This window comes from Antechinus flavipes, chromosome 3, assembly GCF_016432865.1.
Source record: "Antechinus flavipes isolate AdamAnt ecotype Samford, QLD, Australia chromosome 3, AdamAnt_v2, whole genome shotgun sequence".
NCBI classification, from domain to species: domain Eukaryota; kingdom Metazoa; phylum Chordata; class Mammalia; order Dasyuromorphia; family Dasyuridae; genus Antechinus; species Antechinus flavipes.
Genome location: NC_067400.1, coordinates 223,480,406 through 223,541,411, shown reverse-complemented (window position 1 = coordinate 223,541,411; position 61,006 = coordinate 223,480,406). Strand labels below are relative to the sequence as shown.

The window sequence follows — 61,006 nt, the reverse complement described above, 5'->3', positions numbered from 1 at the left end:
GTTACTTAACTTTTCTGAGCTTCAGGACTTGGAATAGATGGTCTCTCAGGTCTCTTTCCATTCCAGACTTACCATCTTATGATTCTTCGAACACATAATTGGTAGATCCACACAAATCCAGATTTCTGGAATCCATGAAGAATGCTAAATATTGAATTGAATTGAATTCTAGTTATGATGTCTTAAAATAAGGTAAATTAAAGACTAATTCATTGATTAAATTCTCAGATTATTTCATCCCAATCTGGTTTTCAGGTAGCCAAAATGGGCATTAATGAATAGCTGGCTAGTTTCTTGTATCATGTGAGAAATCACGAAGCTTTATTGAATATGTGATGACAAATAAACATGTGTTTATTGGTTACCATGATTGGTAGGGTATGCTTATGTTCCTTCATGGAATTCTTTGTAAAAGTTATTGGGTATATATGAGGAGCACATACCCTTTTGTTGAAACTGTGCTTGATGAGGGGGGAAATCACCAAAAAAATCCCAAACTAAATCAAACAACATATATGTTTTCAATTGTTTGAGGGAAATTTTTTAAAAATATAATTAGGATTTTCAAGAAAAATTAAATCAAAATCAAAGTATTGAATTCTAAAGGGAACATAGGGTATCAAAAGGGGAGGATTTGTTTTATCTAATCTTATTCAAATCTGCTTGTTTAAGAAGTGGATTAATTTAAAAAATAATGGCCTCAGATAAAATCAGTGCTTTGCTCAAGTCACAAAGCTAATAGGTGTCTGAGGCCAGAGTTAAACTCAGGTATTCCTGACTTTGTGTCTGAGACTATATATACTATATTACTTAACTGCTCAAATAAAGATTAACTGTTTAACAGTTTCCTGTTATCCTCCTTAATGTCTTTGATGACTTCTTATAAGAAACCAGATATTCTGTTGATTTTACATTTCCTAAAATGTTGGTTGTATTAACTCTCTAAAGTTAATGAATTGCAACCAGTGGATAGAACTCTGGCTTGTAGTCAAAAAGATCTGACTTCAAATCAAGCCTCAGATACTTAGTAGCTATGTGACTCTGGGCAAGTCATTTAAATTTTGTCTGCCCCCGTTTCTTCAACTGTAAAATCTGGATAATAATAGCATCTTCCTCTCAGGATTGTTGTGAGGTTCAAATAGGATAATTTTAGTAAAGTAATTAACATGGTGGCTAACACATTGTATACACTTAATAAATTCTTATTTTTGCCTTTCCCCATCTCCTCTCCCCTGCAATAGAATAAGGTTCACTAAGAAGATTTCCAGAAGAGCGCTACAAAGAGCTGATCTTGATCTTGTTTAATATATTTTTGAATAAATACATTGACTGAAGGTATGATTATATCATTTTTAAATAACACAAAAAAGATATTACAGAGTTAAAATGTAGTATGCAACAATAAAACCAATGTAAAAGGAGAAAATTCAGTTGAAATAAATACAAATTCTATACTTGGTTTAAAAAAAAATCAACTTTCCAAGTATAAGATTAAGATTTCTTAATTTCTTATTTTCTATTTTTTAATTTCTATTTTAAAAAATCTGAAAGTTTTAGTAGACTCTGTTCAATATGAATCAACTATTTTATGGAGCTCCAAATATAATGTTATCCCAGACTCTATTAAAAGAAACATTATGTCTGTAATGAAGCAGGTAAAATTTTTATTGTAATCTGCCTGAATCAAAATAAATTTTAAGTGTTATATTCATTTTGGGGAATTATATTTTATGAAGGGCATAGATGATTTATATAGATTTTTTAAAATGAGCAATTAGTTGAATGATCAGTGGAAGGAGTGGGGATAGTTAGCCTAGCAAAAAAAGAAAAGTTAAAAGAACATCCTAAAAGCTATTATATGAAAATGAAATTAGACAGTTCTGTTTACATCTCAGGAAGGAACCGGATGTATTGGGTGTGAGATTTAGTCTTGATATAAAAAATTTCCAATAATTAGAGCTATCCAAACTGAAATGATCTGCCTGCTTTAGAAACATACTATTTCTACTCCTTGAATATCTTTTAACTAGAGTACCTCTTGATTCTGTACATGGAATTCTTATTTAGGTATGGGTTGGACTATATAGGATATTTATACTCATGTTGTCTAAAATATAGGATTCATGAAAAAAATAGAATAAGATAGGTTTTGAAAATTAGTCTAGAGACAAACTGTTGAATAATAGATAAAGTTTGGGTAATAGAACTAGGCTAGTGGTTTTGTAATAGTAAAGCCAGGGAAACAAACTAGATCCATTGTAAAGTGAAGCTGACATGACTTGGTAATTGATTGGGTTTTAGGGAGCAAAGAGGAAGAAAGAATAAAAAAATAATTCCCTTGTTATGAGTTTATCAAAATTTTGGAATTGGGGGTACAAGTTAAAAAGAGAAGGTTTGAAACTATTCTACATGGAATGTAGTGGTGGGGCAACTAGAAATGACTATGTAAGATATTTTAAAATTTAATCTGTATTACTAACATATTACCTTTTAAAAGTTTAAACAATCAGAAAACAATAGCTCAAGCCCTTATTTGTAGCATTTGCCAATTTTTGAAGTGGTATACTCAAAACATTTAATAATTAACTAGTTACAAAGTGCAAGCTGACTCCAGCACTCTGACAGCAACAGAAGGGCACAGTTAGCTGGATAGACTGAAATTTTAGAGAAGATGAGTGAAGGAGGAGATCAGATGTAGGGGAGAGAAGAAATCAGAAATAGGAGAAAGTGGGCTGTACTTTATTATGAGTGACTACAGAATCTAGGATAAAGAGATGAAAATGAAGCTAGAACAGAGGTGATGGATTAGATAGATAAGAAAAAGAGGTAATAATTGAGGTAATAATCAAGAAATCAGGATAAGAATGGGAAGTAAAGTTCCTAATGAAAAATAGCTCAATGTTACCAAAAGATTAAAAAAAAAAATCTGTTGTTAGCTACAGCACCAATGGCTATTTCATTAGGGAAGAACTTCCATGTTTTTGCTTCTAATTTCAAATATTATCCCCTTTCACTCTACATTCTCCTTTCCAAAGTTAACCACTTCATCTCTAATATTAATCCTATCCATCCCACTTCTTCTCTTTGTTCACAATCTTTCAATTATCCCTTTTAACTCCAGAATTTCAGTTTCCTCTCTCCACTGGCTCGTGCCAGTCAATAAGATTCAAAACCCATAGAGGATCATGTTGTAATTCCCAAATTACCTATAGTATATTACACCTCTACAGCTATGCAATTGATGGAAAAATGTGAAGAATGCAAGATTCTATTATGCTTTTTGTCACCTGAAAATATTTGATTCAGTACAATTTGCTAAGTTAATAATAATTAGCAATTATATAGCATTTGTATGTATTGTCTCTTGATAAAAACAACTCTCACAAGGATTTTCAGTGCATATGACAAAACAAAAGTTTACAAAGATGAGTTAACATTCATTGACAATATATTGACATGATAGATATTAATTGACAATGCTGTGATTAATTACTGTATTAAAAAAGGTGAGCCAATGGTATATGCCACCATTACCGAAGACATTCAATATATATAGGCCATATAAAAGAAAAATTTTCTTTAGATGGCAAGGATTTCCAGATGTTTCAGCTGGCAGGTAATATTTGATTTGATTGAATGAATTTCTAGGATATGTCTTTCAAATGATACCTATAATCATTCAAAGGATTTTGATTTAGATATCTGTATAGTTAAAACATATGAAATCTAAAATAACTGAGGAATCAAAGATTCAAGTTTCTGAGCATATTGCTTTATTAAGCAATGCATGTCAATTATATAACAAATCACAACCAGCCCCCCCAGTTTAAGAGTCCCTAAATATAGAGGAAGAAAATATTTATACCTTAAAAATAATTAATTAAGAGGATATAAACCAGAATACAAGACTAGCTAATTTTATTTCTAATTGAAGGACAGATTAAGGACTTTCTGAGTTAGAAGAGGGATGAGAAAGGTTTGGAAACTGGGAGAAGGGAAAGCAAACAGGTAGACTTTTCTAAAAGTGAAATAGGATAACATTTGATTTTTATGATTAGCAGAAAGGTGGAATTTACAGGAAAATAAAACAAGTTTCAAAATTTATAAAATTTTATAAACTGGAGTTCAGTTGGTTCACATACTTCTCTTTTAATTTCCTCCTCTGATCAATGTGGGATGAGGGCAGTCCATTCTTCCAAGGATTGCTTATCTGAAAGTCAAATGTATGAGGTTGATATTTCATTTTATTCTAAATTTAAATATAAAATAAGACCAAAAAAAAAAAAAAAAACCATTGCCATGTGCACAAGAGAACATAGGAGAGGAGTCAAAATGTAAAGCAATACATTTCCTTTTCAAGAAAGACTATGAAATAAATACTGCCCATTTGTTCACAACTGTTTATCTTTTCTTTGTTTCCTTGTTGGATTTCTGTTTTCCTTTGCTATATACTTTTTGCTTTGTTTTTCTTCCTTCTTCTCTAACCTCTCACAAAAAAATCTACAATTAAATATGTGCATATATATATATGTATATATATATACATATATATGTATATATACACTATGTTCATTGTCCTGAAAGTAAAAACATCTTCTTTAAGAAGTTCAAGTCTTTCTATATTTTCCATCATTTTCTACACCACAAAAATACTATTTTCTCTGATTATTTTAGTCTAAAAATATTGATTACTATGACTAACATATAATTTAGTTTTCCAATTTTTTATTTTGATTAAATCTATTTTAGCTTTATCTCTGAGATCATAATAATCACTCTTGGTTTTTTAAACAATAAAATTCAACTCCTGATATTTACTTTATGTTTGTGTGCATCTCTCAATAGTATAGCATTTCCTAAAAACAACATACTGTTGAATTCAAAATTTTAATCTACACTCTGTTTTCATTTTATGGATCAGTTTATCCAGTTCATATACTAAGCTATAATTACTTGGTGTTTATTTTTCTGCTTCCTATTTCCTTTCCTCCTCTCATACAAAATTTTAACTCTGCCATCAGTTTCCATTTTATGGGTAAATTCATCCCATTCACATTTTAAGCTATAATTACTTGTTTTATGTTCTCCTCCTTACTTTTTATGTTCTCCTCCTTACTTTCCCCCTACACTATCATTTTCATCCTGTTCGTATAATTCTTCATTCCTCTATTTTACTTTTATCTATTATCTTGCCCTCCTATTCCTTAACCTATCTACTCCTCCAGGAATCTCTCCATTGTCCTCTGCCCCCAGCCTATCTCCCTGTTCTCTTTTTTTGAGTTCTGAATTTAGAAGACTTTTATACCATTCCAGATATATATGCTGTTCCCTATTTAACCCACTCCTGAGGAGAGCAAGTTTCAGTACTATCTACCCTCCCCCTATAGAGGGCTGAAACTCTTGAGTAGTTGCACTGAGATTGGTTCAAGCACTTAGGGCTAATTACTGATTGGATAATACTCTATAGGCATATGCTTGGAAAATGGTCCTTCCCACAATCCTATGCTGGCTCAATGATTGGTGTATACAGAGGATTGTAGGAGAGATCAGGGGATAGAGTAAGATGAGCCAGAGTCACTCTTTGCGGTAGAGGAGGAAGAAGGTGGTTGCAGAGATTCTGCTTCCATCTTGTTCAATCCTGCATCTAAAGACCAAGAATAAAGATTAAGGACTTTTGCTTATCCTGACTCTGGCTGATTCTGGGATGTCTGGGGTGCTAGCATGGTTAAAACATCCCCCTACTAACTTCTCTATCAATTTTCCCTTTTTTTGCTTCACTTGTATGAGATAATTGCTACTTTTTATCTCTGTCTACACAGTTAAATTTTATTTTTTTCTAGAATCACCCAATCATACTTGGCTAAATCCAAGCCTTTCTTTCAAACTACTTGAGTAACAATGATAATTATAACAGAACTGATAATATTTCCATATATAAGAAGTAAATTATTTGACTTTATTGAGTCCCTTGTAACTGATCCTCAATATTTATATTTCTCCTGGCTTTTATATGTCAAATTTTCTCTTAAGTCTGCAATCTTTATCATAAAAAACCTGAAAGTCTTTCAGTTTGTTAAATATCAGTTTTTCTCCCATTCAAGATTATACCTAACTTTGCTGGGTAAATTACCTTCGATTGTAACACCAGCTCTTTTTCTCTACAAAATATAGCATTCTAATACCTATGGTTCTTCAACATAGTAGCTGCTAGGTTTTGTGTAATCCTTATGATAGTTCCAAAACATTAAACTTTTTTCTTGTTTCTTTCAATGTTTTCTCTTTAATCTGGGAGCTTTGAAATTTGGGTATAAAATTCCTGTAAGTTTTTCTCCTCAGATCTTTTCCAGGTGGAAAAGATTTTATTTTTCTATTTTTTCTTTGTCTTCTTGTTCTAGAACTTCAGGGCAATTTTCCTTGATAACTTTTTAAATATTGTATCAAGATTCATTTTTTGTATCATAATTTTCAGGCAGTTTGAATACTCTTATATTATTTCTCCTCAATCTGTTCTCCAGATGTGTTGTTTTTCTGATGAGATGTTTCACATTCTCTTCTTTTTTTTTATTCTTTTGATTTTGTTTTATTTTCCTTTGTGTCTCAAAATGTCCTTAGTTTCTTTTGCCCAATTATAGTTTTCAAGGAATTTTTTTTTTTTAGATCTTTGAGTCTATATTTCAAGTTTCTGACTTTCTTTTCATATTTTTTAAACATTTTCTTGGATTACTTCTCTTTTTAAATTATCAATCTCTCTTCTTTGGTTTATAAAGTTTTATTTAAGTTCTTCTAAAATATATTTTTGGGCTTGCACAATTTGACGTTTCTCATAGAGTTGCTTTTTAAAAACTACATTATCTTTCTCTGATTATGAATCTTATTCTTCTATATCTCCATAGTAGCTATCTGTGGTTAAGTTCTTTCTTCCTTGTTTATTCATTTTTATTTTATTTCTTAGCAGCTTTTAGTGTGATCAAGTTCAAGTCAGGAGGTATGGATAATAATGCCCCAAGCCTCAGGTACTTCTTACTGTTCTTTTCTAAGGTCTGTTCCAAACCTGAACTTTAAACTTTCCCCATTTTTTCCTCTCTTCTCTACTTATTGACCTCTGTCCCACCTGTGATCTTACTTCCTACAGTCCCTCTGATGACTGCAAACTACAACTATCCTCTATTCCTTGGAACTGAAACCTCGGACTCTGTTCTTCAGCTGATGTCTACAGTTAGCAGAGGCCCCACTCTTTTGCTATTGCACTCACCAGATGCACTCACCTTCTTCTGGGAGCAGCAGCACAGCCTACCTCTTGTTCAACAGAGCTGTATCTTTTGGTGTCTCTGTATCTCTTATAGTGTCACTTTGCAGTGGAAAATCCTTCAAATTTCTATTGCTGTCATCAGAACCCCGTATTGTCTGAGAGATGAAAGTTTCTAAAGCTGCCCCAGGACTTGTTTGTTGATTTTACAGAGCTTGCCTGGAGGTGTTTGCATTTCACTCAATCTAAACTTCCGGCACTGAAAATTAGATTTTCTTGCCATCTTCTTAAACTGTTTTAGCAGAACAACTGCTTTAGGTTGACTTTTCTTTATTTCTCCTGCTGTACATTCCCTCTGAGGCAATGTTTTATCTTTCTGTGGAAGATATTTGGAGAACCAGATGTTTTCTGACCTACTCTGCAATCTTTCCAGAATCTTATGAATGAGGGTTTTTAATGTTCTCAAGTTCATTATCATCATTACTTACCAAGTTTGAAACATCCTTTCAGATATCTTAGTATAACAGCTAATACAAAGCCAAAGAACAATAATGATGATATCCCTAAGGAGACAAATAAGGAGGGATTGTTCCTGTTAAATAGGTTCTATATATAAACTAGATCAGGCTATAGTTCCACTATTTAAAGAGCACAATGTATTAATTTTTAGAGAGAAGATTTATATGTCATCAAGGTAACACAGAAAACTCTTTTTTTTGTTATATATTTTATTTTATTTTATAATAACTTTATATTGACAGAATCCATGCCAAGGTAATTTTTTTTACAACATTATCCCTTGTACTCGCTTCTGTTCCAATTTTTCCCCTCCCTCCCTCCACCTCCTCCCCTAAATGGCAAGCAGTCCTATATATAAGACAGAAAACTCAGCAAATTATGAAAAACATTATGAAACAAAAGTCTAAAGCAATACAATATCAAGTGTCTTTATACAATGTACTAATTTTTAGAGAGATTTACATGTGTGTGTCTTAGTTTTTAGAGAAAACAGTTTGATTCTGTTGCTTTCTCAATTTTTACTATTTGATTAGAAAATATTTATATCTTATTAACTTTGTCTAAATCCCTCCTTAAGAGTATATTATTTCTATATGAACAAATAATATGACCCCAAATAACTCATATGTTTCTTAATTTAGCTAAGAACTAAAACATATACATATGTATATCATACATATGGACTTCCAAATGTTTCTAATGGGAAATTTAATCTCTGAGTCTATTAAATCCTCAAAATTAATTTAAGGATTTTACAATGTAATGCCAGAGAAACTGAGGCAAAAGAGAAATTAGAGAGTTTTTAATATTTTATTAATGGGAGAGTAAGATTGACTGGACAGGACTCTCATCTCAAATTATCCAGTCAGACAGAGATAAGGATATACTGGGACCAAGGAATCCATGTTGGTTCCAAGGCTGGAGGAGATTGTCATCTCAAAGAATCCAGCGCCAGCCGCCAGCCTCCAGCCATGAATAGAGGAACCCCAACTTCTTAAGTACCTTTTCTCTGAACAAAGAAAAGGGTGAGAAGCGCAGGAAAACTGTCAGGATGGAAGAGGCCATAAACCCAAAAAAACCCCAGAGACAGGATGTCTGAATACACAGAGATAAAGATGTCAGTGAAATATCTTGGAATATTTTAGAGGGATATTGTAAATTCTTGAGGACAGAAAAGAGTCAGGAGGTCTACTCTCTTGTTTATCTTCCTTGGGCTAACAATTTATAACCTTAGAGTAATTGGTCCTCAGTAATGGACCAGAGGGGGGGTGGTTACAATTTAGGGGATTGACACAAAACAGTTAAAGAAACTGAGACAAGGGAAACTAGTGCAGGGAAACTGAGTCAGGACAGTTAAAGAGAACTGTGGCATAACAACAAAGAAAATTGGGCTGATATTTATATAGAAAGTGAAGTTATTTTCCCCTTCTAAAGTATTTGAATGATAATTTTAAAAGACAAAAGTGTTTATTTTACAAGTGAGAGCCTTAGATTATCATATCAGGTGGAAGATTTAGCTAAAAAAGAAATAGCAAGTGGTACATAAAAGCTAAAATTAGCATGCTGGGGAAGATTAATGAAGTTACACAACTAATAAATTTCTTAATGCCATGCAGTAAATGCAGTTTGTATTCAGTTTAATCAGTTGATTTAGTTTCAGAAGAAAATTTTGTCCAAATCAAATCTGTATTTTAATCACTAATGCTAACAATTCAAATCTAAAATAAAAATATTTTCAAGAAGCACTTGTTGGTAGTACCTCAAAATTTCAGAGTCCAATGTTATTAATTAGCTCATTTTCAAAGATTTATAGTAGCACTCCTAACTCCCTGTAACTTTTACTTTACATTCTTTTAAATCACCCCCAAAGTCAAATCAATTCCTTTTGTGTCCATAACCATCCTCTCACCTTTTCTGAGATTTTTAGTTTCAACAATGGCAAAAAGACATGGAAAGGTTGTAGATTTGAGGATACAATATGTAATTCCACATGAATGGAGGTGGGCTTTGGTAGTCCCTCTTTATAGGATTTTCTTTCTTATAAATCTCTCCATGTTTTAATTAAATTTTTAAAAAAGTTGCTCTATGATTTAACAAGTTTTTATTTTTTTGTAGTCAAGAAAGAGTTAATAAGCAGTTTTAAGATATCAGATAAATCAGACATTTTCCCTCTTTTTCTTTAATCAGTGCAACTGTTTTCCTTTATTGAACCAAAACATTAGCTCTTTTACTCTCTTGAGAACGAATGGTGAGAATTCTAAGTCCAGTTTCCCCTATAACTTCAATTGACCCATCTCAAATCTCTTTCCTAACTTCAAATCCTTTTCTCCAGAAAGGGGAAAGAATTGTTTAAAATTAGTCTGCATCTGTCTAAAATCTATTAAGATTATTATTTTTAAAGTTATCAAACTGTGCATACCCTTTGATCCTGCAATGTTACTACTGGGCTTATATCCTAAAGAGATCATAAAGAAGGGAAAGAGACCTGTATGTGCACGAATGTTTGTGGCAATCCTCTTTGTATTGGCCAGAAACTGGAAATTGAGGAGATGCCCATCAATTGGAGAATGGCTGAATAAATTGTGGTATATGAATATTATGGAATATTATTGTTTGGTAAGAAATGACCAACAGGATGATTTCAGAAAGGCCTGAAGAGACTTAGACGAACTGATGCTGAGTGAAATGAGCAGGGCCAGGAGATCATTATATACTTCAACAACAATACTATATGATGACCATCTTCAGCAATGAGATGAACCAAATCAGTTCCAATGGAGCAGTAATGAACTGAACCAGTTACACCCAGCAAAAGAACTCTGGGAGATGACTAAGAACCATTACATTGAATTCCCAATCCCTATATTTTTGCCTGCCTGCATTTTGGATTTCCTTCACAGACTAATTGTACAATATTTCAGAGTCCGATTCTTTTTCTACAGCAAAATAACAGTTTGAGCATATATACTTATTTTGTATTTAATTTATACTTTAATATATTTAACATCTACTGGTCATCCTGCCATCTAGGGGAAGGGGTGGGGGGAAGGAAGGGAAAAATTGGAACAAAAGGTTTGGTAATTGTCAATGCTGTAAAATTACCCATGCATATAACTTCTAAATAAAAAGCTATTTTAAAAAAAGATTTTTTTTTTTTTTTTAAGCAATCCATAATTTGGAAAGTTACAGTAAAGATATTATATTTCAGTTACAAATTAAATCTTTTATTCCTCTTATAATGCCACAAATTTCTATAAACCAGGCAAAAGTTTTCTTTTCTTTCATTATCTGATGTTATTTCTGTAAGCCTAACTTAAGCAAGGCTAAAATATCACAGAAAAAAGTACCTTGCAGGTTTTTTTTTCTTTTTAATCTAATTTCCTGCTGAAAAAGTTTAAAGTGGGAATTAGTCCTAGTTACTTGGACTGGGAGTTTACAATAGTACTAGCATGGATTATAGGGAAATTGCAGAAAGCTGAGAGAACTGCTTAAAGTATGAAACTTCATTAATTTTCCCCAGCATACACAACTCTTTGGCACTGTCTTTTCAGCAGTCTTTTTGGGTGGCTGCATTTTACCCTTAGAACACTTCCTAGGTATCAAAATCTACAAACAACACTAGATATGACAAAGATAAAGATTTTTCTGAGCACTTTACAAAGAAATGAAAACATAAAGTAATAAGACAAAAAACAGACTTGCTAGCTTTCCTTATCTCCTGGAAGTCTAACCTCAGTCTTTGACTTGCCACAATTAATTCCCTTGTCAGGCCAATTTTGGAGCAATTTAGATTTTCATATATTTTAGGATAATTTGAGAGCTCTATCTTTTATTTCCCCCCATTTAATATTAATTTTACCCCAATTACATATAAAGATAATTTGCAACATTCACTTTTATAAGATTTTGATTTCCAAATTTTTTTCTCCCTCCCTCCCTTTACTCTTACCTAAGAGGGTAAGCATTGTGATATAGGTCATACATGTACAATCATTTAAAATATATTTACATATTAGATATTTTGTGAAGGAAAAATCAGAACTAAAGGGGAAAATCACAAGAAAGAAAAGAAAAATTGAAAATAATATCCTTCAATCTGCAGTTAAACCAGTCCTTTAGCTCCAGATCAAAAGGAATTATTTTAGGAGGATTCCCAACAGTAAACTGATACCAAATCTCATTAATCTCACGTTCAGTATGTCAATCCCTCACCAACTATGGTTATTTGTGACCGCCAGACCTACCACTTGCCCATATGGTTATTTGTGACATACAGTACACTCTTCAACTTAAGTGGAATTTTACCTTAAATCAGAAGAATTGAGAATGAAGGGCGATATAACCTCTGGGACAGTCTTCCATAAAGAAGTCCGCAAAATACCTGAGCAAACTGAGTGGGGAGCAGGTTTTCTGAAAGAGCATGCCCTTTGATTTTGGAGTATATGGGGTTTTAGATTTTTTTTCTTGTCCCATCTGTTTTTGCCCCAATCTGTGACATGTAAAATCTGAAATAACAGAATTTAAAAGCTCAGACTTTCGAGCATATCAATTGCCAATTGCAAAACAAATTGGGACAAGACTTCTCAGTTAGAACTGAACCCTAAATAGGGGAGACAGATTTTTATGCATTAAAAACAAACAATCACCAGGATAAAAAGGAAACAAGATTAGGTAATCTGATTTCTAATTGGAGGAACAACTAGAGTTTTTCTGAGTTCAGAGGAGGGTGAGTGAGTTTTGGGGGTTGGGAAGAAAGAGTGAGTAGGTAGATTCTCCTGGATGGGAACAAGGATGTCACTTACACCCCATAATTAATAAGCACATGGAATTTCCAGGAAATTGAAACGTCAAGTTTCAAAATTTAATCATTTGTACAAAATAGAAACAGTCTCAGAAATTGAATAAGGGGAGAGCGTGCTCTCCTTAAAAAATGGAATTCATTTTTAAAAATTGCCTTGTGTATGTTTGTGGCAGCCCTGTTTGTGGTGGCTAGAAGCTGGAAAATGAATGGATGTCCATCAATTGGAGAATGGTTGAATAAATTGTGGTATATGAATGCTATGGAATATTATTATTCTGCAAGGAATGACCAGCAGGATGAATACAGAGAGGACTGGCGAGAATTACATGAACTGATGCTAAGTGAAATGAGCAGAACCAGGAGATCATTATATACCTCAACAATGATACTGTTTGAGGATGTATTCTGATGGAAGTGGATCTCTTCGATAAAGAGAACTAATTCAGTTTCAATTGATCAAAGATGGGCAGAAGCAGCTACACCCAAAGAAAGAACACTGGGAGATGAATATAAACTGCTTGCATTTTTGTTTTTCTTCCCGGATTATTTATATCTTCTGAATTCAATTCTCCCTGTGCAACAAGAAAACTGTTTGGTTCTGCACACATATATTGTATCTAGGATATACTGTAACCTATTCAACATGTAAAGGACTACTTGCTATCTGGGGGAGGGAGTGGAGGGAGGGAGGGGAAAAATCGGAACAGAAGTGAATGCAAGGGATAACACTGTAAAAAATTACCCTGACATGAGTTCTATCAATAAAAAGTTATTTAAAAAAATAAAAAATAATTTTAAAAAATTGCCTTGTGTAAACATAGCATCTTCACTCTTTCTGTTGTTTGCTTCCATTTTGTTTTCTTTCTCAGTTTTTTTTTCCTTCTTGATCCGATTTTCTTGTGCAGCAAGATAACTATATAGATATGTATACATTTGTTGGATTTAACAAATATTTTAACATATTTAACATGTATTGAACTACCTGCCATCTAAAGAAGGGGGGTGGGGGAAAGGAAGGGATAATTTAGAACAGAAGGATTTGCAATGGTCAATATTGAAAAATTACCTATGCTTTTGTTTTGTAAATAAAAAGCTTTAATTAATTTTAAAAAATTGTCTTGTGCATCAAAGACAAGCCAAAAGTGGTCTACAGGGGAAAGAAAGTCACTCTAGTCTTGATCAGGGTACTATAAAGCAAAAAAGAGACTGAGAATAAGTAATCATGGTTGATTGCTTGAAAATTCTTACAAAAGTGACTTTTGCCCAAAGATGATGTTTTTTTAGAGTGAGCTAACATGTTTGGTAACTCAATGGCACTGAATTGCTATTGTTGTTGTCTCCACTAGTAGTTATATATTGGAACTTACTTTCTTATAGCCACTGTGATCAAGATTATGTTTTTGAAAAGTGCCTAACCCAGGAGAATGCTTATACTTGATTTCTTTAGCTAATGATTTTCTAAAGAAACAAAAGAAAGAGAAAAGTAAAAGAACATAAGGGTTGTATAGGGGAAAAGATTTTTTGCTGGAAAGTGTTGTCCTAGTTGAACACATGATTTTGAGATTCATTTCAATATTCTAGCAATATAAGGGAGCCAAAATGTGTTAGCATGGCTTTAAGCTTTAATAGCTTTTTATTTAAATTTGAAACTATTAAACCTTAAACCTGCATTAAGATGTTTGGAACACCCTAGATATGAACTTACATTTAGGACTTCCCAGTGTTTCAGTTCTCTCATTAAATAAATGAGGTTATAATTTTTATCCACTTCAGAGGTATGTGATGAGGCTAAATTATATAATGTTTATAAGATGTTGAGATCAAAAGATACTATAAACTACAAAGTATTTTTAACCATGTACTTTTCTACTGTATTCTTTCTGGATGTAGTGATCAGATGATTTAAAAAATCTGTTGCATTGATTATTGTTAATTATAGTTGTATTTTAAATAGTGATGAGGACAGAATTGGTGTCTAGTCATTCATTTCCTAAATAACTCAGTAACTTTCTTTATAGGTTTTTAAAAAAAGATAATTAAAGTAACTAATAAGGAGTCTAATACCATGTTCGGCAAGATGGCTTGTAATTCTATGGATGTTTAATAAATATTAACTAAAAATAATAACTATCTAAGTAAGATCATCAGAGTTACAAGAACACTGGGAGTTCTTACTGCTTTCACAAATGTAGAAGTAACAGAGACTATCTGCTGCAGGTAAGTGGAAGATGTCATATCTGACTTTATCTGTCATTTTACAAATGTGATATCTTTCTGTTAGATTAAGAAGGGATTAGTGCTCTTCTTGTCTGAGCTGGGAATTGTGTTCAAAGTCTCCAAATTTATTATTTAATACTGAATGGATACTATGGAACTTATAACTTAGCACATAACTTATAACATGGCAACTTGTGTCTAAAAAGTGATTAATGCAATTAATATAATATGTAGGTGATAACTATCACAATGTCACTGGATCATTCTTAGTGTTATTAATTCATGTTCTATGAATCTTATTTTATATGGTAATCTGGAGAAAAAAGAATCTGAGGGCAAACCTAGCTCTTTCAGGAGAAAAATAGTAAAAATTCACTGGAAATATATAAATAATAAAGAAGGGACAAAGAAATTGAATATGACAATTCATCTGATAGGATTAAAAAGCTTATGTGAGTATAGTTTATCAGTTCCAAGAGGTATTATTGATCTGTTTTACTTATATTTTGGTGACTTGGGTAATATAATTAAATTAGTTAAGTAAAATTTGAAATATGTAGAATTAAAAGATAATTTTGTTGACATAAGGATTGTTTTTCCTACTAGTTTTGCTAAATTTCTGAAAAGGTCTCTGACTACAACAATCAAAAAGTTACCTAAAGTAAATTATAAATATAGTATTAATCAAGGTGTATTTCCATGAGGTTTTTGGTTAGAATCTTCACTTTTTAATTGTTCAGCATATATTTAAGAAGATATGTTGATATTAATGTAGTGTCTTTTACCTAGTTTCTTCAAGTATTTTATAAGTTTTTTTCTCATGGGTTGTTATAACATCCTCATGATATTACCTCATGGTAAAAGGCAAGTATTCATTGCTCCATTTCACAGAATAAAGGTTCAAAGAATATATTTTCTTAAAGTAATTTGAGCAAATGCCAGAATCTAAGATATCCAAATTCCTTCCTAATACTTATAATTGATTGTATGACTTTACCTCATATTGTGTATCTGAAAAATGACTAATAGAATCTGATGTTCAAATCATAATTATTACAGAGATAAAAAGAGAAAATGAAGATGATGAGAAAGCTAACTATTCTTATTAGATGAATTGCTTAATTTTTCCCAGGATAGATCATATTTGGTCTTGAATGCAAGAAAAAGATTAAAATCAAAAGGGGATTCATAGTCTTGTAACATATATTCTTGAAATTTAGGCACTCCCTGTTTTGAATACAATATTAAGCTTTCTGGATTTGGAGGCAATAGGAGGGCCCTTTACCATAAGGAAAACTCAATCCTTCCAAAATTACTTATTTTTAATTAATGGAAAGAGCAAACTTCAATGAGTTGGTAATCCAGAAGAAGTTATGTGATTTCTCTTGCTCATTTTTCTTCACATAAAAGCAATAATAATAATATTGTCACCTATTTCCTCATTCAGATGCCTTAAGATTTAATGAGATATTATCCCTATATGACTCTGATGAAATTGTAAGTGAATTGTTATTATTCTTTGCAAGATTAAGACATGTCTTCTCTTCCTGTTATGTTTTGATCAGTATGAGAATAATGATATAAAGTTTTGTAAGATTATTATCATGTGTTTCTTATTTTATGTAACCTTTCCCTTTGGAATTATAAAGAGGCAAAAGAAATGAAGATGGAAGTTGACATAGAATTTTTTTAAAATTATAAGTAAAGTTGATTGGTTCCAAGAGGAAGTGCTGATCAGTTTTACTTATGTTTTCATGACCTAAGCAATAAAATTAAAACAGTTGAGTAACAAATTGCAATTCAAGGAGGGGGAATTATGTTGAAAATATACTAATTTACAGGGAGAACAATGAGGAAAGGGAATAGGAACTGAAATCTCATCATTCATCACTCCTTGCCATCAATGCAGGTTAGCACCTTCTCTATAACTTATATTCTCAAATTGCTTGGAGAACTGAGAAAATAAATGGTAAGCTCAAGGTAATGATAATGGCAAACTCAATCAGCATATATCATAGGCAGTACTTGAACCTCCTTCTAAGTCAATGTACCATGAAAAGGCAACAAGCTTCTGAATGATTACAGTTTTCAAAATCATCAGTTGATAATATTGCAATAGTGCTGTAAATTGGGGGATATTTGATCATACTCTTTTAAGGGAGAAATGCCTTATAAGTTATATTGAACAACATGGCCACCATTTTATCAAAAATATGAGAAGACAATAACAAGAGTTTATATTATAGGGGAAATAGTGGAATTATTAGTGTTTTGATTACAAATATACAAATAGAATATCAAGCCTATGGTGGTCAAAATGAGTGAATAGGGCATTGCAAAATACTTTATACAGGTATTCCAAAAGAATTTGTAAAGTTTTAATAACTTAAAAATCCACTAAGATTTTTGTACTGCTCAATATTAGATTCTCTTGGAAAACTTTATCTTAAAATAGTTAATTAAAAAAGCATTTATTCCATACCCACTCTATGTGCTACAGTTACACACACACACACACACACACACACACACACATTAATTACCTTAAGTAATCAGGGAGAACAGATATACATATATACATATGTATAAGTACACACATAAATGTAAAATGCTTTACAATTCTGTATATACATACGTGTATAGACACTCATATGCACACAAGATACATGAAAAGTACATCAGACCCTTCATTTGAGAGGACCAACTATATTTCAAGAAGTGCTTCAACATTTAGATAGCTTTAATTGTTAGGAAGCTTTCTCATAACAAATCTAAAGTATGATACATTAGAAAGGATATAAGATTTGATGTAAGGTAAATTTGGTTCATATCCAGAGTCTGCTGTGTATCATCTATTTAAGTCTAACAGTCATTTATTTCTCATGACCTCACTATAACCATCTGCAAAATGAGAAGGCTGGCATAAGTGACTTCCAAAGTTCCCTCTTGTTCCAATTCTATACCTATTTGATAATTTGTCATTTTTATTAACTATTTTCCATCAACTTAATTCAAGAGGATCTGATAGGCAAAATTAATGTGATCATTTTTTTCCTTCACAAATACATTTTATTTTTAAAAATTACATAAGAAAAACAAAATGATAATATTTCTTAGCATTTAAAAGTCAACCAAGAAGACTAGGCAGGTATGTACAATAGTTTAATTTACAAAATTGTAGGTAAGAGTCATGTTCCGTTACATAGGCACCAGTCATATTGGTTGAGAACAATCCAGGGATTACTTCTTTTCTGGGTTTTGGGGTGTGTGTGTGTGTGTGTGTGTGCATGTTTGTATTTTGGGGGGCGTTGGGGGATGATGCCACTGAACTAGCATACACACCTGAGGATGGACTAGGGAAATAAAAGAGATGAAGTTTAAAGAAATCCATTTGTATAATTTACAAAATTGTCAGCTTCAAAATCAAAACGAGAAATATTTTTAGGTATGATGCAAATATTATATAGTAATACTTTAATCTTACCTATCTTTACAGTTAAGAATGGTGTTAAGAAAAGTTAAGAATGAGGGTAAATTTTGTGTAGGATGCTTTTTTACCTCTACTTCCTCTTCTTACTTAAATTTAGGAACTCAAAAGCCTATATCCAGGCTACCTGGTCAAGTCATTGTTTATATTGATTTATCTTTGCTTTTTTCTCTTGCATTTTTTTTTTATTCTCCAGATGCTTATACTTGGTTATCTATTAAGGCAAGAAGTAGTTTGGTAAAATTAGCCTATATTAAATTGTTAAATAAAGCTATGATTTATCATGCTAATACTCCAGATCTTTCTTGCTTAAACAGGAACAATATTTTAATACAAATAGGTAAATATCTAAAATAGAATTTCAAAAATCATTGACAGGTCAGTGGAAAGCTATCCCATAGGCAAGAAGATGTTCTTTAATACCTTCATATGTCACCATTTATTTCTCTCATGGTGAAAGCTAATTTTGTTTCTGACTTGCCAAAAGGAATGAATAGCCATTTACTATTGAAAAACATCAATTTATGAATATGATCATAAGATGTGTTTCAGAATAAATGGAGGATTCTAGATATTGATTATAAAAGAAGACACATAATATACTGAATCAAGAACTTGAATTCTATCACCTACTTAAAAATCCTTTTTATACTAGATGTTGAGTCTCTTGAGATATAGTAAAGCAAAATCTTGATAAGGCATCTGGAGTCCTACTATAATCATAACTACTTTTAGGATAGTTAAAAAGGCTACAAAAAAGCATTTTTTAAAATTATTTTTAAAGGTTATCTCTGGCATGGATTGGCAGGAGAAAATGGAAAGAGATTCAAGGGACAAATTAAGATAATGAAAAAACAAAAAATACAATAAATTGTATCTAAAAATAAATCTACATTACTTTGGGGTTAAAAATTACACCTTTAATTTTGCTGACTTTTCAATCATTTGGAGCAGATTGGTCATCTCAAGTGTCAGCTGGATCCTTTTACAAATGGGTTTCATCTCAATTAATGCTAATTGGAGTTGGCAAACACATCCATGATCCATGATGATTTTGACTATAAAAATTACATGTTATTCATGAATATGACTCATAATAAATATGATTATTTGCTTTCCATATGGAAGGAAAGTGATGTCACCAATTCATTATTAGTAGAGCATGACCTTTTTATTGAATACCTAGGAGATTGCCTTCTGCACCCTAGGCGGAGATGGATTTGTGTTTATCAATCTGATATATATATACATACAAACATATATATGTATATATATGTATATATATATATACATATATATATATATATGTATTTTTTTGGGGGGGAAGGGGGAGAATATACTACATAGATTTTATTATTCTAGGCTGTCTATCTATGTTGTCATTTGCTTTATGAACCTGGTAAACTACAGAAATTTATTTGCAATGAGGCTGAGTGGTGAGACAGGAATGTGGGTGATGTCTGTTCTAGAACAAAGCTAACAGATTCATGTAAGGTTTCAGACATCAACCTCATTAACCTCAATCATTAACCTGGATAATTATGGGAACATCCTTTTACTTTGTAGATGAACTTAATTATCTTGTTTTCTTAGGTAAAGTAACAAGAAGCCATGAACTTCTCATCAAATGACTGGTAAGTAAGGAAGTTTGTACTTCCTTGTTTTTTTATGCACTAAACATTAATAAGTGTGAGAGGACTAGGTTGGAGTTAGGACACCTAGCAATCTTTGATCTGCTTCCTATTATTAGTTCTATGATTCTGAATAAGTCACACATGCTTCATCTATAAATAGAGATAATGAACTACATCATTGAGTTTTTTGAGAGTTAAATGAGATAAAATATAGAATGATTAGTAAACTTTGAAAAACTATATAAATGTCTAGTATCATTTTCACCATTATTGAAAATCCCATTTCCCTTCCCTTCCCTTCCCTTCTCATCCTCCTCTCCTCTCCTCTCCTTTCCTTTCCTCTCCTCTCCTCTCCTCTCCTCTCCTCTCCTCTCCTCTCCTCTCCATGTCTCCATGTCTCCATGTCAGTTGTTGAAGCTGTCTGTTTTTATGGATAGTTGTTGGCCTCTCTGTTTTATCTTGATTGTATAGATATCTTAATTGTATAGATATAAGCTGAGCTTATATCTATACAATTAAAATATTTCTAATATTTTCCTATCTTTCAGCTCTGATACTTTTCCTTCCCTTCCCAACCCTCCTTCTAACTGCTCCTCTCTTCCAATCATACACACTGAGAAAGAAAAATAAATTTCAGGTAAAACAAGATACAAACTCCATTAGATATGGAAAGGTGGCCACAGAGTTGTGAAAATCCACTAAATACTTTTGATTGCATTTATGCAAAGTTTTTAATAGTTTTCTGTCATTTGATCCTAAGTGCTATTTGTTTCTCTGTGTCATATCATCACATCTCTCATCTGTTTCTTTCTTTTCATCACTACCCTCCTTACTACCTTTTTGGATTATTGCAATTATCCCTAATAAATATTTCTACTTCCCTCTCTAATTCATTTCCTACACACTGCCAAAATAATTCCACCAAATCATAGTCCTAAACATTTCACTTCTTCTTTATTCAAAAATCTTGACTTCTTCTTGATGAAGAAGCATGAAATAAAAACCCCTCTGTCTAATATTTAAGACCCTCCACAACCTGGTTGTAATCGTCCGTTCCAACCTGATTTTATATTGTTTTAGGTGCCCTATATTCCATCCAAGCAAGTTAATTTTTCACTTGCACTTATGTGGGAGCATATAGATTCAATCTAGCCATCCTTTTATGTTTCTTTTTTTACATTTAATTTTTTGTTGTAATAAGTTTATTTATTTTTAATACACATTGCTTTATGAATCATGTTGGGAGAGAAAAATCAAAGCAAAAGGGAAAAACCATGAGAGAAATAAAAAAAAAAAAACCAGAAAAAAGAAGTGAACATAGCATGTTTTGACTTATACTCAGTCTCCTTACATCCTTTTCTGGATGCATCTGCATTTTCTATCCAAAGTCTATTGGGATTTTTTTAGATCACTGAATTGCTGAGAAGAACTAAGCTTTTCATAGTTCATCATTGCACATTATTGCTGATGTGTATTATGTAGTCCTGGTTCTGCTTGTTTCACTATCCATCAGTTCATGTAAATCTTTCCAGGTCTTTCTAAAATCAGCTTGTTCATCATTTTATAGAACAATAATATTCCATTACCTTCATGTATCACAACTTGTTCAGGGATTCTCTAACAGGGGTCCTCAAACTTTTTAAATAGGGGGCCATTTCACTATCCCTCAGACTGTTGGAGGGCCAGACTATAGTAAAAACAAAAACTTTGTTTTGTGGGCCTTTAAAAAAAGAAACTTCATAGCCCTGGGTGAGGGGGGATAATTGTCTTCAGCTGCCACATCTGGCCCACAAGCTGTAGTTTGAGGACCCCTGTGTCTAATTGATGGGCATCCATTCCTTTTTCAATACTTTGCTACCACAAAAAGAGCTGCTACAAACATTTTTGCACATGTGGGTCCTTTCCCCTCCTTTTTGATTTCTTTGGGATACAGACCCAGTAATGGCACTGCTGGGTCAAAACATCCTTTTATGCTTTGATTGAATTCCCTTCTCATGACCATTTTTCTTTTTTTTTTTTTTAAATTTTTATTTAATAATTACTTTATATTGACACTCGTTTCTGTTCCAATTTTTTTTCCCCTCCCTCCCTCCACCCCCTCCCCTAGATGGCAAGCAGTCCTTTATATGTTGGATATGTTGCAGTATATCCTAGATACAATATATGTTTGCAGAACCGAACAGTTCTCTTGTTGCATAGGGAGAATTGGATTCAGAAGGTATAAATAACCCGGGAAGAAAAACAAAAATGCAGATAGTTCACATTCGTTTCCCAGTGTTCTTTCTTTGGGTGTAGCTGCTTTTGTCCGTCATTTATCAATTGAAACTCAGGTCTCTTTGTCAAAGAAATCCACTTCCATCAAAATATGTCCTCATATAATATTGTTGTCAAAGTGTATAATGATCTCCTGGTTCTGCTCATTTCACTTAGCATCAGTTCATGTAAGTCTCACCAGTCCTCTCTGTATTCATCCTGCTGGTCATTTCTTACAGAACAATAATATTCCATAACATTCATATACCACAATTTACCCAGCCATTCTTCAATTGATGGGCATCCATTCATTTTCCAGTTTCTAGCCACTACAAACAGGGCTGCTACAAACATTTTGGCACATACAGGTCCCTTTCCCTTCTTTAGTATTTCTTTGGGATATAAGCCCAATAGAAACACTGCTGGATCAAAGGGTATGCACAATTTGATAATTTTTTGGGCATAATTCCAGATTGCTCTCCAGAATGGTTGGATTCGTTCACAACTCCACCAACAGTGCATTAGTGTCATGACCATTTTTCATGTTTGTATTCATATTCACATATCTCATTCCCTTCCTCCATATTTTAATAAGTTGTTATGACCCATCAGTTTCACCTTTGCAAAATATTTTGTGTCCCTTTCCTTTGACACTGCTACCCCTTTGATGTAAGCCCTAATCATTTCCCAATAGCCTACTGGTAAATCAGCATGCCTCAAGTTTTTTATCTTTTTAATTCATTCTTCATATGAAATTGGCTCTCTTGCTTTTTCCAAGAAGAAAATATTCCATTTCTTGGATTTTTGGCACTTTCTCTGGTAATCTGGAATGCTTAGAATGCTCTTCTTCCTTATATTTATTTATTCTTCTCCTTTAAGTTTTAACTAAAATCCTTTCTTTAAAAAAACCTTTTTCCAATTTCTATTAATTCTATTGCCTCTACTCTTTTAATTAATTTCCTATTTATTCTTGTTTGTACATAATGTTTGCTTGCTGTATCCCCCATTAAATTCTAAGGTCCTTAAGGGTAGAAGTGTCTTTTGCTTCTTTTTTGTAATCTCAACTTGACCAACGCTCATTGACCAGCTGCCCTTGCATAAGGGACTTTTTTATGTAAATATTTGATGAGTTTCCTTCCTTGCCCTAACCATATTAGATCCATTAAGAGATAATAGATGTAAAAACACCAAAAACATTCAGAAACACTTCTCTTATGTCAAAAGGACCTTTGCTACAAATGCTATCTGGAACACTTCCTTGAGATGATACAAATGATCTAAGAAAATCTTATTTCAAATTCATTGTATAATATTGTAATGAATGCCATACTCTCATATGAATAGACTTAAAAAAAATTCATTGTAGAATCATATGCATAAAATCCTTAATCACTCAAGCACCTTAAAAATTCTAGGAAAATTAATTTCCTCATGAGGTAATTAACTTCTCCCCAGTACAATAAAAGCACATTCAATATTGCTGTGCTGTAAAAAGCAAAGCTATTGATGGCCTCTGCATAGAGCTTAGGCAGAATCACCCAAGTAAAACAGATAATTTTGGAGAATACTTATTGTTAGAGAAAAGTCTTAACTTTTCATTGCATTTTCAGTAGAATATGGCATCAAATAGTAGGCTGGTAACAGGGAAGTCAGCCTGGGAGGTCTGATATTAAGTAGATACACACTCAGGGACTGTTGTTTTGGGGCAGAGTTATAGTCTCAACAAAGGACACAAGATATGAGAGCAGGCATTTAATTACAAGGGAACAGGGGAGTGATCCTGTAAATAATAATTATAACAATAATGAAAGCTAGAATTTATATATTTAAAGTTTACAAAGTGCTTTACACATGTGATTTCAATTGATTCTCAGAACCTTATAAAGAATATTGTTATCCCCATTTTACCGATGAGGAAATAGTCTGGTAAAGGTTAAATGACTTGTCTAAAGTCTGAGGCAGGATTTGAAGGCCAGTGTTATATCATCTATGATAGTAATTGTAAATGAAGTCCAAAGTGGAGGGAGTGGACAACTTGACCAAAATGGAGAAGGTCAGGTTTTCAAATTGTAGTTCTAGATTGCAATAGAAAAAGCAGAAGAGTTCCTTAATGGTGAAATAACTTTTATGGGTCATTATAAGTCTTTGCCTTAGGGGAAATGGCCCAGTGTCTGCAGAGAGCATATTCAAGAGGTACTGGCTCCAGTTGAATAAAGATAGGAATGAAGATAGGCTGTTCTTTATTGACCTACTATTTGACTACAAGTACTTTTAAATGCAAAAAGAGCTGTGCTCTAAATGTGAAGATTGTTTGCTTGTAATTAGCTTTCTTAGATTTATCATACAATTCTTTTACCTCTATATTTATTGATTGATATGAAATAAGGAGACTTTAGGAATATTTCATAAATAAAACTGAAAAAATGACTTGTCAGAAGCAAATAATTTATCCCAAGATAGGCAGCACACAAGATAGGCAGGCAGAAAGGTAAATTTCTTTGTACTTAATTTGATTCTCAGAAAGCAAACATTTTTATTTTGGTCAATAAAGAACCTGAAGCTTGTCTAGCTTGGCAGAAATAACCAGAATTTATGCTTTGATGTAATAAATCTTCAAGAATCCAAAGTTACTTCAAGATGACAAATTTTACTATTAAGGCAATATTCATTACCAACAGGTGGATTATTTGAACTTTTTTTTTTTTAACTGCAAACAATAAAATGAAGGCATGGAATAATATAATTGACTTTTTTTTTTTTAAGTTGCCTGAAATCAACCCTTAATGGAAAAACTCAATTGACAATTTAATAATTTTTTTTTTTTAATTTCAGGAGCTGTTGGACTTTAATATCATTTTATTTCTTATTTTGGAGAGTGAGTGGATCAAACCCATCAATGAATTCTAGGCCCAATATTGTACTCTTCATGGCAGATGACCTTGGCATTGGAGATTTAGGTTGTTATGGTAATAATACAATGAGGTAAACACCAGACGCTGTTTTCTGTTCCTTTATAACACAACAAATAATTCAAGCAGGAAGTATCTTTACTGCAAATTATGAATGACCTCCTCCTCTTCTTCCTCCTCTTCCTCTTTCTCTTCCTTCTTCTGTTTCTTCTGTTTCTTCTGCTTCTGCCTTTTTTTTTTTTTTTTTTTTTTTTGATACTCCCTATAAACCAAGATACATAAATAAAACTCAGAGGTCAGAGAGGTAGTCAGGCTACTCCTAGTCAAATTTAAGAACAATTGAAAGTGTCTCTGGTATCCCCTACTTTTATCATCCCCTATCCTTTCTTCATAATTTCTTCCCATAACCCTTGCTCTCAAAAAGCATTTATTAGCATTTGCATTTTGGTATGAATTTAACTTAGTATTATTAGTATCAAGAATATTTAAATTTTAGAACATTTCTCATTGTGGAAGGGCTTTGTCCTGTATTAATGTAGTGTTAGGCATACTTGAACAGGTGAAGAGATTTTTTTTTTCAGAAATCTCATTATCTCTAAAATCACAATATACAGACAGCCACATACTTTGTCCTCATTAAGCACCTTTCTGCAATATCTAGACTCCTGATAATGCAGTCACTGGAGATTAATGGAGATTAGTGGGTGGAAAGGCATAGTTAGTAATAAGGACACCTGTGTTTTCACCATTTTATGTTGAGCAAGGTGCTAATTAATGCAGATAACAAATCATGAGAAATGGTTGCATATATTCCAAGTCATATTATTTATGTTATAATTATGTAAAATATAGGAATTGATCCCATCCCAATGGGATCCCAAGATGCAGTGCAAATTCTAATAATGTAACCACTTCAAAGGATTTATTATTCATATTAATTGGGACTAGCTATATGGCGGCATAATTGAATAAATGAGATATTGAATGCCTTGGGCATTACATTGTATCTTAGTCATTTTCTAGTTGTTTGGAAGGTTTAAAAAAATGGAGCTAGTTTATTCTTGTAATATTTTTGGTGGGAATTAATTAGTCAATTATAATATAGTTAGAAATATAAAAGCAATATATTGTAGTAAAGAGAATGCTAGCTATGAAATAAGGAAGATTTGAATTCCAGTTCCCCCTAGAGTTAGAGGGAGCCTTAGTAACCATTTATTTAAACCCATACCCCCAAGTAATCCCCATCAAATCTTGACTATTCTACCTTTTACCTGAAGATTTCCAATGAAATAGAACTTGCTACTTTCTAACATGGGCCATTACACATTTAAATGACTACAGTAATTTTCCCTAACGTCAAATCCAAAGTTACTTCTGGTTCTGACTCTTGGAGCCAAATAGAACAAGTGTAATATTTTTTTCCATACTAAGCCCTTCCAAAAGTTTGAAAATTATTTTATGTCTCCCAAGAGTATTTTCATTCCAAGTTTTCCAAATGATCCTTGTGTGACATGGGTTCAAGGGCCTTCATAATCCTGGTTTCATTCCTTTGAGTTTTTTTTTTTTTTTTTTTTTTTTTTTGTTGTTGTTGTTTTGTTTTGTTTTTTGCAAGACAGTTGGGGTTAAATGACTTGTGCAGAGTCACATAACTAATAATTGTTAGGTGTCTGAGGCTGATTTGAATTCAGGTCTTTTGGACTTCTGGGCCCATGCTCTATCTACTACTTCATCTAGCTACCCTTTGAATATTTGTCATATACCAATCACCTTCCTAATACGTGATGCATTCTAAAACTACTGAGGAAATTAGAAAGAAATAAGCAATTTCTGAGAGGTTTTGCTTTAGCCTTCAGTTTATCCTTTATGACAGTTGTGGGAGCTATATAAAAGTGTAGTTCTCTTTCAGTCAAAAATTCCGCGGGCTTCCCTCTTCCTCCCAATTGATAACATGATGGTTAAATCTGAGTCAGCGACATTCCTAGAAAAATTATAGAACCCTTTCTGTCAGTTGAATAATTCTGCTGCCATTTTCTCACTCATCTCTTGCTGTCTTCTTAATTGTCCTGTTCCTACTCCTGTGGAGTTTTTCAATACTCTTAATGGCTCAAAATAGAGCATCTTAGTATTTGGTGAATCACCTTTCCATTATGAAGTAAAACTGATAAAAATGCAAATGACCTCAGAGAGCACAATGGACGGCAAATCCAATAGCTTGATTTTCCTTAAACTGTTCCTCTCATATCTCATATCCTCTATCAGTTCATATCTTACATTTGAATAGGAAAACCATTTCTTTACACTTGTTTCAAGTTTTTCTTGCACAAAATTTTTTTCCCTTGTTACAACCAATATCTTTACATATGGAAATTGAAAATTTACATACTTGATAAGTTAATTTTTCCTCACAGGAATTCCTTTATTTCCCCCTCAAAGTACATTTTTGTTTCTTTTTTCAGTAATCAAACTGCATATATGAGGAAGGTCCAGTACTTTACACATTGATGATAAAATTGCTTATCTTTCTTTTTTCAATGACATTCATGCAAATGCTTGTCAAGTACAAGCTGTATGAACCTGAGTATATTACTTAACATTTTATGTCTTAAACAGTTTTTTTGCTCTGATCTATAATATTCTATAATCACTATCACTGACAACTAGATATTCCTGTAATGGGGGTGGAGGTGGGGGGAGAAGAGGAGGGGAGAAAGGAGGCTACTAATCATAAGAACTAGAAACAGAAATAAACAATGACATTAAAATAAAAAGTATTTCACCTACTATAAATAGCACAATTCAATTACAGATCAGGCTAATTTGTTCTATAGATTTTTTAAAGTTTCTATCTAAATATCTTAGGTATCACTTTCAGCTCTTTGTAATTGATATAGTGCATAGTATTCCTATTAATATTGTTTGCTATTTTGTCAAAAGAAATACATTCTTTCTAACGATGAATGGAATTTAATATTTTTTCCAATTGTTTGATGATAGCTACTATTTACATAAATATTTGTCAATACTTCTTCAAATATCTATAGTGAATACTAAAATGTTCAGTGTAGAACTCAACTCTTACTACAATGTGATTGTAGCCACTTTCTAGCCAACATGAACATCAGTCTTCCCTGCTCCCACTAAGAATCAGACCCAAACTTGAAGACATCCTAGTTTGAAGGAATTTCAAGAGATTGTCGTTCACTGGCAAAATATTTAAGAATATTGACTCACATCCATTCCATAATAGTACAGCAGAGCAGGGTTAGAGAGAGACAACATAGTACAGGGGAAAATTTCTGGATTTGGAATAAAAGGACAGAAACTCAAATGCTAACTTTGCTACTGATTACCTTGGTCAAGTCTTTGCCTCAATTTCCTCATCTGTAAAATGAAAGGATTGGATTAGATGATCTTAAAGTTTCTTCTATTTCTAAAACTACAATTCTGTCATTCTTATTGTAAGTATATGAAAATATATAAAATGAATTGCTGGAACAGAACAAAAATATCATTTTCTGAGTTGATATTCATTAAATGCTGATCCATTTTGTTGGAATGAAAAATCTCAATGTTTTATAATCTTTTTTTGGGTTTTAGCACCCCTAACATTGACCGCCTTGCTAGAGAAGGTGTAAAACTCACTCAGCACCTAGCAGCAGCTTCAATGTGTACTCCTAGCAGAGCTGCTTTCCTGACTGGCAGATACCCCATCAGATCAGGTTTGTAAGCTTTTCAATATAGCAATATTTTCAATTAACAAAACGCTTCCTGTGTGATTATTTTTCAAGTTATAAAATAATTGAATAAAGTTTTCAAAGTATATGAATTCCTCCCACTCCAAGATTCACCTTTTCCTTCCCCATCAATAAAAGGCTCGGGTTTCCCCAAATTTTACAGCTGTAATTTACACTTCAAAATCTGTTTACATGTGATTCTTCTCATTAGTGAAGACTGATTATGAACTATCTCCTGTTTGAGGGATTGAATTGGTAAGAGTTGGAAAGAAAAGAGATCCTGATGTTTTTGCTTCCAGATTTGGAAGATAAGACTCTCTGGTTTGGACATGAGAGAAAGAGTCTAGGAAGAAGCTAACATGTAGTGGAACTAGTAAGTCAGTCTTAGACCAATTCTCAGCTTACTACACTATTGATTTTGAAGACTTCTCCCTATTCTTGTTTGTATATATATATATACATATATATATATATATTCTAATTTCTGTTTGCTTTTGGCTTGGATAAATACATTTTTAAATAGATTATGTATATTCATAAAAGAATTGAAATTTGGTTGGAAGGGAATCAACTTTCCATATAGAGTTTAGTTGTTACCTTCCTGTTACGAGACAGAAATCATATGCCTAGCTTAAACCTGAATGTGAATTTCCTTATATTAACATTATTTTAGGAAAAAATAGATATTATTCCATCTCAGTACCCTTTCTCTATCTGATAATTGAAGAGGGGGTAATTTCTGACCTCAATTTCCTACCTCCCCTTCTGACAGAAAGGTTCACTTACAGAAAGTGTGATGGGGGCAGCTAGGTGGTGCAGTGGATAGAGCATCAACCCTGAAGACAGGAGGACCCGAGTTCAAATCTGAACTCAGACACTTAACACTTCCTAGCTGTGTGACCCTGGGCAAATCATTTAACTCCAATTGCCTCAGCCAAAAAAGAGAAAGTGAGAGAGAAAATTTTAGAGGTACCATTCATTCTGTGAAATGCATCTAGAGAGACCCATGTGTACATACATAATTTACATGGGCAAAACATAGCACTTCTTCTACAGGGAGTAGCCCTCTATATAATTAAATTCTAAAGTAGTCAGTCTTCAGTTTATAGATAGATTGTGTTCCAAAATTTCAAATGCAAATTAGTTGTTTGGAATATAACACATTTTCCCACAGAAATGAACTTAAATAGTATTTATATTCCCAGTCTAATAGATAAATATCTATTTAATTCATGTTGTGGCTCTACCATATGGTACTGAAGAGATCCTAATCATGATTTATAGCATTATCTAAATGGTTCTAAATTGAAATGTAAGGGATATTTCTTCTGCTGTCTCCTTAGACTGTAAGCTTCTTGATATCATGAACTATCTCTTGCCTTTATTTGTGTCTGGCACATATTAGGCACTTAAATGTTTGTTTATTAACTGATTTATCCCACTTCAAAGGTCAATCCCTAATGTGGCAAGGCATTTTATAATTTATTTTTATTATTAAGTGAGAATTTGAAGACATAAATCATTTCTTAGAATTCCCTTTTGAGGAAGGCTATCCTATTATGTTATTTGTCATGGCATCTGATTAAAGGACCATGGGGCATAAAGGAAAGAGCACTGGATTGGGAGTGAGATCTGGACCTAAATCCGAAATTTGATATTCATATTGGAGACTTTGAATAATTCTTTTCTTTGAGTCTTGGGTTTCTAGTTTATAAAATGAAAAGTTGGCATTAGATTATATCTAAATTTCCTTCCAGGTTATATATTAAATCTCCTTCTAAGATATCTATTCTATTTTTCCCCCTAGTTTTTACTGGAAAAATATGTAATGATTGACTCATCGAGTTAAATAATACTATTTTCTTTAATGCTTTAAAGATTTTTATATCATATAGATATTTTGAAGCATTTCATCTGCTTACCAAATATTGTATTACTTATTATAAGAAGCATCAGGATGTATTCTGATGTTAGCAAAACTCTTAATTTTATAGTCCCCTAGGCATCTAAGTTTCTAAGATTTCAAACTGCAGAATGAACATCTACCTACATACATAAGGGGATTTCCTAATGCTAATGAAATCATATATACAGCACCCTATTGCTTATTTTAGAAATATGATGGTGGTGGCCAAAAGAGGGGTTTCATGACTTTCATGTCTGTGTACGCAGGCAGCTGAAGTGTGTTCAATATATTCCTCCAAATCATAAAAAGATAGGATCTGGATTCACAGAAATGGTACAGAAATACCTACCATATACTCAATCCTAAAAGATACAGAATTCAGAGTTGATGAAAACTTTTCTCTCCTTTGATGACCCAATGCAGACACCAAAGAAATAAAAAGATTCTTTGTGTAAGCTATAAATATTTTATAATGACAGATACGGTTTCTTCTGCATCATATAAGGGGAACAGAATGATGCTGCAGTTCAACTTAAGAGTAAAATCCAACCATTTAAGACTTATTTCCATAAAATGGAAAATACTGCAGAAACAATATGTGTAATGGCTACAGTTCTTTCCAATCTCAGATCTGACACATTTTAACTAAGTGACCCTGGGCAAGTCACCTAACCACTCAGTATTTCAATTAACTTTCTGGAATTTATTTCCCAAAATGTAGATAGATTATAATGTATGTTAGTAAAGGGAAATTTCTCTACAATGATGCAATTACAGATTCTCTTATATTCATATCCACAACATATTAAAATATTTCTTGTTCTTACAAGAATTATACAAGAATCTTACAGTCAGATTGGTTAGTTACAGGTAAATGACAAAAATCTTTAACTTTAAAAGAAAGTAAAATATCTGAGATTTTGTAAAAATAAAAATAAAGCACAAATAATTAGGGTGAACCTTGGCCATTGGCCTTTAGTGTATCCTAAGAGCCTATTTTAACTAAAACTTTTCTGATTTTCAGGGGAAATCTGGACCAATCAAGAAATGCAATTTGATATATCCTTCCCTTACCATGTATTTCAGGTATGACTTCTTCCTTCAATATGAATCGTGCCATCCTTTGGCTTGGTGGTTCAGGAGGTCTACCAACAAATGAAACCACATTTGCCAAGCTGCTTCAGCAACGTGGCTATAAGACTGGATTGATAGGTACAGTTTGAGATCACTAGTTTTAGATGAATAAACATAAATTTTCCACTGCAATTCAGAAATCCCTTAGCACATCTCAGAATTGTGGAGTTAAAGAAACAAGTAGAAATAGGGCAATGTAAGGGATTATTAAGATCGCATCTGAATTAATGAAATAAATCATGGTGGTAAGTTTAAAGATATTTTATATGACTTTATATATATAGTAAAAGCTGAACTTGCAACTTATAATTCAATCTGTATCAAAATAATATGATCAGGTAAAGGGGCAGATAGATGGAACATGTATAAATGGATAACAAAAATGTAATCCAGGGGCATATTAGGGGCATGCTAGTAAATGTTTAACAATTTGCTCTCTGAAAAATGTAAATATAACACATTTAAGTTTAATATGCACTATAATGTTTTATCCATCACTTTTGTAAGTCTAGAGCATCAACAAAACAATAATTCAAACCTTGATTTGTAGATTTTTGCAAATTTCAGTGTAACTATGTACACTGAAAGTTTAACCATTTCTCTTCATGGTGTTAGATATAGATAAAATTTCTACTTTAAAAATTGTTTGGGAGAGGGAAATTCTTTAGAGATTCATCACAAGAACTCTATTTCTATAAACCAATTCGGTTCTGTTTGTTTGGACCTTTAAGGGTTCAACAGATGGTTAGGAAGCAAAGGTCCTAATGGCCATGAAGTTGAGACCACCAGTAGTACCCCCAAGGTATTTTTCTTGGAGTAGGTAATACTTCATGTATTATATCTTTGTAGATAAAGAGCTAACCTTGTAGTCAGAGGAACCTGGTTTTACATCTGATACACTGAAGCTATCTAAGTTTCATCTCTTAATGACCCAGGAACCTCAATAAGATGATAAATTATAATGATATCACTAGTCTGCATCAATAGAGGGATTTTAACATTTGGAATTCACTACAATATTGAAATTAAAAATCTCAACTCCATTATATTAACTATGACTCCACCCTCAAGTATTTGATGATGTCAAAAAGAAGAAATAGCAAAAGAGATAGTTTGAGTCTTGACTATGACACTTTCTAGATATGTGACTATGACTAGTTACTTCTAGTATGATAGAAAAACTCTGTTCTTAAAGTCAGGAAATTTGATATTGTTTTTCATTTCTGACATTCTCTTTGTGATTCTACCTACTCTATGAACTTCAGTTGACTCAGTTGCATTTTATAAGTTAAGAATTGCTAATAATGCTTTCACTTAAACACATGATGTGATTTTTATGCGTAAAATGCTTTGTACAGTGTAAATTGTGATTTTATTGTGTATTTCTAGTCCAAACTATAATTACATTTGGCCAAAGAAACATAATACTTTCTTTTTGTAACTGTTTGTTTTTATTTTACTCACAGGAAAATGGCATCAAGGTTTAAGTTGTGCCTCTAGAAATGACCACTGTTATCATCCACTAAACCATGGGTTTGATTATTTTTTTGGGATGCCGTTTACACTCCTAAATGAATGTCAGTCAACAAAAACACCGGAGATACACAGAACTCTCAGAATCAAACTCTGGATTTCAAGTGTGGCTCTTGGCCTTGTTCCTCTCCTACTTCTCATTCCCAGATTCGCTGGATGGTTTAAAGTTCCATGGACTGTTGTTATCATTACTGCTCTTGTGGCCGCCTTGTTTTTTACCACCTGGTATTCTAGTTATGGATTCATTCGTCGCTGGAATTGCATCCTTATGAGAAACCATGAGATTATTCAACAGCCCATGAAGGAAGAAAAAGTAAATTCTATGATTTTGAAGGAGACTCTTTCATTTATTGAAAAGTAATAAACAGTTTTATTTTCTTATTTTTATCATTAAAACATTAATATCCATGTCAGAGCATGCCTATCTCCTTGGTCAGAAAATTTTTTTTTCTTATATTTATATCGCATTTGACATTCTTTTGAATCTTTACAAAGTCAAAAGAAAGTAACACTTTACCAGAAGACAGCATAATAAATACAGTGGAAAGGGCACTGCCTGTTGAGTTAAAGAACTTGGGTCAACTCTCATTTCTGACACTTAAAATCTGGCTTTAGATACATGATTTAGCATCTCTAGCTATGAGGAATGTGGACTTGATGCCATCTAAGGAACCTTCTAGATCTGTGATCTGAGGAAACAAATTTATTGTCCATATCCGAAATGTACATTTTATTCTGTGTCTACTGTCCTTCACCATTTCCACGTCTTTTTCTCTGAAGTAATCATTGGTAACTATATCAAAGTCATCAGGTCTTTCAAAATCATTTTCTTTATATCACAGTGCTCATCACATAAATTGTTATTTTGTTTATATTTATGTTGCTCTAAATCAGAAATTCATGTCATCCCAAGTTTTTCTGATTTTTCATAGTCTTAATTTCTTATAGCACCATGATTTTTTAAAAATAATTGACATTAATGATATTAATACTGTACAGTTTTTTTCTGCCATGTTTCTATCAGAGAAAATCACTTTCATTTTTTTTTTTATTATTACATAAAATGCTAATATGTGTATAGGTGTATAGTGTGACCATTTCCTGGGTCTTTGACCTCTTTGGGATATATGATTGGCAAATGATATCACTGGGTCAAAGAACAATATTTTATTTATATTTTAAATATAATTTACAACTTTTCTTCCAGATGAGTATAGTCTTCAGGCATCCTCACTCAAGTCTTCAGTGCTTTTTGCATTTGTATTTGAAGAGATACTTTAAAAACTAATTAGACTTACTCAACTTTCCTTAGTGTCATAAATAGGATTGATAGGTGAAAGTTACAAGGAAGCATATTTTGGCTCAATCTGAAATGGGATGCTCTAAAAGTAGGGAGTTTTTTTTTTTAATGTATAAGCTCCAATTAGATAATTTTTTCATCACTGAAGGCTTTTTTATTTTTATTTTTTGAAGGTTTTTAAATAACATCTCAATTGTATTTTTAATGAATAATAACATCTCAAAGTTCTTTTCTAACTCAAGAATCCAATGAGTTAGTGTAGAGCCAATCATTCTGAGTTTTCAAAGGAAAAATAAGGTAAAACAATAATAATAGTTGACATTTACATAGTGCTTTTAACAACTAATCTCATTTTAGCCTTTCAGCAAACAATGTTTTGAGTTAGGTATTATAATTATTTTTATCCTCACTTTTCAGATGAAGAAAATAAGGCTTAGTTAAACTATTTGCGCTTAGTCACACAATTATTAAGTGTTAAGAGCAGATTTTGCTAACTCCAAATTGCATAGTTGATTAAAAGACCATATTTCTCAACCAAAAGGTTGTTCAATTTTAGCATCATATTTTAAAGGACATTGACAAACCAGTGAAGAGTAAACAGGAGGATTAGAACTGTTCTATCATCAGACTTTTTTTTTCTCCTTGCTATAATTTTTTAAAAATACACCCACTATTTCAATCAACTTTCACTAAAACTTTCAAAGAGTATTCTAAGATTTTTCATTTCATTGTAGTTTCTTTAAATGTCAATATGTAAAGTGAATTGAATTAATTTTTTTTTCTTTCTTAGGTACAAACGTGGTCCCTTTCTCCTTTTTGTGTCCTTTCTTCATGTGCACATTCCACTTGTAACTAAAGAGAAGTTTGTTGGGCGTAGTAAATATGGATTATATGGAGATAATGTAGAAGAAATGGATTGGATGGTAGGTAAGTATCATTCTGTGAAATAGTGAGTAAGTTTATTCTATATGTTAGGTGACTTGCTATCTCATCAAAGTGGGTACTCTCTCTAGGCAGGAAGATTGTATCTCACCCATGTTTATTCATGCTCTCTATCTTTTCCATAGGTCTTCCCCTAAGTCACACACAAGGCTTCCCTTGCAACATACTTCCTCTAATTCTCTTAACATTGTGGAGATATCAGGGGAACTCCACTAAGCCTTTTAAAAAGTAAGCTTTAGGAAAGAATGATTCAATTGAATGAATGTTGATAACAAATCTACATGAATTGGTACATTTTATATATGCAACAATGTTTTTGGTGCTAGCTTCACCATCATCTCATACAGTATTTATACTCAGGCAAGTTTTCTTTTATACTTTTGAGAATCAACCAATTGTTACATTTTCAGCATTTATAAATAAAAAGGGGGGGCAAACACTAAAATATAGGGCTTTATTTGTTTTGCTGATTTTTCTAGGCTTAAGAAAGGGATGGAGAAAATGTTAAAAATGCATATTAAAAGAAGATGTGTATGGTGCCTAGATCTTTTTTGGACAATTGGTTGTTAAGTATTTACCAGCACATCAATGTATATATACGATGTGTACATATATGTGTGACAAAATTCTCTTCCTATATATATATATATATATATATATATATATGTATATATATATATATTTACATACACAAATACATATATACATAAGTCTCTGCATGTTTATATATGTATAAGCATATATCTCCATTTATGTATTTTGAGAGAGACAAAAACGAGAGAGAGAGAGAGAGAGAGAGAGAGAGAGAGAGAGAGAGAGAAAGAGAGAGAGAGAGAGAGAAAGAGAAAGAGAGAGACAAAGAGACTGGGCAGAAGGAGGAGGAAGAGAGAGCAAGAGCAAGAGATAGAGACAGAAGCAGAGATTAAATGACTCAATTAAGAAGATTAAAATAAGCATAAGAGATAAGACTTTTTCAGTTATCTGTAATTGATAATATCTAGTCATGGATCATGATATTTAAAGTTGCTAGTTATCTTTGAGATCATCTTCATCTTTAATACCCTTACTTTATAGATGAGGATACTAAAGCTCAAAAAGGGAGATGACTTTTTCCTACTACTCTAACATTCTGTATATTCCCCATTACAAGTATCACTTAATATTTGAAAACTTGTAAATTACTTAAATAACTATTTGTTCTTTTTTTTTGTCTCAAATTAGTGAACATTTCAACAAGACGTGGTGTTAGTTTTATGACATCATGGTTCAAATTTTTATGCTTAACTAAAAAAATTATTGATATTTTTTCAAAAATGCAAGATTTTTTGCTTTTTTTCTTTCTAAATGCATCATTTCATGTCCTTTAATTTTACTATAATTAACTAGTCTAAAACTAGAATTTCAAGAGTTAACAAGAAGAATTTCTATAATCAGAATGTTATAAGAATATCACAAAATAACTAACACAACCTCTCTCAAGTCAGACTTTTCAAATGTTTTGTGGCTGTAATAGTATCATAGCTCATTAAGGATTTCTTTTTTTTTTTCTCTATATGTAGCCAGCAGCTTTACAATCCTTAGCAAGGATATGCCCCACCTAGAATAATCAGGGAAAAGTCTTAATTTCTTTTTTCAACTTTCTGCTTTCTTATACATGCCAGAGGAAGAAGAGAAAAGATCAGATTAGCATGTTGGTACTAGCCTGTGTAATACTTTGTGATCTCTATTCTCATTTGGTTTATTATCTACTTTATTAACTTGTGTTTCCCTCTTTCTGATTAATACTCTACCTTGGTGGACAAGTTGATAATGTGGTAGAATGGAAATTTCCTTGGTATGGACCCAGAGAACTAGATTCCAGTCCCCCTGTTTACTATGTGTGTGATATTGGCAAAGTTATTGCATTTTTCTGGGTTATTGGTTTATGGATTTAGAGCTTGAAAAGACCTTTAAAGTCATTTTGTTCAAGTCCTAATTTTACACCAAAGAACCTAGATTAACAAATTATTAATAACCATTAGAGGTCTATCACACACAGAGAGAGTAAGAATAGGCTACAATTCTTACTCTCTCTGTGTGATAGACCTCTAATGGTTATTAATAATTTGTATTCATATGAAACTTTACTCAAGGGATTATTTTGCACAGTAGCTGAATATAATAAGCATTTAATAAAAGGTTATTAACTTAATGACCTTTGAGTGTCCCATTTTAAAAAAATGTAGTGATTTTTTTTCCCTTGGAGTGAATTTAGGAATTATTTCTATTTAAAGTTCTGTTATCTGAGTTTCTGTTAAAGGTTTCTACTTTTACCTTGTTTAGGTGTGCTTAAATTATCTTGTGGCTTCTTTCTATTAATATAGAGACTTGCCTAATCTATATTATGTTTTTAATGAGATTACATTGTTTTATTAGAAAAAAGCAATATCAATTTACATTGTTTTGATTCATCTATTCTTATCACAGGCAAAATTCTTGATGTTATCGACAATGAATATTTGAGAAATAATACACTTGTGTATTTTACTTCTGACCATGGAGGTCGTTTGGAGTCTCAGGAAGGAAAATTCCAACTTGGTGGTTGGAATGGCATGTACAAAGGTGGTAATAATATTGCATTGAAATGCCTTCTCTTCAAAATTGAGATTTTTAATGGCTTCAGTTATCAACTTTAGTACTCAAAAGTGTTGCTTGTTTTATCTGAAAGGTTTAAAATGAGAAAATATAAAAGTAGAATATTTGATATACAAAAAAATCTATTTATAGAAATATAAAAATTTATAATTAAATAATGATTCAGAGTCTCTAATCCTGGAATATTTTAAGTGAGGAGATTTTTGCTGTTATTTTACACATACACACACACACATAAATATATACACAAACATTCATACACATGCATACACACATATATATTCTCTTTCTTTCTCTCTTCTTCCTTTCCCTCTGTCTCCATATGTGCTCATCAATATCCATAAAACAATTCACAATATATGCATATACATGCATGCATGATACATTCATATACACATATACTATGTATATTCACATGTCATAGACATGTTCTATATTCATGCACATGACTAAGGAAGGACACAGTAGTTTCTGTGAATATGCATTTATTTAAAGAGCTACCCTAAGAACTTTCTGATTTTTGAAACTATCTGTAAGGCTGGAGAGTTTTCTATCCTTGACAATTTAGCACTTATTCTGTTTATTAATCATTTTATGTACTTGTGTATAAGTACTCTTTTTCCAATTATATTTTGAGCCATTTTTATTCAAACCATGTCTAATAGTATTTTCATAGAATAAGTGTTCAATAAATCATTATTAAATATTAATCATAAATATTTAATCTATGTAATCTCAATCTTTAATACAAATTAGTTTTATTTAGGGATTTCCTAGTGAGGAATTGCCTTTAACACTTGGCATGAGAATACCCTCTGTATTCTGCAATTCTGATTTTCTTATTTGTAAAATAACGTGTTTTTTTTTTTAAAACGTTGTTTTGATATTAGTTCCCTGCTAAATGGTTCCCTATTGGTTATGAAATCTAAATTCTGCAGCTTACAAAAGAACCTATTTCTATAGATTTAGCACTCTCTTACATGAATCCTTGGATCCAATCAAAATTATCTGCTCCTTATCCCAAAGTATGGTTTGTGAAATCTAGTTGCTATTTTTGGTTATTTCCATCCCTTACTTTTTTTTCAAAAATCTAACTCCTTTTCCCATTCCTCTCTATCTCATAAACTACTATACATTGTTTTCCTTCATGAAAATGTCTCTGAACACTGTAGTTCATGTTGATCTTTGAATCTGTAACTTTCTAAATTACCCATTGCTAATTTAACTGAATGTAACCTTATGGCAATTTCAATGCTCTTTGTGCTATGCATTAAAATTTTAGAGTATGAAATTCCCAGGTATATACACTGAACCCTTATCAACTACATGATAATGTTCTTAAAACAGAATGCATCTTATATTACTTTGTAGTCTCTCTGCTGCCTAGAAAAATATAGTATATTTTCAAGAAATTGCTTAAATTTTTGCTTCATTACATCTATATAAATAAGATTATGTCTTATTTGCACTACTGTTTTTGAACTTTAGGAGGTAAAGGAATGGGAGGCTGGGAAGGTGGCATTCGGGTGCCAGGAATATTTCGCTGGCCAGTGATTCTTCCAGCTGGCAAAGTGATCAATGACCCTACAAGCCTCATGGATATTTACCCAACATTGTCTTATGTTGCTGGAGCAATGTTGCCACAGGACAGGTACACACATTTATGTAATTTAATATTTAAATGCATTTTTCTGCTTATATAATAGTTGAGACCATATCTATAAAATGTATAGTTACATTATATACATATTTGTATATATGCAGTTATAGACACACGGGATAGGAAATGAAATAAATATTGAATATAGTGGTTTTTATTTTATATTTTCACAGGGTCTATGCTGTACAAATATAAGATCTTAGTCTGTTGTTATATCTATAAAGGCATATCTTCCAATTATTTAATTCTAAGTCTATATGTTTATGCTTGAGTAAAGTAAGGCAGATTTGATCATTCCAAATAATGAGCTCATGAAAATAGTCTTTGTAATGGCAAAGGTATTATTTTCAAATTCACACTGCTTTCAAAGTTCAAAAAATATTGACATTCAGATTACCTGGATAACTTTCAAATTGCCCAAATTTTATAGACAAGTCTGTGCCAATAGAAATATTGTATTCAAAAGAGGTATAAATTATACTTAATATATAACTCAAACTATGAAATAAATTTTTGGGGAAGGTAGAGTAAAAACTAGAATTTGAATAAACAATTCTACTACAACTGATAATTTGTATGTTCTTGGGGGTTCGATGACTACTTGCTAGAAATGTTGTAAAAGACATCTATGTTTCTGATATGACTTGAACTAGCTCTCCAAAGGCCCTTAAAATTGTGAGAGAATGTTTCTTGCTTGGAGATAGTAAAAGGACATTAGGTATATAATGATGGTTATGTTAAAATATTTAAGGTAAGAAAATGTCTGATCCTTCTTTACATTGCTTGTATATATTTTTATATTTGTATTTTGTATATTTGTATATTTGTATATTGATAAAATATATAAGATCATTTTTGAGTTGATAATATATATTAGATTTTTGAGAATAGTATATATTAGATCATTGAATTTACTATTCATCACCAAGAACAGTCTTCATTTTCATTCTCTTCTTTTTAAATTTCAGAGTAATTGATGGCAAGAACCTGATGCCTTTATTAGAAGGCAGAGTTTTTCAGTCGGAACATGAATTCCTTTTCCATTACTGTGGAATATATTTACACACAGTACGGTGGCATCAAAAAGATTGTAAGTATTGAGATATACATGAATGTACCTAAGTTTTGTTTTTTCTGGGAAACTTCCTAGATTATCCAATAATCAAATTATAATAACACAAATTAAGGAAATAGTTTCTTATATCAATTTTATCCTACTTGAGACTAGACAGTATGGCACATAAAAGAAAACACATAATTATGAGATTTAGTTCTTTTAGGTAAATATATTTCGATAAGCATTTTGTTTTCAAAACACATATACAATTAGACTAATAGTGATGGTGCTTTGTGTAGGAGAGAGTGCAAAAGAAGTGTGTCAGTATATAAGTCAAATTGGGATAACTGATTAAATTTTTTTTAGTATCTTTGAATTTCTTAGTGTGGTATTCCCTGTTTTCTTTTATTTATTTTTTTTTTTTAGGATTTAATTTCTCCTGTCTATTTTTGTTGACTAAAATTCACTTAAAAATAGAACTCAGTCAAAGGAATAGTTGTCCTTGTCCTAGTAGAGTGAGTGATAAATGAAATCTGAAATAACTGAGGCAACAAATGTTCGAGTTTCTGAGCATAGTGATTTATCAAGCAAAGCATGTCAATTGTCATAACAAAACAGAAGCAATCCTAACTTGGCACTGGACCCCAAATATAGGGGGAACAGATTTTTATGCATTAAAGAAAACACTTAATAGGATATAAACCATTATACAAGGTTAAGTGATTTGATTTCTAATTGGAGAAAAGACAATGGATTTTACAAATGGGAGGGAGGAGTGCTTTCCAGTCAAACTGGAAGGAGGTGATTGGCTTTAAAGGTCTTTCCTGAAAGATGCTGATTTGATTGTATCATTTTATGAATATATTTTTTGAATAACATATGTGGCAGCACATGATGGAATCATTATTAATCTGATTGATTCCCTTGATTCTCCCCCTAAACCAACTCCATTTGGTAACCAGCCTGTTTCTTCAAAAGAAATCCCATTCAGGATTTTTGCATGTATGAAGAAGTATAACTATATTTTATTCTCCAATCTGGATTTTTATCTAACAGAAAATTACATGATTTGCCTTTATGCAATTCATTATAGTATGGGATATCAATCTCATCAGTGTAAAAGGAGTTTGTCAAAACAGAGGCTTATCTGGATCAATACAATTTCTGTGTTGTGGACAGAAAGGTGCTCAGAAAGTCCTCTCCACATAAAGATTGAATTATTTTATATCTATATTAAATAAAGATGAATTTCCTTTTTTTCTGTTTATTTTACTTTTATTTATCAGAAGGAGCATATATTTTAAGAATAGAATGGGTTTCCTTTGATCCAGACTCAAATAGTTCTAAGTTCACATTAGGAAAAGTGAGAATTAATGGTAGAATCTCATAGCAATGAAATGGGATAAATGATTGCATCTTGGATTCTCATTAGGTCCCCTTAGTGATTGCTATTATTTGGGCAAATGTCAATCCATTACATATTGGTCATGGTAGATGAATATCACAGCCATCCTCCCTGATTCCCAGGTTGATTTACAATGTATAGGGGTGAAGTTTTCCCAACATAAGCTATTTTTTTCTTTGAATTTTCTTCCAGAAATATAGGTAGAGATGACTGTATCACCACTCATTCTTTTTGTATTGCTTGAGAATTATTTTGTAATTGGCACAAATTTGAAAAATTTTATGATGTAATTGCAAGATATTTAATCTGACAGTAACACAGGAATGACATCAACAATCAATTCATGTGAAAAATAAAAGAACTATGAATAACCTTTCCATGTTACATTAAAAAAGAAAGGAACTATGAATAATCTTTTCATATTTCTATCATCTTCAAATATGACAGTTTGAAAAGTGATTTTATAGAAAGGAATAAGAAGTATAATATTTATTTATTAATACACAATGTTTCCTGCTATTCATGACTGAGTTGAACCTGATTCTTAATAGAATCTTTTAGTTCCTGACAATATGGAATCCAATTTAGGAAGCATTGTCCCAAAGTCTGTACTTCACTATACTGTGAGGTCTAAACATTATACATTGTATAAGTGGGGTTCAGTAGTGAATTGTTTTCCTTAGCTACCTTGATATTTTACTGTTCTATGCTTCTTTATTGTAGTCATTTTTAATTAAATTCTTTATGATTTTGTTTTTATATTACTTTAATTTCCCTGAATTCTTTTCTCTTTCCATTTTTATCCCTTTTCACAAAAAATTAAAAAAAAAATTAAAACAGATAAAGAAAAAAAAACCGAGCAAAACTGATCAGTATATTTAAAACAAAATTAGATAGTATATTTAGTGTTCCAAAATTATGTAATCTCCACCTCACCTACCACCCCTGACTCCTGCAAGAAATAGAAAGAACTTTCTCCTCATATTTCTTCTTGGGAGACAAGTTTGTTCTCTTCAGTTTTGTTACATGCATTTTGATTGTTTTATGATGGCTGTTCTTCCCATTTGCTTTGCTGAGGTCATAGTGTATTGTTTTCTTGGCTCTGATTACTTCACTTTGCACCTGTTCATGTAAATCTTTGCATACTTTGCCTTATTCTTCATATTTGTTTTTTCTTACAAGATTTTAATATTCTATTCTATTCATGCACCATAATTTATTTAGCCTTTACCAAATGAGAGATGACTACTATTACTACTGCTATGACTACTACTACAACTATGACTACTACTGCAACTACTAGCAATAATAATAAACAATTAGAAGCTACATAGTAGTCTAAGGTGTACAATTTTGTTGTTCAGTTGTTTTCAATTGTGTCTAACTCTTTTTATCCCCATTTGGGGCTTTCTTGTTAAAAATACTGGAGTGGTTTGCCATTTTCTTCTCTGACTCATTTTATAGATGAGAAAACTGAGGCAAAAAGGGATTAAGTGGCTTTCCCAGGTAGCTTTACATTCAAGTCTTTCTGAATCCAGGCTCAACTCTCTGTCTACTATACCACTTAGTTGCCCTATAGAGTTTGCAAAATGATTTATAAATATGATCTTTTATCTTCTCAGCAACCCTGGGAAATTTTTTCCTGTGCTATTTTTATCCCTGTTTTATTGATGTGGAAACTCTAGCACAGGCTAAATTATCTGCTCAAAATTGCACAATGTCTGAGTCTAGAAGTAAACAAACATAGGTTTTACCGACTCCAGGTCCAGAGTGTCACCTAATTGTTTGATTCAGTTCTCCATTGTTTGGCCATGAAAAGTGCTGCCATAAATATGTTGGTATATATGGAACCATTTTTTTTGCCAGTGATTTCTTTGGGGATATCTGCCAAGCAGTCAAATTTCTAACTGAAAAGGTATGGACATTTAGGCACTTTGTTTACATAATTTTAAATCACTTTTCAAAATGACTTACTAATTCTCAGCTCCACTAAAAATTAAATAATAAAATGAAGACTAAATAATTTCAAAGGTCCTCTCTAGTCTTAAATCTTATGATCCTTATTGAATTGACTCATATGACATCAGCAGCCTCACTCGATTTGCAAGTTTTTAACTTTACTAATCCTTTCTGCAGATTGTCAAAAGGGCCTTTAAAGATCCTCCAACATGGATTCCTTCCATCTAACATCATCTTTGTAATTTTCTGGGCTGTCATTTAAAATCTTAGTTTTACTTTTACTTTTCCCCCCTTATTATTGATTTAGAGATTTCTTTTATTGATGGTTATGCATCTAATATATTTTAAAGTGGTTCACCCCTCGGCCCCTTCCCCCCCCCCCCCCCCAGTTTATTGAAATCAGAAGCAAGGGGAAATAGTTTTAAGGATTTTAAAGATTTTAAGGAAAATAATTTTGAGTTGAGAATATTTTAGAATATTGTAATTAGTTTATATTTATTCCTATATCTTAATAATTGAGTTACATTTTTCTTCTAGGTGGTACAGTGTGGAAGGCTCATTATGTGACTCCAAAATTTCAGCCAGAGGAAGGCAAAGCCTGCTATTGGAGTGGACTTTGTCCATGTTCTGGGGATGTCAACTACCATGATCCTCCTTTGCTATTTGATATTTCAAGGGACCCCTCTGAAGAGCATCTTCTTACTCCTGACAATGAGGGGCTCTTTGATTCTGTGATAAAGAAAATGGAAGAGGCAGTGAAAGAGCATCGGAGAACATTGATGCCAGTCCCACAGCAGTTCTCTGTATTCAATACAATCTGGAAACCATGGCTCCAACCTTGCTGTGGGACTTTTCCATTTTGTGGCTGTGATAAGGAAGATGACACTATTCCAACTGGACTATGAGGGAAATAAGCTTCTGGTTACTGGGATCTGCTGGATATATTATCTGAAAGTAAAAGTAAGCATGTATAGAACAAATTAACAGCTTACTTTCATTTGAAATCTGAAGAAATGGTTTTAGAATTCTTTTTCTTCAGATATCAGTTGCACCACTCCATTCTTCTCTTTCCCTTAAAGAGCTCAATAAATCAAATATTTATTAATAATTTGGTATAATTACTAAGCCTAACTTAAAACATTTTTAACTTAAAAGTTCTAACTTAAAAAAAAATCAAAAGGACATTGCTATCAAGAATGAGAAGAGTTAATTTTTCAAGATGACACTTTGAGAAATTCTCTAATTCTTCCAAAATTGCTTATACTTGTAATATCTCAATTTTAAAATTTTAAAATATTTTCTCTGCCAACTTATGTAAGCAACTTATAACATGCTCAGTTTTGTATGATCCATTCAAGTTGGTGGTAAATAATAATTAGAATTTAGTTTCCATTTGAAACTCAAGATGTTTACCAGTTCAGTTACTGACAAATGTATGGAATGGGACTAGTATTTCTTTGGAAATCAAAATTCTTCTAGTCTAGTCTCAGCAGCTGAAAAAGACTCCAGACCATTCCATTAGGTTCCTTTCTCTTTATAGATCTATTTTCATGTTTTTTCAATCTTTCTTTTTTTATCTGTATTTAATGTCTTTTCTTATCTTTCTTATTTTCTCTCATATTTTGTCTGTGTGTGTGTCTTTGTTTCAGTTTCTGTCTCTGTCTCTGTCTCTTTTTTCTCTCTCTCCCTTCTATAGCTTAAAGAAAATGCAAATAAGCAGGGTTCTGAGTAGGAGAGAGAGAGGAAGGAAATTTTAGACAAGAGAAGGGGGAGAGAGGAGAAAAATCTTAGCATATCCTTATTTTTATCATTTCTTCTGCTTATCTATTATTACCAATGCTCTATTTTCTTGTGGAGATTTACAACACATTCTGGAACACTTTAAGACGACAATAAAAATTCATTGTAAAAAAAGTTCTTATTGTCATGTCATATTCTAGAATTAATAGCAGCATTAATAAATGAATTAAGGAAAGAAAGAAAAATAATTAATGATTTATTATGGAGATGCAAATTGACAAAGAAAATCTCTGATTTCAAAGAGTTTGCCCCTCATGGTTGGAACTCACAACTGAAAGCAAAAACAAAATGAAACAAAACCTTTCTAACATATATTCGTTGTCATGCAAGATGAACTCAGCCCATTGCCTCTTTGTTATGAGATGGATATCATTTTACTTATGGAAATCTGGAATATTTTGTCATTGCATTGATCAGTGTTTTTAAAGTCTTTCAAAATTGCTTTTAAAATGTTATTGCATAAAATATCCTCTTAGTCATGTTCATTCAATTCTTCATCAGTTCATACATATTCCCAGATTTTGGTGAAACAAATCTTTTTACTCCCTATTTTTTATGGCATAATAGTATTCTTTTAATTCACATACCAAAATTTGTTGAGTCACTCCTCAATTTTAACAAGCATAATTTTAGTTTTGTGAACAACATATTGTAGGATTCTGGCTTTTAATCCAATCTATTATCCATTTCCAATGGGATGAGTTCATCCCATTCACATTTACAGTTAAAATTACTATGTGTATTTCCTACCATCCTATTCCCCCCCTTCATACATTTCTCTCCTTTTACCCTTTCCCGCCTTACCAATGTTTTGCTTCTGATTCCCACCTCCTTTAGTCTTTCCTCCCTTTTATTTATTTGCCTTCCCTTTTTTATTTCTTATTCTATTTCAAAACTCCATTTTCTTTCCCCTTTTCCCTCCTACTTTCCTATGTCATGAGACAATATTTCTGTTTTTAATTAATTAATTAATCAATCAATAAATTGATTGATTTATCTTTTGATTCATTCATTCATTTGCATCACTCTAGTTTTGAGTTCTTTGTCATCAAAAAAGGGGCAGCTAAAATAATATTTTTATATGTAGACCCTTTTCTTCCTTATTAAAAAATCTCTATCCTTTACACTACCATTAACAATATATGAAGTTGACTTCCGGTTAAGATGGCGGAGAGGAGGCTCACAGTTGCATAAGCTCCGCGCTTTCTCTCACTATCCACTTCATTACAAGCCTCTGAATCAATGCTTGACTGAAAAAAACCCACAAATAGTTACCAAGAGAAGCCATCCTTGAGATCCGCCAAGAAAGGTCTGTCTTTACTGGAGGGCTGGGGCGGTTTTAGATCGGGCGCAGGCGGCGGGCAGCAGCAGTGAGAGCACGGGAGCAGACTGGAGAGGGGGTGGGGAGTGATCGCAGCCGTCTCTGCAGGGAGAGCTTCGCTACAGGTTTGGATACTTTGCTCCGGCAGCAAGTCAACAGCCCAGCAGAGAAGCTAAAAACACCGGGGCTGAAGAACACAACCCCAAACAGCTGGAGTCTCTCAGGACCTGGCCGCCCCCCTCTTCCCCCCCCTCAGTGACTCAGCACGCTTTGGGATCTCAGAGCGCAGGCGCAGCACAGTCCTGCTAGTGCCTCACTGCTGCCCCCTGCAGTCTGTAGAGGAAGCTCGATAACACACCCAGCCCCCCCCCCCCAAAGAAAGACTCCAGTTTTTTCTGTTTTTCTTTGGTAGTTTGTCTCTGATTAATAGACAGAATGAGCAAGAAGCTGAAGAGGACTTTAACCCTTGACAGCTTCTACACAGATAGAGAGCAGACTCTAAATCCTGAGGAGACTAAAAACAGGCAGTCCCCAGGTGATTCCCCAAAGGAGGAGATTGTCTGTTCCTCAGCACAGATGGACCTCATAGAAGTGATTAAAAAGGCTCTCACAAGGGAGCTAGAAGAAAAATGGGGAAAGCAGAGTGAGGCTTGGGAAAAGGAGAGGGAGGCTTGGCAAAAGAGCCTGGAGAAAGTTAAAGAGAGAGTGGATAAAGAAGTAAAATCCTTGAAAAATAGGATTAGTGAACTGGAAACAGAAAACAGCTCTCTAAAAAACAAAATTGGCGAAATGGAAAAAAATTCCACAGAACAAAAGAACTCAATGGGACAATTAGAGAAAGATTTTAAAAAAGTGAGTGAAGAGAATACTTCACTGAAAATCAGAATTGAACAAGTGGAATTGAATGACTCGAGGAGACAAGAAGAATCAGTCAAGCAAATCCAAAAAAATCAAACAATGGAGAAAAATGTGAAATACCTTCTGGGGAAGACAACAGACCTGGAAAACAGATCCAGGAGAGACAATCTGAGAATCATTGGACTCCCAGAAAAACATGATGAAAAAAAGAGCCTGGACACTGTCTTCCAGGAAATTATCAAAGAGAACTGCCCAGAAGTCATAGGAACAGAGGAAAAAATAAACATTGAAAGGATTCATCGATCACCCACTGAAAGGGATCCTAAAATCAAAACACCAAGGAATATAGTGGCCAAATGCCAGAACCCTCAGATGAAAGAAAAAATATTGCAAGCGGCTAGAAAAACCCAATTCAAGTATCAAGGAGCCACAATAAGGATCACCCAGGATCTGGCAGCATCCACATTAAAAGATCGAAGGGCCTGGAATATGATATTCCGAAAGGCTAAGGAACTTGGTATGCAACCAAAAATAACTTACCCAGCGAGAATGAGCATCTTTTTCCAGGGAAGAAGATGGACATTCAACGAAGTAAGCGAATTTCATCTATTTCTGATGAAAAAACCAGAACTTAACAAAAAGTTTGATCTACAAATATAGAACTCAAGAGAAATCTAAAAAGGTAAAGATTAATCTTGGGAACTATATTTTGACTATATAGATGTATAAAGAATACATATATACCTTGTTCTAGAAATTGATGTGGAAAGGACATTGTACCAGAAAAAGGGTAAAGTGGGGGTAGTACATCTCATGAAGAGGCATAGGAAACCTATTATATCTGAGAGAAAGAATGGAGGGGGATGAATATAGTGGGTATCTTACTGCCTTCAGAATTGGCTTTAAGTGAAAAATCTTAAGACATATTCAATCTATGGTGAAACTTCTCCCATCTCATTGAAAAGTGAGAAGGGAAAAGTGGAAAGGGAAGGAATAAGCTAAGCGGAAGGGAATACGGGAACTGGGAGGGAAAGGGGTAAGATAGGGGGAGGAACTCTAAGGCGGGGGGAGGGACACTAAAAAGGGAGGGCTGTGAGAAGCAAGGGGTGCTCACAAGCTTAATATTTGGAAGGGGGGGAAAGGGGAAAGAAGGGAGGAAAGCATAAACCGGGGTTAACAAGATGGCAAGTAATACAGAATTGGTCATTCTAACCATAAACGTGAACGGGGTAAACTCCCCCATAAAGAGGAAGCGGTTAGCAGAATGGATTAAAAGCCAGAATCCTACAATATGTTGTTTACAGGAAACACACCTGAAGCGGGGAGATACATGCAGGTTAAAGGTAAAAGGTTGGAGCAAAATCTACTATGCTTCAGGTGAAGTCAAAAAAGCAGGGGTAGCCATCCTGATCTCAGATCAAGCTAAAGCAAAAATTGACCTAATTAAAAGAGATAAGGAAGGACACTATATCTTGCTAAAGGGTAGCATGGATAATGAAGCACTATCTATATTAAACATATATGCACCAAGTGGGGTAGCATCTAAATTCTTAAAAGAGAAACTAAGAGAGCTGCAAGAAGAAATAGACAGTAAAACTATAATAGTGGGAGATCTTAACCTTGCACTCTCAGAATTAGATAAATCAAACCACAAAATAAATAAGAAAGAAGTCAAAGAGGTAAATAGAATACTAGAAAAGTTAGATATGATAGATCTCTGGAGAAAATGTAATGGAGACAGAAAGGAATACACTTTCTTTTCAGCAGTTCATGGAACCTATACAAAAATTGACCATATATTAGGACATAAAAACCTCAAACTCAAATGTAGTAAGGCAGAAATAGTAAATGCATCCTTTTCAGACCACGATGCAATGAAAATTACATTCAACAAAAAAGCAGGGGGAAGTAGACCAAAAAATAATTGGAAACTAAATAATCTCATACTAAAGAATGATTGGGTGAAACAGCAAATCATAGACATAATTAATAACTTCACCCAAGAAAACGATAATAATGAGACATCATACCAAAATGTATGGGATGCAGCCAAAGCGGTAATAAGGGGAAATTTCATATCTCTAGAGGCCTATTTGTATAAAATAGAGAAAGAGAAGGTCAATGAATTGGGTTTGCAATTAAAAATGCTAGAAAAGGAACAAATTAAAAACCCCCAGTCAAACACTAAACTTGAAATTCTAAAAGTAAAAGGTGAGATCAATAAAATTGAAAGTAAAAAAACTATTGAATTGATTAATAAAACTAAGAGTTGGTTCTATGAAAAAACCAACAAAATAGACAAACCCTTAGTAAATCTGATTAAAAAAAGGAAAGAGGAAAATCAAATTGTTAGTCTTAAAAATGAAAAGGGAGAACTCACCACTAACGAAGAGGAAATTAGAGCAATAATTAGGAGTTACTTTGCCCAACTTTATGCCAATAAATTCGACAACTTAAATGAAATAGAAAAATACCTCCAAAAATACAGCTTGCCCAAACTAACAGAGGAAGAAGTAAATATCCTAAACAGTCCCATCTCAGAAAAAGAAATAGAACAAACTATCAATCAACTCCCTAAGAAAAAATCCCCAGGACCAGATGGATTTACATGTGAATTCTACCAAACATTTAAAGAACAATTAACTCCAATGTTATATAAACTATTTGAAAAAATAGGGATTGAAGGAGTCCTACCAAACTCCTTTTATGACACAGATATGGTACTGATACCTAAACCAGGTAGGCTGAAAACAGAGAAAGAAAATTATAGACCAATCTCCCTAATGAATATTGATGCTAAAATCTTAAATAAAATATTAGCAAAAAGATTACAGAAAATTGTCACCAGGATAATACACTATGACCAAGTAGGATTTATACCAGGAATGCAGGGCTGGTTCAATATTAGGAAAACTATTAGCATAATTGACTATATCAATAACCAAACAAACAAAAACCACATGATCATCTCAATAGATGCAGAAAAAGCATTTGATAAAATCCAACATCCATTCCTAATAAAAACACTTGAGAGCATAGGAATAAATGGACTTTTCCTTAAAATAGTCAGGAGCATATATTTAAAACCATCAGTAAGCATCATATGCAATGGGGAAAAACTGGAACCTTTCCCAGTAAGATCTGGAGTGAAGCAAGGCTGCCCACTATCACCATTATTATTTAATATCGTATTAGAAACACTAGCCTCGGCAATAAGAGTCGAGAAAGATATAAAAGGAATTAGAGTAGGCAATGAGGAAACCAAACTATCACTCTTTGCAGATGATATGATGGTATACCTAGAGAACCCCAGAGATTCTACCAAAAAGCTATTGGAAATAATTCATAATTTTAGCAAAGTAGCTGGCTACAAAATAAATCCCCATAAATCCTCAGCATTTTTATACATCACCAACAAAACCCAACAGCAAGAGATACAAAGAGAAATTCCATTCAGAATAACTGTTGATACCATAAAATATTTGGGAATCTATCTACCAAAGGAAAGTCAGGAATTATATGAGCAAAATTATAAAAAAGTCTCCACACAAATAAAGTCAGACTTAAATAATTGGAAAAATATTAAGTGCTCCTGGATCGGCCGAGCGAACATAATAAAGATGACAATACTCCCTAAACTAATCTATTTATTTAGTGCTATACCAATCAGACTTCCAAGAAAATATTTTATTGATCTAGAAAAAATAACAACAAAATTCATATGGAACAATAAAAAGTCGAGAATCTCAAGGGAATTAATGAAAAAAAAATCAAATGAAGGTGGCCTAGCTGTACCTGATCTAAAATTATATTATAAAGCAGCAGTCACCAAAACCATTTGGTATTGGCTAAGAAATAGATTAGTGGATCAGTGGAAAAGGCTAGGCTCACAAGACAGAATAGTCAATTATAGCAATCTAGTGTTTGACAAACCCAAAGCCCCTAACTTCTGGGAAAAGAATTCATTATTTGATAAAAACTGCTGGGATAATTGGAAATTAGTATGGCAGAAATTAGGCATGGACCCACACTTAACACCATATACCAAGATAAGATCAAAATGGGTCTATGACCTAGGCATAAAGAACGAGACTATAAATAAATTAGAGGAACATAGAATAGTTTATCTCTCAGACTTGTGGAGGAGAAAGAAATTTGTGACCAAAGATGAACTAGAGACCATTACTGATCACAGAATAGAAAATTTCGATTACATCAAATTAAAAAGCTTTTGTACAAATAAAACTAATGCAAACAAGATTAGAAGGGAAGCAACAAACTGGGAAAACATTTTCACAGTTAAAGGTTCTGATAAAGGCCTCATTTCCAAAATATATAGAGAACTGACTCAAATTTATAAGAAATCAAGCCATTCTCCAATTGATAAATGGTCAAAGGATATGAACAGACAATTTTCAGAGGATGAGATTGAAACTATTACCACTCATATGAAAGAGTGTTCCAAATCATTATTGATCAGAGAAATGCAAATTAAGACAACTCTGAGATACCACTACACACCTGTCAGATTGGCTAAGATGACAGGAAAAAATAATGATGAATGTTGGAGGGGATGCGGGAAAACTGGGACACTAATGCATTGTTGGTGGAGTTGTGAACGAATCCAACCATTCTGGAGAGCAATCTGGAATTATGCCCAAAAAATTATCAAATTGTGCATACCCTTTGATCCAGCAGTGTTTCTATTGGGCTCATATCCCAAAGAAATACTAAAGAAGGGAAAGGGACCTGTATGTGCCAAAATGTTTGTAGCAGCCCTGTTTGTAGTGGCTAGAAACTGGAAAATGAATGGATGCCCATCAATTGGAGAATGGCTGGGTAAATTGTGGTATATGAATGTTATGGAATATTATTGTTCTGTAAGAAATGACCAGCAGGATGAATACAGAGAGGACTGGCGAGACTTACATGAACTGATGCTAAGTGAAATGAGCAGAACCAGGAGATCATTATACACTTCGACAACGATATTGTATGAGGACATATTTTGATGGAAGTGGATTTCTTTGACAAAGAGACCTGAGTTTCAATTGATAAATGACGGACAAAAGCAGCTACACCCAAAGAAAGAACACTGGGAAACGAATGTGAACTATCTGCATTTTTGTTTTTCTTCCCGGATTATTTATACCTTCTGAATCCAATTCTCCCTACGCAACAAGAGAACTGTTTGGTTCTGCAAACATATATTGTATCTAGGATATACTGCAACATATCCAGCATATAAAGGACTGCTTGCCATCTAGGGGAGGGGGTGGAGGGAGGGAGGGGGAAAAAAATCGGAACAGAAACGAGTGTCAATATAATGTAATTATTAAATAAAAAATTAAAAAAAAAACAACATATGAAGTTATTTAGTAACTTATATAATAAGCTGTTTATGTTTTTCTTTAGAACTTTGTGGACATATCTTTGACAGTTTATCCTTCATATTCCTGTTAATTCTGTCTCTTGATCTTTCTAGTGTTCATGTAAATGTAGTTATCACATCATAGGAGAGCATACTCAGTCATCCAAGCTCTGATTTGCTAGTGTTATAGAAATAGAAGATTTTATTAGATAGGCTTAATTTTAGCATACTTTTGACATTTATCCAAATTCGCACAGGATTTTAGAAAAAACATACCATCTCTTTAAACAGCATTATCCAAGAGAGTATGGTCCATATACCCCCTCAACAAATTCATCATTTGTTCTTCAATTATTCTATTTTCAAAGAGTGAATTATTCATTGTGGTTGGCTGAAGTCCATGCCTAGTGCCCTCCCTGAAGACAAACTTCTCAATAGAATGCAAGCTTTTTGAAATTAAAGTTTGCTTCTCTTTTTTCTTTAGATATCTAGCATCTAACCTGATGTTTGGCATATAATAGTTCTATAACCTATATTTATTGAGCTAAATTGAATGACATTTAAGATTAATGAGAGCTTTATTGTCTGACTATATTCAACTGATATTGTGAAAGTCAAACAGATGTCACACTTTGTCACATGAGAAAAACATCTAAATAACTCGAAATCTAGAAAACTTTAGAAAGGTCAGTGAATTGGAAATTGAATAGATGCCCATCAATTGGAGAATGGCTGAATAAATTGTGGCATATGAATGTTATGGAATTTTATTGTTCTGTAATAAATGACCAGCAGGAGGGTTTCAGAAAGGCCTGGAAAGACTTACATAAACTGATGCTGAGTGAAATGAGCAGGACCAGGAAATCATTATATACTTCAACAACAATGCTATATCTCATTCAACAATGAGATGAACCAAATCAGTTCCATTTGTTCAATAATGAATAGAAACAGGTATGAGTTTGTATTCTTACATACTTGTCATCTCAATTTGTTATGTGTGATTATATATTTCTATACTTCTTACTAATTTATAAGGACCTTGAAGCGGGGGCCATTTGGCACTTATCTTGCCCTCCCCCAATCTTAAGAGAACATTGCACATATAAAGTACCTTATAAATGTTTAACAAATGAACTAAAAAAAAAAAAAAAAAACTTTACAAATACTTAACAAATGAGTCTGTGCATCATCCTGATGCTTGAGTATTAGTAGATTTTGCTCCAACCTTTTACCTTTAACCTGCATGTATCTCCCTGCTTCAGGTGTGTTTCCTGTAAACAACATATTGTAGGATTCTGGCTTTTAATCCATTCTGCTAACCGCTTCCTCTTTATGGGGGAGTTTACCCCGTTCACATTTATGGTTAAAATGACCAATTTGTATTACTTGCCATCTTGTTAACCCCTGTTTATGCTTTTCTTCCTTCTTTCCCCCTTACCTCCCTTCCCAGTAAGCTTGTGAGCACCGCTTGCTTCTCACACCCCTCCCTTTTTAGTATCTCCCCCCCCCACCGCCTTAGATTTCCTCTCCCTATCTTACCCCTTTCCCTCCCCATTTCCATATTCCCTTCCGCTTAGCTTATTCCTTCCCTTTTCACTTTTCCCTTCTCACTTTTCAATGAGGTGGGAGAAGTTTCACCATAAATTAAATATATCTAAAATTTTTCTCTTAAAGCCAATTCTGAAGGCAGTAAGATACCCACTATATTCATCCCCCTCCATTCTTTCTCTCAGATATAATAGGTTTCCTTTGCCTCTTCATGAGATGTAGTACTCCCACTTTACCCTTTTTCTGGTACAATGTCCTTTCCACATCTACTTTCTAGAACAAGGTATACATGTATTCTTTATACCTCTTTATATCAGAAATATAGTTCCCAAGATTAATCTTTACCTTTTTAGATTTCTCTTGAGTTCTATATTTGTAGATCAAACTTTTTGTTAAGTTTTTCATCAAAAATAGGTGAAATTCGCTTATTTTGTTGAATGTCCATCTTCTTCCCTGGAAAAAGATGCTCATTCTAGCTGGGTAAGTTATTTTTGGTTGCATACCAAGTTCTTTAGCCTTTCGGAATATCATATTCCAGGCCCTTGATCCTTTAATGTGGATGCTGCCAAATCCTGGGTGATCCTTATTGTGGCACCTCTATATTTGAATTGATATTTTCTAGCAGCTTGAAGTACTTTTTCCTTCATCTGATAGTTCTGGCATTTGGCCACTATATTCCTTGGTGTTTTGATTTTAGGATCCCTTTCAGTGGGTGATCGATGAATTCTTTCAATATCTATTTTATCCTCTGTTCCTATGACTTCTGGGCAGTTCTCTTTGATAATTTCCTGGAAAATAGTGTCCAGGCTCTTTTTTTCATCATGCTTTTCTGGGAGTCCAATGATTCTCAGATTGTCTCTCCTAGATCTGTTTTCCAGGTCTGTTGTCTTCCCCAGAAGGTATTTCACATTCTTTTCCATTGTTTGATTTTTTTTTTTGGATTTGCTTGACTGATTCTTCTTGTCTCCTCGAGTCATAGTCATTCAATTCCAATTGTTGGATTCTGATTTTTAATGAAGTGTTTTCTTCACTCACTCTTTTAAAATCTTTTTCTAATTGTCCCATTGCGTTCTTTTGTTCTGTGGAATTTTTTTCCATTTCGCCAATTTTGTTTTTTAGAGAGCTGTTTTCTATTTCCAGTTCACTAATCCTATTTTTCAAGGATTTTATTTCTTTATCCAGTCTCTCTTTAACTGAGTGGGATGACTTCTCCAGACTCTCTTGCCAAGCCTCCCTCTCCTTTTCCCATTTTTCTTTTAGCTCCCTTGTGAGAGCCTTTTAAATTTCTTCTATGAGGTTCATCTGTGCTGAGAAACAGATGGTCTCCTCCTTTGGGGATTCACCTGGGGACTGTCTGTTTTTAGTCTCCTCTGGATTTGGAGTCTGCTCTCTTTCTGTATAGAAGCTGTCAAGGGTTAAAGTCCTCTTCAGTTTTTTGCTCATTATGTCAAATAATCAAAGACAAACTAGCAAAAAGAGAAAAAGAAATCACCCCTAATTTGGAGTCTGCTTTTTTCGGGGAGGGGCTGGGTGGCATTACCAAGCTTCCTCTACAGACTGTGGGGGCAGCACCGAGGCACTAGCCCTACTGTGCTGCACCTGTGCTCTGAGATCCCAGAGTGTGCTGAGTCACTGTGGGGGGGTGGGAGGGAGGTGGCCAGGTCCCGAGAGACTCCAGCTGTTTGAGGTTGTATTCTTCACTCCTGTGTTTTTAGCTTCTCTGCTGGGCTGCTGACTTGCTGCCGGAGCAAAGTATCCAAACCTGTAGCAAAGCTCTCTCCGGAGAGACAGCTGCGATCACACCCCACCCCCTCTCCAGTCTGCTCGGCTATGAGCCGCCTTCCGTGCTCTCAGTTGCCTGCCCGCACCCTGTGCCCAATCCAAAACTGTCCCAGCCCTCGCGCAAAAACAGACCTTTCTTGGCGAATCTCAAGGATGGCTTCTCTTGGTAACTATTTGTGGGTTTTTTTTTCAGTCAAGCATCAATTCAGAGGCTTGTAATGAAATGGATAGTGAGAGAAAAATGCGGAGCTACACAGTTATGTGCCTCCTCTCCGCCATCTTGACCGGAAGTCCCCCAAACTCAATTTCCAAAAATACACTTTATATAATTTAATACAACTGGCTTTAAGAAATTATATGTGTTAGAATAAGAAAAAAGAAGAAAGAGTAGCAGGAGGAGGTGCCAAGTAAATTAGGTGAAAAGGATGAAGAATCAGATAAGAATGGAATTCTGAGTGTGGAACTTCACAGCAGGAGTATTTCCCATCCCCAATCTACTTCCCTCAATTAACCCTTCATGGGTGGAGGGAGAATGAGTAGGGGAAGAGGCAGTGACACAAACAGAACCACCTATTAAGGAGCCTATGACAAGATTACAAAAGGCATTGTTTAAGATTAAGAGAGAAAGACAGGATTGTAATGGTCTGAGGCTTGAGTTGATGCACTGAGGGCCCAAGCACATGAGGCTAAATAGTAATTGGACCATACTCTATTAATATGTAAACTAATATTAATATTAATATTAATAATGACGATTTTGGTCCCTTTCCACTCCCCTGCCTCCACCCACCAAAATCGTCATTTCCTATACAACACATCAGGACTTGCACAAAGAGTGGGCGGGGGCCATTCTTTCTCCAAGCTTATATATTAATAGAGTATGGTCCAATTACTATTTAGCCTCATGTGCTTGGGACCTCAGTGCATCAACTCAAGCCTCAGCCCATTACACAGGATATATCTGATTTAAAAATAAATGCATACCCTGTGATTGAAGAGCTTGACTCTTCAGGTCAAAAAAAGGAGAAGATACATTCCTTTTAATTTGGAAAAAATCAAGGATTTGAAAAAAGGTTGCACTCTTTATGGGGCTACATCATCTTATATTAAGATGTTACTAGAGAGTTTGGCTTATGAAATCTTAACCCCCGTGATTGGAAATCCATAGCAAGGACATGTTTAGAACCTGGACAAAACTTGTTGTGGCTTTTGGAGTATCATGAATTATGTAGAATTCAAGCCAGATGCAATAGGCAAACCGGAGTTAATGTACAAGTCACTTTTGACCAACTAGCAGGTGAAGGTCATTATGGAGAGAATTTAGAACAGATTAATTACCCCACAACAGCTTATGAACAGAATGCTGCTGCTGCAACAAAAGTTTGGAGTTTTCTCCCAGAGAAAGATGGAGGTAAAGCCTTCACAAAAATAGAGCAAGGTCCCAATGAACCTTTTGCAGATTTTGTGGGACATTTGCAGACAGCTGTCACAAGAACTATTGGAGAAAATGTAGCTATAGAAATAATGACTAGACATCTGGCTAAGGAAAATGCCAATGAGGTTTGCAGAAGAATTATATGGGGACTAGACAAAGATGCCCCTTTAGCAGAGATCATAAGATGCTGTGCCACAGTGGGCACAAATGCTTATTATACCCTGACTATGATGAACATGGAAAGACAGGGTCCCTCTTGGCAAGGGACTTCTAGAGAAACTCATTGATGCTTTCAGTGTGGAAAAGTTGGACATCTAAGAGCTCAGAGGCTGAGAGAAGACCTAAAACCCTATGGCCAAAATGCCACAAGGGCTTCTACTGGGCCTCAGAATGTAGATTGACCCAGGGAAATGAGAGGCAGGGCCCAGCTCCAAGACTTCAAACAAAAGGCAGGTGGGGCATGATAGCAGCTGAGTTTACACCCAGAAAGTCTTTAGAAGTTCAGGACTCTGATGTGATCAATCAGCTGAAAAGCAATCACATGACAGAAAAGGATTACCTGATCTATCAGTCAAAAAGCAATCAGATGGCAGAAAGGGATTACAATTAGGGAGAATACAGGCTTTTTAAACCAACAGGGCAGTATCCAGTGAAAACAGCTGCAATGTAATTGCCTGAGGAGAGATTTAGAAAGTAGTAAATAGAAGGGACTAGATAGGTTAATTGCTTGGGAGAGAGTGTTTGCTTGTATTCCTACAGACGGAGAAGGAAACAGATGGGTGACAAGGAGCACCTAGAGAGAGACAGAAAAAGGAGAAAAACCTCAAAACAAAGGAGAAGATCTAAAAAACATCTGACACTGAAAGAGCATGGCTGATAATGAGACTGTTGTAGGACTTGAAAACCAGCAGGAATCATTGGATTCCCTAACACAAGATGAGACTATTGCAGGACTTCAAAGCTTGCAGGAGTTATTGGATCTTGGCACATGCACTAATGGATAATAGATGCCTTTCAGACTATTTCTAGGACTTATGGACATATATAATTCCTCATGTTGATTTATGTTATTTGTTACATCACTACTAGACTGTGTTACTATGTGCTTATATAATTTATGTAATTATGTGTAATGCCTCCCATATTGATGGATTTATGTATACCTGTTTCAAATGAGCCCTTTCGGAAACCCGCTAATTTGATTTGATTTCCCATTTCCTTTGGTGTTTTTATCTCCCTTCCTGAGAAGTCAGGGAGGGTGTGACCACCTCCTTTTAATGGTGTTTTCACTCCTTTTTTGAGCAGTCATATATATGCTACACCTTGACCTAAGTTTTTTTTGGTTTCATGATTTTGCTCACTTTGGTACCCTGTTGGGGTGAGCTGACGATGGCGGTATATAGACTGATAAGCGAGAAGGGGTGAGGTGTATCAAGGTGTAATCACTTTCTTTTTTGGGGTTCTCACCTCTTTGAGAAGTCAGGGAGGTCACGACCACCTATGTTCAAAATCAAAAGAAAGCGGAAGATGTTAGGATTCTTACAAGGTGCTAGGTCACTGGAATTGATAGAGACAATAATTACCTAATTTAGCATGGTACTTAACAGTTCTCTAGTTTACTAACGTACTTAGTACTTATTAGAGTGCCATAAGATTCACACCTTTAAGAGAGCATATATAAAGAGGAGCCCACTAAAGGACAAGCCCACTAGAACAGAAGCCCACTCTTGGAAGTGGAGCCAGATTCATTCCATATTCCACCTTTGTGCTGGCTGGAGATTCAAAGGGAGCTAGAGGCTGAAGCTGGCAGAGGCAAAGGACTAGTGGCAGGAACCAAGGAGAGAGCTCTAAGAAAGCTAACTGGGCCCCAGGAAGGAGACAAAACTGGAAAGGAAACAATAAAGGATTGGACTTTAATACCTGGCTGCATTTGAGGTGATTATTACTCTGAACTGAAACTAAGGCTGCCTCCAGAAGCTCCCAGAGAAACCTGCTCCCAAAGAAGAGAAGAACATTATAGGGAGGTGGGGGGAGGGATGTTGCTTTTTCTTTCTCATGTTTTTTTTTTTTTTTCTTTTGGGGGCTGATTTGTCTTTCACAACATGACACAACACATATAGAAATATGTTTAAAATGATTTTACATGGTTAACCTATATGATGTTGCTTAATGTCTTGGAAAGGGGGGGAAGCAAAAGGGAGGGACAAAATTTCTGGAATGCACAATTTGTAAAAATGACTGTTGAAAACTATCTTTACATATATTTGGAAAAATAAAATACTATTGAGACAAAAAAAGAAAAATATATAATAATATTTAGAAATCCAATTTTTCATTTGGTCTGTCTTGTAGATAGAAAAAGATTTTTTTTTTCTCTTTTTGGTGTGTGAGGCAATTAGGGTTAAGTGACTTGTTCAGGGTCACATAGCTATGAAGTGTCTGGAACTGGATTTGAACTCACATCCTTCTGACTTTGAGGACAGTATTCTATCACTCTACCATCTAGCTTTTCTTGCTTTGTACCTAGGATAAAAGCAACAAAAGTACATCTAGTCATT

At 33.5% G+C, this 61,006-nt stretch overlaps 1 protein-coding gene across 1 annotated transcript; it reads left to right on the top strand.

Moving 5' to 3' along the window:
- Nucleotides 1-19,881: 19,881 nt before the first annotated feature.
- ARSH (arylsulfatase family member H) lies at nt 19,882-45,235 on the top strand. The gene is made up of 10 exons (XM_051991132.1): nt 19,882-19,904; nt 24,990-25,139; nt 28,664-28,785; nt 31,793-31,918; nt 33,307-33,730; nt 35,464-35,600; nt 38,082-38,216; nt 39,738-39,900; nt 40,878-40,999; nt 44,868-45,235. The coding sequence occupies exons 1-10, from the start codon at nt 19,882-19,884 to the stop codon at nt 45,233-45,235; spliced, it is 1,770 nt and encodes a 589-aa protein (XP_051847092.1).
- The last annotated feature ends 15,771 nt before the right edge of the window (nt 45,236-61,006 follow it).

What these genes read in the sequence shown, in the direction of transcription:
- ARSH (XM_051991132.1), top strand. Translation starts at nt 19,882, where the DNA reads ATGAACTTCTCATCAAATGACTG. An exon ending in CTATAAGACTGGATTGATAG is followed by an intron (nt 31,919 to 33,306) that starts GTACAGTTTGAG and finishes TTTTACTCACAG; the next exon opens with GAAAATGGCATCAAGGTTTA. An exon ending in AGAAATGGATTGGATGGTAG is followed by an intron (nt 35,601 to 38,081) that starts GTAAGTATCATT and finishes TTCTTATCACAG; the next exon opens with GCAAAATTCTTGATGTTATC.